General features: G+C 34.6%; 4 protein-coding genes and 1 long non-coding RNA gene across 5 annotated transcripts; 3 read left to right on the top strand and 2 right to left on the bottom strand.

Moving 5' to 3' along the window:
* The first annotated feature begins 3,012 nt into the window (after nt 1-3,012).
* On the top strand, nt 3,013-4,566 carry LOC112516669 (probable glutathione S-transferase). Its single transcript, XM_025123851.1, has 2 exons — nt 3,013-3,387; nt 3,947-4,566. The coding sequence occupies exons 1-2, from the start codon at nt 3,064-3,066 to the stop codon at nt 4,295-4,297; spliced, it is 675 nt and encodes a 224-aa protein (XP_024979619.1). The 5' UTR covers nt 3,013-3,063; the 3' UTR covers nt 4,298-4,566.
* A 174-nt stretch (nt 4,567-4,740) lies between these two features.
* On the bottom strand, nt 4,741-9,067 carry LOC112517479 (probable sugar phosphate/phosphate translocator At3g14410). Its single transcript, XM_025124926.1, has 8 exons — nt 8,547-9,067; nt 7,078-7,201; nt 6,869-6,973; nt 6,759-6,793; nt 6,354-6,466; nt 5,998-6,259; nt 5,256-5,515; nt 4,741-4,957 (listed from the first exon to the last, which is right to left on the bottom strand). The coding sequence occupies exons 2-8, from the start codon at nt 7,192-7,194 to the stop codon at nt 4,830-4,832; spliced, it is 1,020 nt and encodes a 339-aa protein (XP_024980694.1). The 5' UTR covers nt 7,195-7,201; nt 8,547-9,067; the 3' UTR covers nt 4,741-4,829.
* LOC112517478 ((S)-2-hydroxy-acid oxidase GLO1-like) lies at nt 9,022-13,571 on the top strand. The gene is made up of 11 exons (XM_025124925.1): nt 9,022-9,074; nt 9,568-9,741; nt 9,880-10,004; nt 11,030-11,076; nt 11,157-11,234; nt 11,468-11,592; nt 12,271-12,337; nt 12,425-12,557; nt 12,634-12,734; nt 12,824-12,928; nt 13,163-13,571. The coding sequence occupies exons 2-11, from the start codon at nt 9,605-9,607 to the stop codon at nt 13,352-13,354; spliced, it is 1,110 nt and encodes a 369-aa protein (XP_024980693.1). The 5' UTR covers nt 9,022-9,074; nt 9,568-9,604; the 3' UTR covers nt 13,355-13,571.
* Nucleotides 13,572-25,516: 11,945 nt separating this feature from the next.
* On the top strand, nt 25,517-26,676 carry LOC112517480. The gene is made up of 2 exons (XR_003069682.1): nt 25,517-26,298; nt 26,411-26,676. It is a non-coding gene; the product is annotated as an uncharacterized LOC112517480 (long non-coding RNA).
* Nucleotides 26,677-47,408: 20,732 nt separating this feature from the next.
* On the bottom strand, nt 47,409-49,526 carry LOC112516882 (9-cis-epoxycarotenoid dioxygenase NCED3, chloroplastic-like). Its single transcript, XM_025124125.1, has one exon. The coding sequence runs from the start codon at nt 49,511-49,513 to the stop codon at nt 47,768-47,770; it is 1,746 nt and encodes a 581-aa protein (XP_024979893.1). The 5' UTR covers nt 49,514-49,526; the 3' UTR covers nt 47,409-47,767.
* Between the last annotated feature and the right edge of the window lie 16,821 nt (nt 49,527-66,347).

Here is a 66,347-nt window from a genome sequence, read left to right as displayed (position 1 = left end):
GGTTATTTTGGCAAAACCTCTAAAATGTGGTTATTTTGTGGCAAAGGGTTGTGTAAACCGGTTATTTTTATAAATTTCCCTTTAAATAATATAATATGATATATTTAATTATTTATCAAAAGAACACCTATAAAATAAAAGTGTAAGAAGAAATTTGAATTTTTGATTATTTTTAATTTTAAAATAACTTATGAATTATTTTTTAGAATGTAATTGATCTAATAATTCTTTTTAATTAGGAATAATTAAAAAATGTCTTACTTTTTTCATCATAACTTTTATTTTGATCAAAACACAGCCTTATTTACATAAATATTAAAAAAAAACTTTGAGTAAACTTTACTTTTGGTCCTTAAGATTTATTGATTTATTTGAAAATTGTACCTGAACTTTAATAAATCAAAATGTCGTCCCTTAGGTTTGGGTGTTGTTTTGAAAATGACACCTGATCACCAACGTCATTGAAAAGCTCCGGTAGAACCATGGGTAAAATGGTCCAATCATTTTGGTGTAAAACCATTGAAGTATAGGGACCAGTAGCAGATCTCGTATGCCTGAAAAGGAGTTGGTGGGTGGTGGCAACGATAACCCACCACAGCAGATCTGGATGAAGATGAAGATGGAGTTCAAAGGAGATAAATAATCTTTACAGTTTACACCATTTTCACCCCATATTCGACGTTCCTCCATCAATGCAGGTCATGTAAAAATGTAATTTTCCAGAAATACCTTATGAAAAACTTATAATAACAATTTTCTTTTAAAAGTGTCATATAATCGAACATGTTTTTAAAACACAAATAAAAAAAAGGTTATAATCATGACCAATAATATGAAAAAAAACAAATTGTTTTAAAAACGTTTAATCATTTTATCATAACCAATAATAAAACATTATAATTTTTATGTATTTAATTCTCTTATTAAAAAATGTATTGTTGTATTAAATTAAAAAAAAATACTAAACTACCAAAAAGAAAACCAAAAAAATATTTAATAAATCAAAAAGAAAAAGAAATCAAAAAGCATAAAATACCCTTAGATCTAAAATAAATGATTTTTAATAGATTTAGTCTCGAAGACGAAAAACAACAATAAATTACAAACTACATGCATCAAAATCATAATTTGAAAATTACAATCTTTTACAACCATAGGGATGATAATTATAGTTCACTCTAAAAATAATCTAAAAAGATATAATTATAATAAAACATGTATAATAAGGGTTGGTTTTACGTTAGATCATACTGTTTTCGTGACACCATTTTTTTATACTTATAATTTTACAGTAAAACGTTGTGAAGATAAAGACACCCCGAATATTTACAACAAAAACACTCGTTTTGTTATCAAGTTTCAATTGTAAAAAAATGATCTTACGAGTTTTAAAAAACAAGTTAGTCTCATGTGATACATAATAATATAATAAATGAATTTATAAATACGTGTCGATGCTTAGTATATTTAATTCAAATATTTAATAAAAAGTATTGGGCTCTTCTCCATTTATGTGTCGGTAGGGACGTACACGAAGTTTCCCGACGCCATTAAATCTGAAAATAATAAACAATTTATTTGATGAAAAAGAAATAAAGATTCCTTTAAAAAAAATAAAGATGATGACGAAGCACGTGTCATTAACCTATAGCTTTGTATTCGTGCCATGCCCATATTCATACAAATTCATTTATGTGTAGTGAGGGCAAATTAGTCATTTCACTTGCTATGTCTTTTTCTTTTAACTAATTTGGCACTTCTTGTGATAACACATTAAAAACCATTTTGTTCTCACCCCATTCTATGAATTGTGTTATCATGAGAATGAATTTGATACATTTTTATGTATTGTATTTAGGGTGTTTATGGATTAACTTGATTGGGTTGAAGACATTTAAACAACTAAATTTAATGCTTGCAATTTGAAAAAATTTAACTCAACCTAACCCGAACCACAGTGCAACCCAACCCAACCTAACTCGTACGTGTTGGTCGGGTTGATAATTTGGTAAATTAAATATTCTTTTAACTTAGAATATGTTGTTTCTCTACTCATAATTTATTTTTCATCATCAACCGTTTAATCCAACTTATCTATACTTCTTACGTATATCACATTCAGTTATTTTTCTCAATTTACATATATATGTTCACAGTTACTGAACATATATACAAATGAGTTATATAAAAATGTAAATAGATTGAAAATATGTGTATATGAAGAGCATACATGATAGTGTAATTGTATAATGTACATATTAATAAAAATTCAACAATTATATTAAATCCAAAAAATAAAAGGATATCGGGTTTATCGGGTTGAATTGGGTTGGGTTCAAATAATAGTACGCAATTCCTGCGGTTTGACAATTTTACAACCCGATTAGACATCGATTTGCTTCGGATTGAGTTTATTTCGTGTTGGATTGGTCGGGTTTTTTAACACACCTAATTGTATTAATGTTGATCATCAATTATGATTAATTGAAAGGTGAAAATTCATTCTTATCTTTCTCACTATAATTTTTATTCTTATAAGAACCTAACTCATATCGGTAATAAGATACACAATAGAATGATTTTGGTATAAAAAAAACCATAATTTCTTTTTTCAGTATGACGCAATGATAAATCTTATGAAAAAACTAATCATATACAGAAAAAAATCTAAATGATTAAGATTGTCATAAATAAAATGGTGTGGACCACAACTAAGACAAATTTTCAATCGAAACAGAAAATGTATTCAGAACAATAATTTAAAATTTTAAAACCTCGAGCATATTTTCAAGAAAAATATCAACTATGGACCACATTCTTGTTATATTTGTGACCACTCAAAACATAGTATTCATGTTGAAGTAATCGTACAAATATAATTAAGATTATAACATTGATTATATTATTAATTTTTTTTATAAATATTATTTCCCTTGTATAAACATTTAAAATCCACTTTTAGAGATAATCGGCCGGCTCTTCACATATGAATATATATATATATATATATATATATATATATACATCGCCTACTCCCACTCCACATACTGAATATCAGGAAAAATGGCGAAACAAGAAGAAGAAGTGATTCTATTGGATTTCTGGGCAAGCATGTACGGGATGAGGGTAAGGATAGCACTTGCTGAAAAGGGTATTCCATATGAGTACAGAGATGAGGATTTGAGGAACAAGAGCCACCTTCTCTTGGAATCCAACCCGGTTCACAAGAAAATACCGGTTCTTATCCACAAGGGTAAACCGGTCTGTGAATCCAGCATCATCGTTGAGTATATTGATGAAGTTTGGAAAGATAAAGCTCCATTGTTTCCTTCTGATCCTTATGCCAAAGCTCATGCTAGGTTTTGGGCAGACTTTATTGATAAGAAGGTACTCATTTTCATTTACTATTACTCCATGTTTATGTTATAGACTTATATGGGGTTTTAGATGTAAGCTTATTGGTTAAGCTGCTTGCAAAGGTTTTGATTTCTGATGTCTTAAAATCAACTGAAACTGTCTTTTCAACAAATTTTAAGCCAGATCTATCAATTTGCTCACAAACTGTCTTCTATGTTAGTTGACCTAAGCCGTATAGCAAGTTGGTAAAGAGACATAGCGATTTTGGTCAAAAATACACAGCATGTTCATGTCTGAACCAACGTGCTTAAATCCCTCAGCTAACATCATCTGCTGATGGTGATGGATCAAGGCCTCATATAATTAGTATAACCATGGTTTTGAAAAACTTTAACCCCATTTGGGTAGAACAAAAGGGGGTGTGACTTTGCATTTGGGATTCTTGTTTCAAGAAAGGTCACATGTTCAATTCAGACATGACGAACCCTTTTGGGTTCTGATTCAATTCACAGTCTATGCTTCTTCATTGATGAATAAAATGGTCTTAAATCATAAGATCTTTAGTTTGAGTTTGGTTATGGAAATGCAGCTATACCAAGCTGGGAGGAATCTGTACACAACAAAGGGGGAAGAACATGAAGCAGCCAGGAAAGAGTTCATATCTTGCCTTAAACTGCTTGAAGGAGCGCTCGGAGACGAGCCTTACTTTGGAGGTGAGAGTTTTGGCTATCTTGATGTCTCTTTGATTCCGTTTTATTCGTGGTTTCAAGCCTACGAAACCTATGGAAACATGATCATCGAACACGAGTGCCCAAAATTGATCGCTTGGGTCAAAAGATGTATTCAGAACAAAGAGAGTGTTTCCAACACTCTTCCAGAGTTGGAAAAGGTCCTTGGCTTTGTTCAACACTTGAGGAAAAGATTTGGAATCGACGAGTAGAAACTCGGGTCATATCAAATTGTCGAACTTTATGTGGTCTTTTTAGAGTATTTGAAGTTTAGATGTGTTCTAGCGGTCGTATGTGAGATGGGTGTGTGCGTTTATGTCGTTTTCTTGATAAAAAACACTTAAATGTGTTCTTGTTTGTGTCGTCTATGGCTAAAGATTGTCACACATATATAACGACTGTTGTATTTTCAGAAGCATCTTTTGCTATGTTTACATTTTGCAATCTGTAGTTTTTCATCAAATTGTTGAACTTTATGTGCATCAAATTGTTGAACTTTATGTGTTTTTCCTCAAGTATTCGAAGTTTAGATGTGTTCTAAGTGTTGTATGTGAGATGGATGTGTGCGTTTACGTACTTGAATGTGTTCTTGTTTGAGTCTGTATGGATAAAGATTGTCGCACTGTATAAAGACTCGGGATTTGTTGTATTTTCAGATGCATTTCTTGCTACATTTACATTTTGTAATCTGTACTTTTTCAACTTTCTACGGGGTTAATTACATAATTGTGAGATTCGAATCTGCTAAACGGAAGCTGACGTCGGGGAAGAAGCAGTTCTTCCTGTAGGAGAAAGCTTGGATCCAGTGGGACTTCCTTCACAGGCTTCCTTCTTTAACTTGTAGTTATTATATGCAGCTACACCAGCAATGGCTGCATCGAGAATCGCAGGTTTACATCCTTCGGTACACAGGCTCTTTTGAGAACCGTAAATATTTTGATAACCGTAAAAACTAATTATTCATGTGATAGATGTTCAATTCATAATAAATATCACGAGTATTTAGAGATATTCATCATGAATAGTTGGTTCCAATGGTTCTTAAAATATTTATAGTTTGTAAATGAACTTTAAGTCGTAGAAAATATCCTATTAGATGGACGCTTAGACATTTTTTATATCGTATAAACCCAATCTTGTTATAGTGATGGTCATGGTCGATAAGATTACCTATGGCATAACCGAAGAGATTTATCATGGAGAGCTTTGTGTCGGCGAAGAGGATGGCTGACAGCAAAACGACGACCCAATCTTTAACAACTCCGGCAACCCGGATGGTTAACGCGCTTGTATGTTGTATGACAAGGAAAACCGAGAGATTGAGAGCGAAGGTACAGAGGGAATTGAGCGTAAGAGCGAAAGGATGAAAGCTCCATGACTCCATTCTTGGCATCTCCAGGAAGATCCATGGAACAAACAAGCAAACAGCACTGCACACCGAACCAAGATTCTGCTCACATGGGCAGAAATTCTCTGAACATAAACATGCAATGGTGGCCAACAAATAACCAAACACTATGCAGCTTTTAGGGTGCGTTTGGTATCTGGACTGGACTTGACATATGGTACTGAGGTAGGCAGATGAAAGAATTGTGAAAAGTTTTAGAGTTTTATTTAATATAGTTTAGTAATCCGTCAATCTTGTTCCTGTTACTTGTAACAACCTTAGAACAACAAGTTTTTGTCATGTCTGTTCCCACGTACCAACTACCAAACGCATCTCTAACTTTAAAAGTGCGTTTGGTACACAGACAAGACCGGAAAAGATTGGACCAGACATGTGAGTGGGTAGACCGGTGAGAGGGTTTTCTCTAAAGATTTTTAGAGTTCTAATTTGACATGGATAGTTTAGTAATTTGCCAATTTGTCTTGTTATGATACCAAAGGCACCCTTATAGATGAAGGTACATACCTGCAAGGGCTAACATAATACATCATGGATATGGGGTTCAATCTGACCCCTTTCCTTTTCACCAAAATCTCCATGAAAATAAGCCTTAAAGCTTCACCAACAACACCACCCATTTGGTAAACCACACCAACCCAATTGATGTCGATTTCGCCATAAGAAGCCACCAATACCCCAAAGCTTATCACAGACATTATAAGCAGCATGCTGCAACTCATTGCTTCAAGTCCTGCTGCTACACCAAGAATGAACACAGCCACCGGCACTGCATAAATTCCAATCAAATACAAAGATTGAAGTTACGACCCGTTGGTAATCGTTAGAAAGCGTTGCACGATTCACTTATTTCGCACACTTACTGATCGCCTTCAACATCTGAGCAAAAGATATTGATATATACAGGTATGCAGTGTTTCCGAGCCAAAGAGTCACTGCAAACATAGCACCAATTGGAAAGACCGACGTCGTGTATCTGTACATAAAGAATTTACTACATTATATAATAAGTACATGCTGGAGTCCCAAATCGGCTAGACACGGTCTATCAAAACCTCTTTTTTTTTTGTTTTATTAACCATGGGTATCCGCACAGCTTGCATGCACCTCGACTAATCTCATAGGACCTGAAGCAACCTATGAGGGGGAAGGAGCTTCAAGGCCTAACCTTTATTTGCAGGTTTAGCTGGCGCCCCCAAGGTTACCTTTATATATTATGAACCTCGTTATTTCAAAAAGAGAATTAAAGGGGTTCCACGTGTGCTCACATTTCGAAAGTCATCCCTTGTTCGACATCCAGAAGCTGCGAAAACGGAAGGCATAGATGATTAGATAATTGCGTTTCGTATAAATTAAGGAGCATGAGCATGGTTTTTACCTTGGTAACTTTGAGTAGGAAACATAAGACGGAGGAGAAGACCATATGAAGTAGCGTTAACCCAAGTGGAAACGGAAAGTTAATCTCCTTTGACGACAAAACCCACTGCATTCCAAATGTTTTGGAGGAATCAAATTCATGGTATGAAAACATGAGAAAAATGCGAAATTTGGGAATAAAAATGTATGACAAACAAACAAACAACCAACCTTGTTGAAGAAGATCTGACCACTAGAAAGCGCAATGTAGATGAGAAGGTAGGAATAGGTTAGCATCTGTCGTCTTGATGAATTTCTGACATGCTCTGTCGTCGTTAACGATGGCATTGATCTTCTGAAAAAACTCATATTAACCAAAACCAGACAAGGAAGCAAAAGGCTATAAACATTGCAGGATTGTTTGGTTTAATTTAATCCAAACCCTTAAATAGCGTTGACTTCGTACATTGCAAACTTTTCCGTAATTATCGCATTTATTTCTCTTCCTTTTAAAACATAAATCTCTCTCCATTTGAAACCAGAACATCGGTGTTTGATTGGTTTGAACTTAACTCCAAAGATCAAAAGTATCATGATGTCCCAAATTTAAATCCACGGGGAAATAAAAATACTCTTGTGGCTATAGAGGTTCAAATGCGGTGACTTTGGACTATCTACAAAACAGGTGGTCGTCCTGAAATTAGTCGGTTCGCATAGCGGATTAGATATGCAGGTTGATCAAAAAAAAATCTCTCTCCATTTGGACTTATAATATAAATCATAAATCCAAGAGTCAAATATAAATATAAGATAAACATCTCATTTTAAATGTAATTAGATATACATTTACTTCTAACAAATATTTAATTATTATCTTTATGAATAATTATATTATTAAATCAAAAATAAATTACTTAAATTATATCAAAAAAAAAAGAAGAATTTTTAAATAGTTAATTTTGATATTAATATTGATATATATATATATTTTTATAATATTTTTAAATTTATATTTTATTGAAAAATAAAAGCAAAAACATGTAAAACTGTATTATATCAACATGGACAAAAAAATAAAAAAAAATATTAAAATGAAAATGTATCTCGTTGCATTCTACGAGTATTATTGTAGTATATATATAGATAGAGAGAGAAACTACCAAAAAAATTGAAAAAATCGAAAAGTACTTTAATAACTATTCAATATTTACGTATGCATATAAATAATTTGTTTTATATATATATACACTGTCATGCATATAAATCATGAGACATCTTAGGTTTGTTGTATGTAATTGTACATTGATGAATATGTATTCTTTTATCTTTAAAATCATACATTTAATCATTTAAAAATCTATGGTGTTTGAGATTACTTATGTGAAACAACTTATGTTTTTCTACAAAATCACTTATCAACTTATTATAAGTCAGAAGGATTTAACTTCTTCAAAAATTTCTTATTATCAGTTTGGTACTTGTATAAATTGTTTATCTAAACACTCAAAAATATTTATTACCGATGTCATACCAAAATAAATCAATAAATTATTTTTATAAGTAATCTCAAACACCCCCGGATAAAATTGGAAGGATCTTTATCAAACTATTACGAAATATTGAGAGGCAAAAGTCAAAAATAGTAAATTTATAGAAAATTGGGGAAATCAATAGTGAGCATGCAGAATGAATAAGCTGACCCTCTATCTCATCTTCACAGTAATTCATTGTCTTCACGGCAAATTTGCCACAAACGATCTTATCTTCTTCCTGTTCTATAATGGAGTGGAGATGAACACCAGAAAAGGAAAGAAAGATGGCGACTTTTAGGAACGACTCCAAAAATCTTGATTTTCTTTTTCATCTTTTCAATTTGGGGAAGAAATAGGATGATGATAATGAAGAAAAAAACTATGAAACACACAATCAATCATGTGGAGGAGAGCCACCCAGTTGCCTTCCTTCAAATGGATTTGGTATCCATTCCTCACCTCCAATTGCCCATCCCTATTTTTGTCTGTCATCCCCATTTTCTTGATTTGTTTCTTTAAATTCATTTGGTACACACCCTCTTCTGATCTCTCTCTATCTCTACTTTATCTCTAACCTGTTTTTGTCTTTTATTCCCTTCAATTTTTAATACTTCTATTACTTATCTACACTGTTTTCCCACTTGGGTTTTTGCTCACTCTTTTCAATAGAAACAGAAATACCCAACTGCCCAAAAGGTTTGCTTCTGGTTCTTGCTAATGCTATGCTCTCTTGAAACCATACCCTTCTCACATCATTTATGTTATTGAATTGAGAGCTTGTTCCATCTTTAACTATCTATTTCAACTTGATGTGGTGTGGGTCAGAGCTCAAATGAGTTGATATTAACCTGATCTTTGCTTGTGTATTCATCTTTAAGATGTTGATTTGCAATCTTTATCTGTAAATTCTATAGTGGGTATGTTTGAATTGCAAAATTTATGTATAAATGCTAATTATATATGTATCTGGTTAAAGTTTCTTACTAATGATCTTGAATTAGCATTTTGAATCATTGTATTTGACATACTTACAAGAACGCAACAAAAGAACACTCATTTTCATGTGGATCATAGTTTTAAGACCTTAAGCTGTCAATTTTGTTGATATGGAAAGAGTTTATAGTTGGAAGGTTAATTGTAGATTATGAATATGGCAATCTAATTTCTGTATTTTTGGTGCTGAATCAAGATTTCTTGGAAAAAGGCATCTGGCGTAGACAGGAGAGATGGAGGTAACCAATGTTACCGAGTATCAGGCAATTGCAAAAGAGAAGTTGCCTAAGATGATCTATGACTACTATGCTTCTGGTGCCGAGGACCAATGGACTCTCGAAGAGAACAGAAACGCCTTCGCAAGAATCTTGTAAGTCCATGTTTGGCAACCATAAGCTAGCTTATTTGAAAAGCCCTGTTTGATAAAGATATAAACTAGCTTTTTGATCTACTTCAGATAGCTTATTGGGGGGTTTTCCACTTTTTTCCAAATATGTCCCTTAAACAGGTTTAGGCCGCGAATTCTTATTGATGTGAGCAAGATAGATATGGCCACCACAATTTTGGGATTCAAGATATCAATGCCTATTATGATTGCTCCAACTGCCATGCAGAAGATGGCTCATCCTGAAGGTAAAACACTTTTTCACCTACTGAAATACTTAACGCTTTATGTTTACGGTATCAGTTTGTTCATCTCTTCAAGATATACTCATTCCAACTCGAGTCTTATAGGGTTGGATTCCGGTAAGAAGTGAAGTTATAGTGAGAAGCGTAATAAGAGATCTCCACGTTTGGATCGATCCTAATTGAATGTCAACATTAGTGAGATGCACCGGATCAATTCTTATAGCTCAATTCATGGGTGGGCATGAGATTAAAAGTGATCAAGGGTTTAGATATCTACTTACGCTTCTCACCGTAACTTCCCTTTGCACACGATCCTTCACCAGTCTTACATTGATCAACATCCTTGTTAGTTTACAAGCATACAACCAATTAGATTTTGATAAACAATCCCTTTGAACCTTTGTGTTTCTGTTGGAGCTTGATATAATATCTTTACATGTTAAAATACTTTGGAAGCATAATGGACTAGAATCCAATATTTGCCTAGAACTTCATAATCAGATGGATCTCCGATGATGTGAACTTGGAAGTCAATACAGTTTGAATGCATAGATGATCGAACCACACATATTCATAATGAAAACCATGAATAATCATGGATATCATACATTCATAGATATCATGTATATTCATTATGAATATTTATTACTACATTCATCATATATAAAGCATTAATAGTTGGTTCTCACGTTCTCAAAATATTTACCGTTCTCATTTGAACCAGCCCAAGCTTAAGTTTCTGGGATATACAGGTGCTTTTCATTCTCTTCCAGTAGCCTTATGTTTATGAATCCTCAATGCTATTGGGTATATTCATTTAAAGACGATTATTAGTGATGACGATGAATTCGTATCACCTAGATTGGTCTCTAAGTACCTAGAACACAAAGAATGTAATGAATTCACTTTAATCTTTAAGAAATCAGGTTGATCAAGAGTTTATAGACAGGTGATAGAGCTGAGTTGAGCCAAGTTTTGCTTCATTTAGAAATCTAAAACTCCATATCTAATCCCATTGCTCAATGCAGGTGAGTATGCAACTGCAAGAGCTGCATCTGCAGCTGGAACTATCATGGTTCGTGTTTCCAAACTTCCATGACTTTTTGTATTACAAATGGGAAATGCATTTATGCTAATTATTGAATCGTACTGCAGACACTGTCATCATGGGCGACATCTAGTGTTGAGGAAGTTGCTTCAACAGGACCCGGAATCCGCTTCTTCCAGCTTTATGTAAGCAACCACCTTCACGATATTTTACAATTTGACCGAATCCACATCTGTTGCCAAGATTCATGTTTTAACTCGTGAATGTTAGTGATACACTTGCATCAAAGAAACACTCCATTCATATCAAGAAAACCGAAAAGAAAGTGAATGAAATCGGAAAACCGTTATCTTATTGATCTTAACTGTCATAACTGTTTATTTAAGTTGTGGTTGACGGGTTGTCTCCTTGATATCAGGTGTACAAGGATAGGAACGTTGTTGCTCAGCTTGTGAGAAGAGCCGAAAGTGCCGGCTTCAAGGCCATTGCTCTAACGGTTGATACACCAAGGCTTGGACGTAGAGAGGCTGACATCAAAAACAGGTAAAATGCATGCATACATTATTCTTGGAGTCCCACACAGACCATGAAACTTGTATATATGTAGGAACCTTCCCTCTTTCTACAAGGGCTCTTTTAGAGAGAATTCAAATGGGCTCCACATATCCAACATGGTATCGGAGCCGGTCTAGTACCACCTAGGGACTCGGCACTCTTTCCCCTCCGTTCTTGCAGGCACCGTCTATTCTCCATTTGAGGAGGCGTGTTGGAATCCCACATCGGCTAGACATTACTATATATATATAGGGCCAAGTTCATGGGAAAACCGCAAAAAAATGAAAAACTCAGCAACACCCTGGTAATCATTTGTCTAGACTTGTATGCACATGTGCATACAAGTAATTTGTAAACATTTTGTCCGGTATGCACATGTGCATAACATGCACACATGCATATAAACCAAGAAACAACCTCAATTACTTAAATGCACATGTGCATGATGTACCAGGGTATTCTTTAGTTTTTCATTTCTTGGGGGGTTTCCCTTGAACCTCCCCCGTCTCTATATGTGTGTGTGTAAGAACCTTCCCCCTCTCTATAACTCTCTTTTAGAGGAAATTCAAAGGACTTCACATATCCTAACAACAATGGTGGAGATTACTCAAAGGAATGTTACATATGTTTTCATTAGTTCACCGTCTCCATCCGTTACTTGTACAGATTTACTTTACCACCATTTTTGACGTTGAAGAACTTTGAGGGTTTGGACCTTGGCAAGATGGATGAAGTAAGTCGAAATAGAATTCCCTAAATAAAGCCTTAGCAGTTTGAGGTGGTCGAACTAACTCTAATCGCATCGTGGCAATGAATGCAGGCTAACGACTCGGGGTTAGCTTCTTATGTTGCTGGTCAGATTGATCGGACCTTAAGCTGGAAGGATGTAAAGTGGCTTCAGACCATCACCACCATGCCAATCCTGGTGAAGGGTGTGATCACTGCTGAAGACAGTAAGAACGACAAGAACCCTCGTAAATTTTCTCTGATTCGTGTTTCATAACATGTTTTTGTTCGTTAATCATGCAGCAAGGTTAGCAATTCAAGCTGGTGCAGCGGGTATTATCGTATCTAATCATGGAGCTCGCCAACTTGACTACGTGCCGGCCACAATCATGGCTTTGGAAGAGGTATGGAACTTGACTACCAGGTCTGTTTGGTTTGGTTTGGTTTGGTTTATTTTGTAATGTTTTAGGAGCTTTGGTAACATCTACCTCAGGTTGTGAAAGCTGCACAAGGCCGTGTTCCGGTTTTCTTGGACGGTGGGGTTCGCCGTGGAACAGACGTTTTCAAGGCACTAGCGCTTGGAGCTTCTGGCATTTTTGTAAGTGCGACAATGTGATATAATGGTCGTTTTTGCATTTATAATTCTACCATGAAACGGAAGGTTAAGTACAATGGTTCAAAAAGTCGATCTTTTCAAAAAGTCACGAAAACAACTAGAAAATATCCGCTTACATTCTATCTCAGACTCCGCTTTTGAGCAGATTTGCTGGGCCCGTTTGGTTTTTAGTACAACGTGCTTAGCAAATGGACTAATTAGTTTGTCAAATTTTAGATTGGACGACCCGTGGTGTTTTCTTTAGCCGCTGAAGGAGAAGCTGGAGTGAGAAACGTACTTAAAATGTTACGCGATGAATTTGAGCTAACGATGGCGTTAAGTGGTTGCACCTCGCTCAAACAGATCACCCGTAACCACATTGTGACCGAGTGGGATGCACCTCTTGCTCGTCCTGCGCCAAGATTATAGATAAATCACAACGTCTAGATCGGGACTTGGTAGCGGCTGACTACATTTCCAAACGTATAGCTGCAACATCATGCCCAGATGCCTCTTTGGAACTCGAATATTTTCAAATTTATTTGTTCGTGTATTTCGAATTGTTCGTTTTGAAATAATAAAGTTGCATGGACTTGCACGTTACATAAATGCCCGTTATTGTCGTTGTATATTATTCTCTACGGGAGACGCTTATAATCGTGTCGTTAAAAATGAACTTTCGTGTGTGTTCAATAACTATGAACATTTATATGTGCAAATTGAAAAAATTAATTGAATGTGATATACTTAAGGTTAAAGAAGTATGAATAAGTTGTAAAAAATGGTTGATGATGAAAAATAAATTATGAGTAGACTAAAGAAAACATATTCGAAGGTAAGAGAATGTTTTGATGTACAAAACCCGACCAACCTCTATGGTTTAGGTTGAGATTTTTCAAACCGTAAGCATTTGATTAGATTGTTCAAATGTCTTTAATCCAATCAACGCAACCCATGAATCACTGTAGAAACCAAATTCTCCAAAAATAATTGCATGTCAAGAAATATGTTTTATTATATTTCTGTCAATAAAATTTATTAGAACGAAAATAGGATTTATAAAAAAGAAAATAGAGTAAATCACGTTTTTTGTTTTCTTTGTTAAAAAATACGTTTTTATCCCTGTGGTTGAGAAATCACGATTTTCGTCTCTATTTTTTATAATTCATTTCTATTTTTGTTTTACAATTTATTACTGTTTTTGATCCATGTGGTTTACAATTCTTTACTATTTTTGTTCCTTATGTTTAAAGGTAAAAAAAATTATCTTCAGACAAAAATAGTAATCAATTACAAATTATAGGGATTAAATTTGTAAATTTTAAACCATAGGGACTAAAATAAAAATTATTAACAAACCATGAGGACAAAAATCATAATTTACTCAAGAAAATATCTATTAAATATGATTTTAATAATATTTATTTTGGAAAATTTTGAGAATCACTTTTAACGGCCAGAGCATATATAATCATTGACAACCCTCTTAATTTGTACAAATGGGTTGGGTTCACGTGAGACCAGCCTGTTTTCGTGAGACCCATGAGACCATATTTTTACACGTAACATTCACAGCAAAAACACTGTGAAGGTTTAAAAAAATTCGAACCTTCACAGCAAAAACACTGTGAAGGTTTTAAAAAGTCACCTTCACAACATTTTGCTGTGAAGTTTCAAGTGTAAAATGTTGGTCTCACGGGCCTCACGAAAACAGGCTGGTCTCACATGATCCCAAGTCTTGTACAAACCTCACAAATTTATTACAATAAATCACATAAATCTATTTGTTTTTATTTATTTATAATGATATTATGGTAATTTGAATTTATAATAATTATGTTTGGTAATTATTTAATATTAATAGATAAGTTTGATAACAACATAATATTTATATAAATATAGATGATATATTAATTGACTTGGAATCACATGAAACCAGTCTGTTTTTGTGAGACCAGCTTTTTACATTTGAAACTTCACAGCAAAATGCTGTGAAGGTAACCTTCACAGTGTTTTTGCTGTGAAGGTTCGACTTTTTTAAACCTTCATGGCATTTTTGCTGTGAAGGTTCGACTTTTTTAAATCTTCACAATGTTTTTGCTGTGAAGGTTTGACTTTTTTAAACCTTCGCAGTGTTTTTGCTGTGAAGGTTCGACTTTTTTAAACCTTCACAGTGTTTTTGCTGTGAATGTTTGACTTTTTTAAACCTTTACAGTGTTTTTGCTGTGAAGGTTCGACTTTTTTAAACTTTCACAGTGTTTTTGCTATGAAGTTTCAAGTGTAAAAATGTGGTTTCACGAAAACAGTCTGGTCTCACATGAACCCAACCCTATATTGATTAGCACAATATTAGCAAATATTTAACTGAGGTATCCATTAATTTTTTTGAAAAAAAAAAATTCGTCATATATTTAAGAAATGTAGAATAATTTCGTTTAAATAAGTTGCCACTAATTTCCAATTAAACATACTCAAACTGTTCAAATAAACAGGGTCATGTATGATTGCATTAGGTTCATATGTATAACAGTTGTAATGAAACAAGTTTATATTTATATGAATTGTATAACAGTTTGTAATTAAACAAGTTCATATGTTTAACAGCTGTAATGAAACAAGTTCATATATCATATATGATTGCATCAGGTTCATATGTATAACAACTCTAATTCGTTTCCCCCCTCCATGCCTCCAATATGATTTTTTTCTTTACTTATCTAGTTTGTTTTAATCTTGGTCTTTCATTAAAAAAAAAATGAATGGATGTGATTAATTTGTAAGTTTTGTATGAAATGGATGGTTTGCAAAATAAATCTCATACATATAAGGCCAAATTCAGGGGAAAAACTCAAAAAAAATAAAAAAAATTAAGAAACATTCTGATAACTTGGACCGTATGCATATATACATACAGGCAAGTTGTAAGCAATTTGTCTGGTATGCACATGTGCATACAATTTAAATGAACGTTTATCAAAGTGTTCTTCATTTTTCATTTTCTTTGAGGTATTTCCCTGAACCTCCCTCCCTCTCTCTCTCTCTCTCTCTCTCCCTCTCTCTCTATATATATATATATGGGATGAGTTGAGTTACTGCGAGAAATAATGTTATATTAAGAAACGTAAGAAGAGATCTCCACATCTGGATCAATCCTAATTGAATGTCAACATTAATGAGGTACATCGATATGCATCTGGATCATATCTCTTCTAAAACACAATTCATAGGTGGTCATGAGATTAAAAATGATCAAAAGTTCATATATTTTCTTACACTTGTCGCACAATCCTTCACCTATTTGAGATTTAGCCTACATTTTAGCTCTTCCTTTGGCCTTTTCCGTCTTATTTTAGCCCATTTAAGCAAAAAAATGAAGGTTTAACAGTTTTAGTTGATTTCCCTACTTCCTTATCTCTTATGTAAAATTTGATGATTCTTCAGTCCTAATTACGACCGTAAATATACACCCGCTTCTCCTTAGAATCTGAAATCTCTAATTTGACGTTGACCTCTCATAACCTGCTAGTTTCATTCATCTTAATTCCCCAATAACTAATTTTATGACCGAATCATCAAGAACGATCTTGTTTAATAATCTTTCATCTTTCGTGTTCTTTGTTTCTTCCTTTCAGGTTTGACGAGCAGTCTTACCTGTAATTTTGTTGTTTTCATTCATCGTGATATGAAGTACCTTTATTCATAGCACTGTAACTTTTTAGAAAACATGTAAAAAAGTTGAGAGTTGAGGAAGAATTCGACCATCTGATCGAGATAGAGTTTTTCAAAAACAACAATTGATAAATTCATATATGCCAATCTTTTCGATTTAAAGACAAATCGGAGGTGATTATAAGAGAATTGATTGAAGTAGAGGTGTAAATGATACGAGACAACTCACAAGCTACTCAAGATCGACTCGGTCAACATTCGACTCGAATAGACTTGGCTCGAACTCAAGCTCGTGAGATGCTCGATTATTTTATATGTAATTAGTTTTAAAATATAATAAGTTTTTATGATAAAATTTGTAAAATATAAATCATAAAAATGTCTTATACTTTTAGATATTTAAACAGAATTATGCATTTTTTAATTATAAAAATTAATCAATTATTATTTTTATTAAAATCATAATTAAAAAAGACAAAGAAAAACTATAAGAAAAGTTAGTGAAATTATTCCACATTGAAAGATAGATGGTAAAAAAAGGGAGAAAATATGTTATAAAAAGAGAGAGATGTGAATGGAAATTATAACTTTGTCTTTTTGACGATGAAGTTTGAAGTCGATCTCTTTAGTTTTATAAAAACTAAGAAAACACTTTTAAGTTTTAAAATTTATAAGAGAAAAACCTTATAAATTTCATAAATTTCAACGGGGAGCTTGGTTTGAGATTGTTTCGAGCTTAGTTCGAACTTGAGAAATAGTTATCGAGTTCGAATCGAGCTTTAATTTTTACTAATTGCGAGTTTTCAAGTCGAGTTCAAACTTGGAAATTGGGTTTCAAGTTCAAGTCGAGTACAGTGATACTCGAGTTTGACTCGCATCATTTATATCCGCAGATTAAAGATTGCATTAACTAATTTAATAATTAATTATATTTAAGTAAAAAGTGTCAATCTTAAAATATTGTTTTATTTTAATTTATAATTTTTTTTAATAAACATGGGGTAAGAAACTTCAAAAATATTGAAATAGCCCTGTTCATTTCATTGATAAATGTTGGGCTCGTTTCTCCAAAGATTTTGGAAGACCCCTTAATTCAGCAAAAGGAAATTCATGAACATACGAATTCCAAAACCCTAATAAAACTGTGTTCCAGAAACCTGCTAGTCGAACGCAAGTAGCCGGTGAAGATGACAGCAATGCTGGATTCGCTGACAATCAAAGCCGTTATGGTGGTCATGAGGTTTTCTTGAACTTCTCTTCTTATTCTTCATTGCCAGTTCGTTAGTGTGCTATTTTGTTCAAGACACCGATTATATTACAAAACAACAAGAGGATGCATCTTTCGGATGAAAAGATGGCATTGCACCACTTTTTAACCATGTCTATGCGGTTATTTTAACTGTTTCAAATTGGCAAAAGGGCATGTCATTATCAATCAAGCTACATGAAGCTAGAAAATAGGATTACAAAGGTAGATTTTCGATGTAAGAAATGGTCCTGTCGGACCCCTTTTTGTTTCTTGATAGGGACACGGGACACTATTTGGTTTTGACAACAAAATGCAGGAAGAAATTGGGGAAGATGATGACAAGCCTTCTTCTTCTTCTTCTCTAGGGTGTTATGTTCTAGAATAGAGTCATAGAGTGAGATAGACTAGAGAGAAATTGGATCTGTTTGCTAGCAGCTTAATGAGCTGAAAGAGGCTCCCAACTTATTTGGTCAGCTATAAATGGCTGTTTGGTAGAGGCTTAATGATAGAAGTTAACTTATTTAGTAAGTTTCTATTGAGGCTTTTATGCATAAAGCCAAGTTTTTTCCAAACCTGCCCCTCCAAATTAAAAAAAACACTCTCACTCCGTCTATGAAAAAACTCTCCTAACAAAAACCTTCTGAACCTATACAGACAGATTAATATGCACAAACAACTTTATCCGTACTGGACTTGATGGAAAGCCAACCAAACAGCCTCTTAGTAATAATTCACTTTCTTACATCCAACCGGCTACTTATTGAACAAAAGTAAGAAACAAAAGAATCAAACATATGCAAAATCTAAATTTCAGTTTTCATTTGATTGATGGCCTAGGCATCATACTCGTAGTACATTATCTTGTTTTAAGTTTTGATGATGGAAGCCTTTATGTACTTCTCATATGGCAACATAACTTTCTATTTTGAGGCCCTTGGTTCACGATCTTCCTCGTTAAGGACATCAAGTGTTCCATTACATCTCCATCCATGTTAGTTGAGACTTGAGAGTTGTCTTAAAGTTTTTTCTTTGATTCGTGAATCACTAATCTTGATCAAAAAGCGAATCAGCAGTTTAGATGACCCACTAATTTTTTGCAGTTGTTGTCTCCAAATTCACAGGAGCATCACCCATTCGAATTGTCCTTTTACTCGAACTCCGGATAGTCTCACCATCGTCGCTTGAAAACAGGTCCTTCTTTGCTCTATTGTCGCCGGAACTAGATGCCATTTTTTGTAGATATTTAGAGAGAAGTCAGAGAGTGAGAGATGGCAAAAGTACATTTTCACCTTTCTTCATCGACTTGAATAATGGATCCCATCCATTAATTACTCAACTTTGGTCATGAGTGAACTTGAAAGGAATTCTTTTATCAAGACTCAAAATCGATGTTCTATCATATTGGCCTTGAGTGAACTTGAACGGAGTTCTCTTATCATGACTCAATCAATGTTCTAGCATAATAAACTTTGATCCCATTGCCATCTTCAAGAGTATCCCGACCTTCACCTTCCACAAGAAGATTCTTCTTTGAGCCTTGGTTACCGATCTCTATTTCTTCTCCAACTTCCATTGCCATTGCATCTAACAAAATAGCATCACTCAAATTTGGAAGCCATGCCTCATTGTTGCTGAAGCTAGGAACAACTTTTGTAGAAAAATGGGAACTTTAGAAAGGAAAAGTTGGGAAGAAAAATTGTCTGTAAAGAAGTTGTTTGTGTCTTCAACAACCATGTTCGTTTCAGCTTCCATCTCATCTCTATTCTTACTCGTACCATTCTCTGCAATAAATTTTTTGCCTTAACTTTCGTTGGTCTCAACACCCAAGGCTTTCTGATTCCCTCATAAGGGTGTCGTTCACTTATTTGGGATGTCCTGGTGGTGTTGGAGCTCTGTTGCTCTCAACAATTGATCAAACTTGACATTCATCTTCTTTCAAAAATTCTCTCTAGTTTTGCAGAGACTAAAATTCATTCTGTTTGGTGAAGCTTTTTTGTTGTTGGAAAAAGCTTTGAACTTGGTCTAAAAGGTTTATTTATAGGAACGCGATCCTTGCCGAAGTTGAATGATTCCACCATAGACATATACAAGAGGTGTTCCATCTGTGGCCTGTTGTGTGTCCTTTGTGATCTTTAGCTTTCAGTTAAATGTGATTTGCAGTGTTAGAGAGAATTTTAGGAACTATATTTAAGGATAACCACCATTAGCCTTCAAAAGCATACTAGCAAATCAACACCAGGAGAAACTTCTTTATCTGACAATGCCAGAGAAAAGATCATCCAAGGTGATATACCAAGCCATGCTAACTCTTGCTTGTAACGTGAGTTCAAAGTAGTGGAGTGGTTTCACAATTTTTGTTTTTTCCCCTCGACCAGAAAAATAAAAAGCAACAACATTTGCTTTAAATCAAGTGCAACGAAAGAACTAACTAGCTGCCATCAACAATGGAATATATTTTCCATGATGTAAGATATGACTTGCAAGTATTAAAGGCGAGCTATTTCTTTTATTACCCACTTTGATTGATCTGATAGGATCTTTGAGTCTCTTGTGTACCTTCTCTTCTCATTTGAACCAAGCTGGTATTGAATGTTGAAGTCTTATCTCCGTAAATTAAAAATTTGGAGTATCTGCATGTATTACTGATTTTATGTACATTAAACAAGATTATATGAGATGATATTAGATTGTGGAATGTCATCTTATAGTGGATGGACTTGTGTTTGCTACTTACTTTTTTTGAATGAAAACAAGGATTTCAAATTGCCAAGCTGAGCCCCATATGTCAATTTCTAGTGATTAGCTCCTTTGTAACACCTGTCTGTGCGGGTAGAATCAAAAAGTAGACTTACTTTTGAAAGTGGACATTTATTTTGGACAAACTAAAAAGATTTGTGGCACTTACTTTGATACAGAGGGAACAATTCCAAAAATACACTCATACTATCACTTAAAATTTTGAATTATATCTACTGGTTACTCATCTTCATTCTGCTGATTCCATTACTCATTTCTCAACCTAAATCTTATTTTATTTTCTAGACCTTCTCCATTTCAAAAATTGATCGTCTTGAACTAAAGTTGGTGCAGATTGTGCGGTCGCTTGGTAGTTGAACTCCCAAATTGCATAAAATTATGGCGCTAGATGGCGTAATTACTTTACCTCATCGGAGAACTCAACAAACAATGTTTTATTCAACTTCATCTAGAAAGAATTACACACAGTCATACTTGTCAAAGACCTTCCAGCCTAGTGTTAAAGGCTTGGGCATGGCATAGTCATGAACCCAAGTTCGAGCTCTGGGAGGGGAGTGTTGGCGACATTTAAGTGGGGCCATGTTTAGCCTCCAAATTTGCCGGGATTAGTCGGGCTTTGGCCCGGACACCCTTACAAAAAGAATTACACAATCGGAAATGAATTAGGCAACTTCTCCACGGTAATCAGGGGACACTGCTTCCTATTAACCGCCTTTGCCCTCTTTGCTTTCCTCTATCTGTATTTTGCCATTACTTCCAGAATCATAAGGTCAATTGCGATGCAAGAAATGGAGAAAATTGTGTGGATCCTAAATCGTCCACTGGAAAGGCGGAAACCTAAACAGTAAACACCAATCTGACGGAGTTTGACGACTCTCGGTTATGGACCGAGGCTGCATCCACCATGAATTACCAATCTTATGTGATTGATCCAGGAATCGCGGCGTCCACATTCAATGACACAATCGGCATTGAACTGAACCACCCATTAATGGTGTGATTGATCATCTTATTCCGATGAGTATTAATCATCAACATGGTTAGAGTTATCGTACACTCTAACCATGTCGATGATTTAATACTTATTGGAATAAGATGATCGATCATACCATTAATGAGCGGTAACATTGACCATGTCGTCGATTTAATACTCACCGGAATAAGATATCGATCACACCATTAGTCAATGTTCAATTTAATGCCGATTGTATCACTGAATGTGGACGCCACGATTCCTGGATCAATCGCCTGAAAGTGGTAATCCATGGTGGATGTAGCCTCTGTCCATAACCGGGAGTCGTCAAACTCAGATAGATTGGCATTTAGGTTTCTGGTGGACGATTGTCGATTTAGGATCCACATAATTCTTTTCATTTCTTGCATCATGATTGATCTTATGATTCTAGAAATGATGATAATTTGCTACAACTTGTCTATTAAGAAAATAAGTTAGGATTTGTAGCCTCATCATGATCCGTGTGTACACAAGCTAAGCCCTATATAAGCGTTTGGTATGCAAACATGATTGGATAGGACTAGACAAGACAAGTTTTCTGTCTAACGTTTGGTACGACTAGGGCTGGATAGGAAAATGACTAGACAAGTTGCCTATAAAATTTGTTTGATAATTTTACACACCATATAATAGTTGTAAATGACAGAAATTAAGTAAATATATAACTAATCTAATTTATAAGTTTTTTAACGCAAATTTCATACACATAGATATATAATAGAACCAAATTTGATGACAAATTTGATATAATTGATGGTAGTTTAAAAAAACCCGATTCATACAAAGAAAAAACTATGCTTTATCTGGTTTGGAAGATCCTTATGAATTAGCAGAGGCACTATGGAGGTTGTTGTAGCGGATGGTGGTGGAGTGTTAACGCCAATGTGAGAACCTGAATAGAGATATACCAGTTAAGCTTTAGGCATAATGGTGCGGGAATTTTATTCATGTATGCACCAAGGCATTTTTAACGACTTCTCCATGGCGGTAGTTCGTAGGCGTCCAATCCGCTTGACAATCCAGGCCATCAATGCCTACTACCATTCAACCTTACTTCAAATTCCGGGTATGATTTGCGGTGTAGCCGTAATTCCAGGCGTTGGGGATTTAGAGGAGCGGAGTCCTGTCATAAGAGGGGTTCTCCGCCGGAATAGGGACTAGTGGTGGACATCTCACGACATCATGAGAAATGAATTTCATCACGACACAACCCTTCTGGATGATGTTTGTGAAGACCAGTTTGAAGCCATCCAAGCACTATACATACGTGGACCCCGTAGTAGGCAGTGTACTTTTCTGTATCCAGAACGGGCTGCCTCTTGATATCGGCCACATTATAAACCTGGAGATCTTGGATGCCGGTACCGTTGCCGACATGGGAGTACTTCCCTTGCTTGAACACCCATTGTTGTGTGTTCCACTGCAGGGACTAGAGTCTGTTGCATGAGACTTCGACCATCGCACCTACCTGACACAAATGTCTTATGCAACAGACTGTGACTGTGGAGTATGTGAAGATGGTGGAGGGTTTTGGTTAGCAGTGGTGGTGGAGGGTTTTGGTTAGCAGTTGTGGTAGAGGTAGTTGTGGCCGATGTGGTGGTAGTCGATGGTAGTAGTGGTGGTGGTTGGTTATGGTAGAGGTGGAGGTGGCTGACGGTGGTAGTGGTGGCGATGATGGGCGGTGGTGGCCGGTAGCCAACGGTGGTTGTGGAGGTGGTGAAGGAGGTTGTTGTAGTGAAGGAGGACCAAATGGGATTATACCAAATGGAAGTAGATTAGCAATTCTTTTAGTTTCTGTCTCATCCTTGTCCCATCTTGTTCCACCTATTTTGGTGGAACAAAAAAGAGCCTTCTTTGTCCCACCCTATCTGGCTATCCAAGTCCTTGTCCCTGTTCTTGTCCCATATCATGTCAAACATGGAACAGTGAGTTTTTGCCCTGTTCTATGTCCCGCTAAAGGTGGGACAATGAGTTTTTTTTTTCTATTCTATCCAGTCCCATGTACCAAACTCAGCCTAGAGGTGAATTCATAGTGATTAGCTTCTCCATGATACCTGCTCGGTGCTGGTATTGTTAGTAATCAACTTGACCTGATTGTTTACATATAGATGGTGCATGCCTGTATGTATGTAGAGGCATATGAAGCATGATAAAACTTCTACTGGACCCTAATCATTGCATGTATAGCCCTGCACATTGGCTTCATTATCTGTTTTTTCTGCCTTTTGGAAGTCTAGAATGAAGGTGTACATAGTTTACTTATGTGTTCATCATTTCCTGATGTCAAGTGTTTATTTGAGTTTTCAGATAGTTCCATTCTATTACCGGATGAGGATATTTTTTGAAGTTGCACTACCAGATATGGTTGCAAGTCTATGACACAGGAAAAGGAGTGTTCCATCTTACTCTCACCCTCTAGATTATAACCATCTCTTTAGGTTTAGTCCCTCATGTCTCAAAAGGGTTATTGGAAATGGCACATCTAAAAGGATTTATCATTCATGGGTACATCCTTGATATACCCTCTTTTCACCCCAAACAATTCAATAATTTGCATGGTACTTGAGTGGCCTGTGTTCGCAATTTGCACCATTGGTCAGTGGGTTGGGTACTTGGGTCTTGGATACGCTAAAGAAAGTTGGAGACATGAAGAGAAGGCTACTAGGTTGCATCGACTTTCTACTTAACCGTGTCGCATGAGGTTGCATCTAGACAAGATATGTGGTTAATTTAGTGAACACTAAAATTTCTTGGAATTATTCCCCTATAAATCAACCTTCTATATTGTGTTTCCGGAAATAGTTTTAAGGTATGCCTCCATTGTTATGTTCGCTCATGTTTTTACTTATCTTTAAGGTAAATTCTGACAGAAATTACTTTAGCATGACCTTTGTTTTTTCATGGTTGCATTCTCACTCTTGCCTGGCACAAATTGTCTTCCACATCGCTGCAATGGTTTAGCCTCCTGTGGACAGGACCCTTGGATCATTTGACCAGCCTAAGTGGTTGGAGATGGAGCCATGCAGCCGTCGTATAAAAAGCTCAAGCTTATTGATTTTTTTGTTTAAATGTGTTGATCAACATCTTTGACTACATGACTGTTGTAGTGGACTCATAAAGCCCTAAATGAAGCCCATGGGTTCCCCTTGAAAATTGCGATACACAGGATTAAAATTCTTACCAACAAGATTACCTGGTTGATTATAAATGATCAAGAAGCTGGTTTATATGATTAGCTTTTTTTTTCTTGCTTACGCTTGGCAAGGGGTTATCCAACCTGACAATCTTATTCTTTGGGAGGTTGGCTATTAGAACTTGCTGATGTAGCACTGATCTTGATCTGATTATGCAGGATGGCACTAGATACTATCAGATTTCAGACAAAAGGTTGTGGTAAAACTTTGTTTTTGATGTAACAGTAGCTGGGCTTTAGAAGGTTATATTCCTACCATGTTCTTGGACCACATATTTCATGTATTAAAATATACTTGTATCTGTTTCTGGACATGCCACAAGTACAAGGTCATCCTACCCCACATTTCTCAGTTTTGTGGCTTATTCTGGTCAGCAACAAGCTCTCTTGTTCATTTTTTAATTTTCTAATATAACAATAGAAGAGGGATCTGTTCATGTTATCATAAATTGTAGGGCCAAGATATCTTTCGTCTTGACACGCGTGTAGGTCTAAATCTGCTTTTGTTTTGGCTCAAGACACCTCGATTGAACCATTAATGACAGAACCAAGTCAACTTGGATTTTTATTCTAATCATAGCATATGAAACCTTTTTGCATTTTGAATGGTTATGATGACCCTGGAGAAGTCGAAAGGCCACCAATGCTCTCTTTATGCATAATATAATCAGAAATAGGTCACCATTTCAGGTTAGCCCAATTTGATGTTGTTTACAATCTAAAAACATCTTGGTGGTTCGTAGAACTAGTTGCTTGTGCACGTATGCACAAGTGACATGTATAATGTTGTTAATGTTCTGTTGCTTGCATGTTCTGCAGCCGGTTTGCTCGAGTCTATCTCCCACCAATATTCTAAACATGCCTCTTATATATTAATAAAACCTCTTATATAGGTCATATTGCTTAGAGAGTGTGGGGCCAAACCCATTTGTCTGAGGTGCAACTGTGTTCAGGGGACCCCGAACTGCTACTGACATGTAACAAGTTCCTCGTACCAGTAAGGGACACAATTTTCTATGGTGGAATTCCCAAGGATAGTTTGCCTACGTAGGTATCTTGACCCTACTACAAGGGAAATTCTATAATGTTAAATCCCCTTCAGAGTGTTGGTCAAGTTAATTTTATAGATAAGTAGTTCTATCTTTCTTTTTCTCTTTTTTGTTTCCAATAACTTTTTCTCTCTTTTAGGATGATCAGAATAGTAATGAACTTTGTTACAATGGCGATGCATGTTAGCTATCCGCTTACCTAATTTATAAAGGTATATATGGAATAAAATTCTACAATAATTGCAAACCTTGAAAGACCAATGATAAAAAATGGAAGATGAAGGATTGAAGGAGACCTTCAAAAGTGTAAAATTGTTTATGTTGAGGGGTACTTGCATATTAATCATTCCAATTTCTAGCAACCATCTGCTCAGTTTTAATGCATCTTCTAACTTAAATTCGGGTCGTTGATGGCAAGGATAAAAGCTTTATGATTCGTGGGTAAGGACTGGTGTACCTTTTTCACCCAAAGCAGTTCACTTCATGTACTGTAGACATTTATATGTTTTGAAGTCACAAACTATCTTACCATAATCTGTAATGCTTTTGACAGGCATGAGCTCTTCGTGTGTAAAGCCCTCGGATAAGGTCTAGAGACGGACAGATTTTTGTGTCAGTGTAATAGGAGAAGAGCTGAACCACCATGAAGAGCGGCTTGAAAACCCTCTGAATGGATCAAATGCATTGCATTAACTTTGTGAAATGTTGCATGTTACTTGGGCGGTTTTTGTAATGCAATTACCAATGTCAACCAGTATGTTGGTTGCCTCAAATTTCTGCTTAGCCATAATGTTGCTTGTAGACGATCTGCTCAGAGATTTTAATTTGTTGTCGCCATAATTTCTTAGAATTATTCCCTTATTGTTAATAGAATTATCCTTCTATATTGTGTTTTGGTAAATAGTTATTAGTTGTAATGGACTTTAGCATCTCTACTGCTTGATTGTTGTAATGGACTCATACACCCCAATAGGAATCCAATTGGGTGCCACTTCTAAGTTGGCACATGCAAATCATCATCATCTTGGTTTCCCTTATTAATTCCAATGGTCAAGAATCTGATCTATATGATAAGACTTCATTTCTTGTATCCTTGAGTTTTATATCATTCTGTAATTGCTTAATATTCTTCCGTATTCATCCTTATGTTACATACACACATGAAGCATCAAAGAACGTGATATCTGCCAAGATAACAAAACCTTTGTAAGCTTGTCAGGATTACCACTCTGACTGATGTAAATAACTAGCTTGGCCTTTAATGACTTCCCGTCATCAACTAACATGTTCTACTTTTGATAGGATTTAGCAGGCTGGGAATAGATGCTTCAAGACTGTGGATGTCAATTCAAATATTGCATTATTTTCCTCCAATGTCGTTGGATCACATATTTGATGAAAACGCATACTTATACCTGATCCTAGACATGCCACAGGTACAAGGTCATCCTAACTTAACATTTCTCAGGGCATGTTTGTTGGCAGCTTGATGAGCTTAATGGAACTCACAACTTATTCGGTCAGCTATACATGATTGTTTGGTAAGTGGCTTAATGATATAGAAAGTGACTTATGCAATAAGCCTCTAGGGGGAGCTTTATGCAGATTGCCAAGTTTTTTCCAAACCTTCCCCTCCCAAACAAAAACCTTCCCAATCCATACGAACAAATTAATCCACACATATAGCTTTATCCATTAAGGACTTAACGGAAAACCAACCAAACACCCCCTCAGTTTTGTGCTTTATACTGGTTACCAGCACACTTCATTTTTTTCAATGCAAGTTCCCCCTTAAATTCTTTTATATGATTTAATATGAAAATGTCAGTCATGCACAAGTTGATGTGTGCCTTATGCTGGTATCTGAAGTGGACCTTTGTCGACCAAAAAGGAAGGGTTCGTACAAAAAAGAACTCAAAATCCAGGTAAATTTCACTTTCCATGTCATCATGAATTGCAGGCCCATATGTCTTTCAAGTTGGCACATGTGTAGCTTCCACTTCTATTTTTGTTTTGGCTTTAGGCACCTCAATCAAGCCATTTCATGACGAAACCATGTCAATTTTGTTTGTTTCTTGTATCTAATTTATAATATGGGAAATTTTTGGGGATGTTGAATGGGTATCTAATGTACCCTGGAGAACCTGAAAGGGCACCATAGATGTCATTTTATCCATAATTTAATTGCAAATAGGTTGTCCTTTCTGGTTATGCTGCTGATGGTTTACAATTAATAAAAAAGATAAATCTGGTTGATTCATTGAACTAGTTTGCTTATTTACGTATGCACAAGTGACATGTTGAACGTTGCTCATTCTTTAAATTCTTTCATGTCATGGTGATGGTTTGTTAATAGCTGTTTAACACGCCTATTTCCCATATATGCCTATTTTGTAAGTGGCATTGCATTTCAAGAACATTCTCAAATGCAAGTTCTTATGGGAACTACAAATTATATTTCTTACACATTAAACAACCAACTGTAATTGGTACGAAAAATCTTATACTGTGTACCAATCAACTATACTTGGCACCAAATTTTCTCGGTTGGTACTGGTTTTGTACCAGCATTGCAAAAGTTGATGCCAAGTTACAATGTTCAATAGTCAAACAACAAAAATTGGAGTTACAATATCAAGTAGTCAATACTTCAAAAACTAATACAAACATTCAAATAATGGCGTGTTTCGTGAGAAACACAAACCAAACAATGTTCAATAGTTGATTAGACTAAGTATAAAAATTAATAATTAAGAAATAAATACTTAATAAAGTCGGTGCAGTAGGATAGTACCATGGTATAGGATTTCTCATACCACATACCAACCTAGTTTACATACTTGGTACGGTAGTAATGTGGTATTCAGTGGTGAAGGTCCATAGGGGCCTTTGGGGGCCATGGGCACGGTGCTTTTTTGTGGGCTTATTAAAAGCCATGTGATTGATTAGTGTTAAAAACAAAACAAAACAAAACAACTTGGCCCTGCAGTTTCACTTTCGAATTTCGATCTCATTCCACTTCCACTTTTTAGATGTAGTTTTTATTTGGTCCACTCCACTTTTTAATCCGGGGATCCACTATCCAACTCCATTACTCTAAATCTAAATGGCTCTCTACCTTGAGTTTGATGTTATTTAGCTTGAGATTTTAATTGATATTAGATTCCAAATTTAATGCTATTATGCTATGACTACTTTAAAATTGTTTGCTTGATTGGTTAATGGAATATGTTAATGAATTATAAATTTATAATGAATCCATTGTATGTGCTTGGTGCTCTTAATTTATGGATCTAGTTATTTAGGGATGATGTGTTTCTTGAATTTCAATATTATATTCACTTTAGGGCTGATTTATCTGACTGTTTGGGCTACTATCCAATGATAATATTTATTGGTTTTATTTGATATGTAGATTAAGATGAAAAATCAAACTCCAATTCATTTTTCAAAAGAAAACATGTTAGTTCTTCTCAAAATCTTGAAAAGACAACAATTTTAGATAGTACTTTTACATCTATGTTTTGTTTGCTGAAAACTCTTCTAAAAAAGCTCAAAAGAGAAAGTATTGATATTGATCCTAGTACTAGAATGAGATCTTGGTTCACGTTCTCAAATTTATGAATATCCTTTTGATCCACAAGACACAATTCAAATTCAATGTCTTGTTTTACAGTTTTATCAAATCAATTAATGTTTTGTTTAAAGTTTTAATACCTTATAGCTTTTTTGTGTTTTTAAAAATATATAAGAGATTAGGTCCTCCCCTATGGTTATAAGGCTTGTGCTCCGCTGTTGGTGGTATAGGATTTCTCATACCACATACCAACCAAGTTTACATACTTTGTATGGTAGTACCACCCAACTTCAGTTGGTACCAACTTAATTCGTACGATTCGTATGCATGTTGGTTGGTTTGACTCAACGCGAATTGGTACCCCTGGTAAAAGATATGTTGCGAGGTTTGGTATGGTGGAATTCTTGAGGTTAGATTGCGCATGATGGTCTCTTCACCTACAAGGCAAATTCTATGATGTTATTTTCGCCAACATTTATTGTTGTTGTAGATTTTTTAACTTCATAACATTGCTACTTGGTTTTATCCTGTCTCTTGACCCTCAAGGCAATCAAATTAATATCTCAGTTTGAGTAGTTTCGTTTGCATTGTTCCGTTTTAATAAAATAACTAATGAACATTGATAGCTTTGTATGGTGAGATTTGCAATTCAACTATCTACTGGTCTAATCTAGAAGAATAAGAGCATCTCCAACAGATTCTCGTAAACTTTCTCCAAAATGGAGAGAAGAGGATAGAAGAAAAAAATCTCCAAATTTGGAGAACCTCTAAAATTAAATGTTAGAGGAGAGAGAATACATTAATTATTTTTTATTCTTCCCACAGAAAAGCGTGCCAAGGGTTGGCTTCACGTGAGACCAACCTGTTTTCGTGAGACCACAAAATAACAGTGAACCTTCATAGCAAAACATTGTGAAGGTACAAAAAACAATGAACCTTCACAGCAAAAGCATTGTGAAGGTTTATGTTCAGTGTTATTTTTGTGGTTTCACAGGTTTCACGAAAACCTACTGGTCTCACATGATCCCAAGTCAGCGCGCCAAATCTGCCAAAAGAATCTCCCTTCCCTTTTCTCTTTTGCAAGACTATTTCTAATCTCTTTGCTCTATTTGTTTTCATCACTCGAGGTATCCGTCCATGGAATTAAACCAGCTATGAATCAAATTTCTTTTTCTTTTTCTACTTTAACATTTTATAGAAAGTTTGTTGAAAATTACCATTTTATATATATCTATTTGAAAGTTTGTTGGGTATTAAGTGTATTGAATATTTTAATAATATTAAATTGTTGGAGCTGCTCTAAGGGTGAAGACGAATGAAGTTATACGGTAATTGGAATTTGTGTTAACTGTTAAATCTATTTTGTAATGCGTATGATGGAACCTTAAAGAAACTACTTTTTTAATAGTGTAAAGATGTATATTTGGGAGTTTCACAGTAAGTATTCCATCTATTTTATAAAACTTGCTATGTTTGATTATAAGAAAACTATCTATTAAACTGTTTATTGCAGTTTTTATGTCATTAAAGGAGCGTGAACTATGGGGACAGATGTTGTTTGGCATCCTTGGACACCTGGTGAGTATATAAATAGGCATACTATTAAAATATGTTTCCTCCAACACCTACCATTAAATAAATCGTCCTAGAAATAATGCTTAAAGAAATATATGATGATGTTTTGTTTCCAATTTTGATGATTGTGTGCACTTCCAAATCCTGGGATTGAACTGACTTTTACTTCTGTAGATTCTACCTCCTATTTTTAGAGAGGATCTGATTTCCTGCTATTGCCTTTGAATACTTCACATGGGGTACACATGGCTCCCACTTCTCTCCATCTGAACTTGATGTTTGTTGCAAAGGAATTGGTGATAGAACCATAAAAGTAGAATAGTTATTTTAATTAGTTGATCTCTACGTGTAGGAGAACCTGTTAGGTCAATCCCAAATGCCTAAACTTAGAAAACTCGGTTAACCGCCTAGCCTAGTCATGAGAAAGAGAATAAATGGCTCGAATGTTGGAATCATATTCTTCTACCCTTATTTTAGAAATATTTTTCTTTCTTTTTAAAGATTTTGTTTGTGATTAGATGGTAAGTTTATCCTTTGTATATTGCTATATATAATTTCTTTCTTCTTGTCATGTTCAAATTTTAAACTCTTTTGTCTTAGTTTTTCTATCTCATAGAAAATTTACAATTTATTATGTTTGTGTATTTGTTAACTAAACGTCTTTATTTAATATAACATATCTTTTTACATAATTTTGACACCACATAACAAGCTTGGTTGGTAACCCATTTGACTACTAACTTTCCAGGGTTAGTGAGTGCTGTGGATTTTAATCATCGAGACTAATTAATATTTTGGTTCTTTATTTTAGAAAACGTTAGCCAGAGCTAGGGAGGTGATTGACCTTCTAGCCCTTAATTCTTCAAGTAGGGATTACAAGAATGACTAATTAGAGGCATAAGTGGTATGTTTTGATATATATAAAGTAGGGAAAATGGCTACATAGGCCACCAAACTACTCGCAGTTTCAATTAGGCACCTCGATTACAAAAACATGAAAGGAGGCCATTAACCCAAACCAAATGAGCTCAGTATATCCTGTTCGGAGGTGTGGTGGGGGATATACGCAGACCTGACCTCTACTATCAGAGTAGAATGGTTGCCTCCATGATGACCTCCACCTTGTGGGAAGTGTACGGGAAAAAAAAGTTCCCCAAGGAAATATATGGAAAAGCAAAAGGTGTAGGTTCAAAGAGACCTAAAACAATAAATAAGAGAACACAAGAAAACACGAGAATCGAATTTAGAAGTCAACAACAATATATAAGTAGAAGAGCAGAAGTATGTACAAGAAAACATAGTCAAGCCAAGACTCAAGAAAAACTTCACACCCTAGTTTAACATAGGACTCCGCTAGCCTAATTGCCGACTCACTAACCTTAACCTCTACCCTTTGCCTCTCTAGCTCCCTTCTATGCTAGCTACAGATACCCACCCCTAGTCTGCTACCTTAATCTTGCATCTTCAATGATTCCTATCAGAGGTCATGTCCTCGGAAATGCGTAAAACTGCCATGTCTGACCTCAATTGCTCATCTCATGTCCTCCTTGGCCTACCCCTCCTCCTAGTCCTCTCGACCTTCACAATTGTCATCCCTGTCATTTACATTTACACCAAATATGGCCAAACTGATGCCATAAAATGGTCAAATTACCATTGTACTTTTTATTTAAAAATCACTAAATGAAAACCAACTCAAAGTTCAAGGATTGTTTGCGAAACTTGCAAACTTAGTTAAATTTAATTTTTAATTTCTTCACTAAATACTTGTACCTTACAAGTTCATTTCATCCCCATCCCCCCCACCCTCTCCCAGCATACCTAGCCACTTACCGCTAACAACCAAATCCCCTCTTGCCTCGTCGACCCTGCATCATCCCTCTAGATCGTCTCCATCGTCTGCTCCCCTCTCCCCCGGGGATTTTTCTTATTCAAAGTTTTAGTTTAAGTTTTTGATAACTACAAAATATGAGTTTTTCAACTAAAGTACTCGAACTTGTAGTTTTTTATGTTTTGACCAACAAACAAATATAAAGTAGGGGTACTTTTTATCATTTTTGGCCAGATTTGGTGTATACGAACAAGATCATATGTCATGGCCCCTTTGATGTTTTTTTATAACCGAGGTTCCTAGTTGAAACTTTGGTCTCTATAGGTATTTCCCCTATAGCGTAAAATAATTTCTACATTATAGAAAGATGTAAGATTAAAAAACTTGAAACTAATATTATTTTGATACAGTTACTTTTTAAGTGATTGTTTTCTTGTTCCATTAATACAATTACTCAAAAAGGATTTGTTTCCCTTAAAGTTGACAAAAGTGAAAAGTCTATTGATGTACACACAAGTTGAGAAATGTCGGTTAATCCCTCATTAGTTGACATACCAATTCAATAATTAGTTGCTAAATTGAAGTGGCGTTGGACACTTAAACTCCAAGGCGGCTAGTTAAGTGGCTCTAGCTAATTAATCAAGATGGTGGAATATGCTTATGCCTATAACTGCTTAAGCTGCGCTAGAATGGACAGTGATTTCACATTACCTAGTTATATTTTCCAACCTATCAAGATTTTACCCATATATACATATTGTAAACCCTCTATGTCTCTTCATAATGACTAGTTCTTTGATGATACCTGCTCCTTGCTAGTATTGCATAATATAGATCAAAATGACCTCATTGTATAGACATGAAGCATAAAGAAACTCCATATATATATATATATATATGTATATATATCCTTGGACTTTGATTCATAGTACATAGGCCCATCATCTGCTTTTCATGGCTTGTGGAAGTGTAGGATCAAGATGTACTTGGCTTATATCATTACCTTATGAAAAGGTCTTCATTTGAGATTTAAATAAGCTCATTCTATTTTACAACAAGGATCTTTTTTGGACTTGAAGAATTACCATGTCCGTTTCCATTTCCATTAAAGCTATTTGTTTAGTTTAAATGCTTCCTTCCTCCGTCTTATGCTAGGGTAAATACCTGAAATGGCATAGATAAAAAGCTTTATGATGCCTCAATACTTTCTGTTCTACCACTTTTCACGCAAAGTAGTTCAGATCATCTATCTTAGGCTCTGCTATTTTTTTGGAAGGGTGTCCCAAGCTACGCCTAGACTAATCCGGCAAATTGTGACTGCAAGAAATCAACCCTGATAAACTCAATGGCCACAATTGTTGTATACGCCTGAAAATGAACCCTGGGCAGATGGGATATTCCACCACATCCCCCAGGACCTCAACCACTATGCCACAACCCTTGTGGTTTTAGGCCCTGCTATTGCCGGCCTCTAAATTCTAATGTGTTGCTAGGCATGAGTTTTTGCTGTTGTAAACCCTCAGTGAAGGCCTAGAGGAAAAGATGGACCAAGATTGTTGGGTTCATTTGATGGGAGAAGACGGGGCCCATTATGTAGGGTCATATACGGTACTCCCAAGGACTTGCCAATGAAATCTGGAGACCTAAGTGTGCTTGAGGCCCCCATTGTTTTGAAGTTATTCTGTAGGCATTTTCTCTCTCGAGCAGGCTCACATGAAGTTTGTGATTCTTTGCATATTACCTGAGTTATCATATGAAAATATCAAATTTATTAAATTCTTTGCAGATTACTATTATGTCCCGTGCTAATAACTAGTTTGGTCTAGGACTTTTCAATATGGACCAACACTAATGTTGATCTAATTTTACAGATAAGGAGTTGTGCCAAAATCACAAAGTAGGAATGGATTCTTGTTTCTGGTGGAGAAGTGGCTGAGGATTTGTAAATTGTATTATTTCCCCCCTATGTTGTTGGACTACGTATTTCGTAAATGAAAACATATGTACACACGTGGTCCTATAAAATTCATAGGTACAAGGTCATCTTACCTTGAGTATTTTTCAGTTTGTGGCTCATATTTCTCAGAAACACACTCTTGTCTCCCTTATAGTTCTGTTATACGATTTAAAAATATGGAAAGGTCATGTAAGTAGGCAAAGCACAATTATGAAAAGGGAACTCAAATCAGGGTAGCCATCAGACTCGGGGTGTTTGGTGATAAGGAAGGCACAAGTGAGGAAGATGGAGGTTTCAGAAATGAGAATGTCTAGATGGACCTTTGATAGAACCATGTTTGACATAATACCAAATGGGGTCTTCCGTGCGGTGTTGAGAGTTGTGCCTATATAAGTTGAAGGAGGGAAGATTGCGATGGTTTGGCCACGTTTGTAGGAGACAGATGGCGGCTCAATACGGAGGGTAGAAAGTGTGATGTTCAAGGTGGCGAGGAGGAGAGGTAGGCCAAGGACGACTTGAGATGAGCAACTAAGATTGAACATTCTTTAGGCATTTCCGAGGACATGACCTCTTATAGTTATAGGAGTTCTTGGAGATGCAACCAAACCATTGCAAGAAAAACCCAAGTCAAAATTTCGTTTGTTTCTTATATTTAAATTATTGTCTGTGAAATATATCAGCATGTTAAACGAGTATACTATGTACTCTAGAGAAGTTGAAAGGGCACTGCTATTATTTTATACTTATTGTGATTGTGAACCAGTTACCTTTTTCATTTATGCTACTGAAATCAAGGGACCTCTAATGTTGTTTTAAACTAAAAAAGGTAAAATCTGGTTGTTTCATAAAACAACTTGTATTCTTATCTACATGTCTGTTAGCTGATTCTCTGAGTACTTGGATGTTACTGCAGATAATTTGATAGGACACCCTGCTTGGTGTTCGTCAGGAGCATATGCCTTAAATGTTAATCTTGTCGTAGTGTTCAAGAAAAGTCCTGTGCACAAAATATGGGGCCGACCCTATTTGACTGGCGTACGACTGCATAGTACATACGAAGGATTCTGAACTACTACTGTCATGTAATGTCCGCTTGTTTAGTAAAGGGCGTGGCATTTTTTGCTATGGTGGAATTCCCAAGATAAGGTTGCCTATGAAGATCTCGATCCAAGAATAATGAAAATTCTGTAACGTTAAATGCTAACCAAAATGTTAAGTCATTGTAGTTTTTCATAACTTCGGTTACTTAGCAAGTTTGGAGGCAATTGACGCAATATTTTATAAGATTTATTTAAATAATACCATTGAGATTTTTCTCTTTTTTGTTTTAAATTTCTTGGTCCCTTTTTTTCTTGGTAGATCAAACAACTAATGAACAATGGGAGCTTTGTTACTACGATAGTGCATGTTAACTATCCATTTTCCTAATATATAAGGGTAAACATGGAATATAATTTTGCTAGACATGCAAACCATTTAGATAACATGTTAAAACAATGGGGAGAAGGCCAACAAAAGTGCGATAATGGTTATTTTGATAATTTCATATTAATTATTCTATTTCGATTGCAGTATCTCAGTCCTGTAGTACTCCCTCTGACTTGTATTAGGGTCATTGTTGAAAATATCATGTATAAATTGCTTCATAATTCAGGGGTACTTCTCAATGTACTTCCTATGTTCTTTCTGCTCGCAAAATCATCGTAAATTCTAACCCGGATTACTGGTGCACATCAAATACGATATGGACTTTATTGCGCGATCGTAATCCAAGTCTTTTCTTGAGTAAATTCTTTTCTTCGACATCATTTGGATGCATTATTGTTTCAATGTGTGCATCAGCATCTTAATTAACATTATCTATGACGGTGAACTCATAAAGCCCACTGGTGCCACTTGTCTTTTATCTTTTTGCAAAACATAAAATCTCCATCACAGATTTGTATCTTCTATTTCTTGTTTAAAACTACTATCTTCATCCCTCTTATGTTGTATGCATGCATTCATATATGGAACATGATGCCTGCCAAGATAGCAAGGAAGTTGTAGGCTTTTGATCATTGCCACTCTGCCCCAATATTAACTAACACTAATCTTGATTGGATTTTGCAGGCTGGCAGTAGATACTTTCAGATTTGCAGACAAGGGTTGATTTTTTATTCTGGTACAGCAGCAGCTTAACATTTATCAAATTTTTGGCTTATATTCGTCAGCAATACACTCTTGTTCATTTTTTAATCTTATCATATGATTTAAATATGAAAGGTCAGTAATGTGGGTGATGCATACAGTGATGGTTGCATCATGTCAAATAGCTGAAGTGGATATCAGTCGATGAATAGGAAGGATACACGTGAAAAAGAGAACTCAAGTTCCGGGTAATTTCTCTTTCCATGTCATCATGAATTTTGGGCCCACAATGTCTTTCATATATGTTTTTGTTTCATGACAAATTTCGGCGCATTTTGTTTGTTTCTTATATCTAGACTATAGTATGAGAATTTTTTGAGCATATTGAATGGGTATGCTATGTCCCCTGGAGAGTCAAAAGGGCAACGCTGCTATCAATTTTATACGTAGTTTAATCAGTACTACGTTATCTTTTCATGTTATACTGCAGAAATTGATGATGTTTACAAATAAAAGAATGGCAGATTCATAGAACTAGTTGGCTTATATACGTATGCATAAAACCATTGTTAATTTTTGAATGCTTGCATGTTCTGCAGGCGGTTCAACTGAAGCTGTTTTTCTGCCTGTTTATATATTTTTGTAGGAATATTCCCTCGCAATAATTCTTGTAGGTCCGGGAATAGGTTCTGCGTGTTGCTTGTAGGAACTGGGAGGGATATTGCTTGAATGCTAATCACATTTTGTTGTTCGAGACAAACTTCCCTGCACGCAGGATGTGCCAGTACCTCCCCTGACACAGGATGTGGGGCCGAGCCTGTTGATCTGGGGGCAATTAATAGATAGAGGGATGTGGGGCCGAGCCCGTTGGTAACCCTTTTTTTTTTCTTACAGTGTGCTAATCTTGGTTCTTTTCAAAACTCTTCGTAATTTACCAAATATGTCTCAATTTCTTTACTTCTCAAATTCTTAGAACATATTTGACAAGTTTTCTGAAGCAATTAGGTCTTCGCAAACACTTTTCCGCAAGCCAGAGGTTTTCATAGAAATAATCACTCTGCTCCTCGGGGTAGAAGAAAGGTCTACATGCATCCCACCCGTCGACCCTACCTCTTGAGTGAGATGTATTGGGTTCGTTTTGGATAAAATTCTGGCCTCCAAAAGAGAAATTTAGGTGGTTTTTTATATTCGACTAACAGTTGGAGGTGTTGGACTCGCAGTCACTATATAAATAGACATTATCAAACTATATTTTTGCCAGACATTTTATTGAATAGATCATGTGAGTAATAACGGTGGGATGGTTATTTAATCAAGAAATGTGTGACCATGTTGCATGGTGTTCCCTGTTACGATGATTCTGCATTCTGCCAAATCCTGGGAGTGAACTGACTGTTGACTTATATAGACTTCTATTTCTGGGAATTATCTGATTTTCCGCTATTTTCTTCCAACACATCACGTGGGCTACACATGTTTCCCCTCTAGTTTTGCCTGTCTGCTAGCCACAAGACCTGACCTCATCTTTGACTCTGAATTATATGCCGAGTCATTGGCCTGGCGGTACCCAGTAAACCCACCTTCCTGAAGGTCTTTTGTGAGAAGTGTGTGTGAGTTTAGTTTACCGTATATAAATATTATATACCTCAAATATATATATCATTAATAAACACAAAAAATCTATTAGAAGATGCATATGTGAGCCCACGTTTTCTTTTACCAATGATTCACATATAAATTATCTATTCTTACGTTCTCAGCCTTTTTGTCTTTCTAATTTGAACCTACCTATGTATAGGATGTAATATATACATATGGTTGCGTTCTGGTAAGAAATCAATATCCATAGAAAGTAAGAAACACTTGCAGAGGTTCACATAAGTTAACATGTTAGCTTACGTTAGCATTTGTTAATACTTCATTTAAGATATGTTGATTTATTTCAACTTATGTGAACATTTGCATGCTGACATTTGGTTACTACCGTTCTTACCAAAATTTGATCTCCTACGCGAACACCTTTCATTTTACGAAAATACAAGAACACCCTTTTACGATGGTCAACCACATGTGATACTATAGTCCATCACATATTATACACTTGTGATACTAAATCAGTGACGTTGACGACCTTCAGCACGACCTAGGTCCTAGGTTGCGGGCCAAGTCACCTGAATACCACTAGCCCCCCCCCCCTCGTGTATTATCGCATCCGATGAGGCGTTGTCGATGTGACACTATAATCCATCACATGTGATACTAAATCAGAGAGGCGGTCACCCCAAAGGCCGAGGCACACCACCAGGTCCCCTTACGTGTACTATCACATGTGATAAAGGGTGTCTTCGCGTTTTTGTAAAATGGAGGTCTTCTCGTTTGAACCTCCGCCTACATATAAACCAAGTCATTTGTACAAACCGTCGGTTTCATTGTTTAATTTCATGAATTTGTTTAATATGATGAATTGTTTCATATAATTCTTTTCTTGATGAAATTGTTTCATATATTTTTGTTCCTACGTAAAAATGAAAGTGTTTAACGTATTTCTCATTTTGATGAAGTTTCTTTTCTAAAACTAATATAATGAAGATGATAATGTCCAAACACCCTCCACAATTAAAATGACTAATCAACCCTCATAATTAAAAAAAGTGAAAAAGAAAAGAAAAATTATGATTGGTTGAATGAGGTTCGTACAAATAGCTTGGTTTGCATTTGATCCCTCCCCAATATACGTATGTGTGTGTGTATGCTTCCTACTGTCTCAAGGTAAATGTGACATCTTGTGCAAACTGTCTTTGTTCTTACCTTCTCAGCTCACACTTTTGTACAAGTTGGGGGTCTTTACGGAAACAGCCGCTCTACCCTTTTAGGTGGAGGACAAGTCGTAATGGGAAGGCTTTAGCCACCTCTGGACCAACGACCCATGGACAGAGCCAAATCAGGCATCATATGAAAAAGCTCAACTTTTTGAGTATTTGTTTAAATGTGTTAATCGGCATCTTAAAACATGCAATCTTCCTTCTTGCAGATTCCTTCAGCTCCTTATGCTGCATGCCTGAAGAAAACATGATCTTGATTGCAAGTTGTATGATCTTGAGCATTGACCCATGTCGATAACCAACTTGTTCTCGAATTAACTCACTAATCTTGATCGTGTTTTGCAGGCTGGCAGCAAGATACGATCAGATTTGCAGACAAGAGGGTTTGATTCTTCTTTTTGGTGTAGATTTGAAAAGTGTATTATAATTTATTTGCTCAATCGTTGTGAGACCACGTATCGTATGAATTTAACCGTATACTTATACCTGGTCCAGGACATGCCACAAGGTCTCTACACATTTGAATTCTTTAATGCAAATTTCTGTCTTTTATTGATCATATGATTTAAATATGAAGATATCAGTCATGTGGGTGATGTTTGCAATATTGCAGGTAGCTGAGGTGGACAACTTTGGGCCAATAGGAAGACTACACGTATGAAAAAGGGAACTTGATTTCGGGTATTTTCTCTTTCCATGTCATCATGAACTGCGGGGGCTCGACGTCTTTTGTTTCGACACGTGCATAGCCTCGAGGCACATTAGTCAAACCATTTTTCGTAGCAAATTTTGGTGATGTCAAATGGGTACCTTGAAGAGGTCCAAAGGGCAAAGGGCACTAGCATTATGATTTTATACGTTTGAGGTATAATTGTGAAATGGTGGCTTACTTGCTACGCACGTGTCGTATGTGACTAATTTCTCTGAACGCTTGCATGTTCGACAGACAGTCTGATTTCCATTCAGATCCTAAACTTTATGCCTATTTACGTAAGCATAGTACAGAGAAAAGTTCAAATGAAAACTATGAATATTTTTGTGAATCTTGAGAACCAGTATACATGCATGCAATATACGTATATGCTATATATGTATGTGTCAATTAACATCCTCACGCATGGACTGTGGGGCCGGACTTCAACTACTTTTTATAGAAACCGGAACTATTATATTGATAAATAGTTGAAAACGTGTTTTTTATTAAATTATGTGACAAGGGAAAATATGTGGTACAATTGACCGTTTACTACACATCACCGCACGTCCTCTCTCCCTCCTAGCGTATTTGACTATAATTTTTATTTCAGATTTGTTTTAGAAAGACATGACATTTTACTATTTATAATCTACAATACGTATTTGATATAAATTAGTCTGTAGTTTTGATTTATTGCTGATTAGGGGCATTTGCTATGTGATATTGGTGTAAACCAAATTGACTATGCCGTTTTTGCCCAAATAACATCTCTTAAAAGGCTTGAACCGTAAAATAATGCATAGCAAAATGCGGTGCACATAAAATGATCACGTCTAAATGTATAACAAAGTTTAATCAGACTTTTAAACAATAATGCGGTGAACGATTTCGTAATCATAAAGCCTTGTTTGCGCCAAGTATCTTGAAATTGTTGAAGGAATTGGAGTTCCATCTCTTTTCGTTTCCATTCAAGAGTCTTGCGTGTTTCCACGCTCCTTTGAGGTCTTGAAAAATGGACAAATTCTTTTTCTTAGTAACGTATACAGAATTTGTCACTACAAAAAGGGGTCATAGTAGTTTGGGAACTTCGATTTTCGTCCCTCAAGTTTAATAATCATGTCATTTACTTTTTTGTGGTTTGCATTTCAAGTTCAACAATCAATACCAGTTACTTTTTTGTGGTTTGCATTTTGTGGGAGCTTTTGTCTGGCTTCTGTTCCTGTACCATACGATCTTTAACTTTTTGGCATGAAGCTTCTTGCATGCAAGTCATGCGAAGGTATTTTGGTAATTTGGTATTTTCTTATAAAATAAATTTATTATACCAAGTGTGTAAGCATTTAAAAAACAAAAGAAAACCCTCTTTATCTTCCATTGTCTCTCACACCCTTCCCTTCACGCACCCTCAATTGTTGCCCGTTGAGAGCCTCACGTCCTCCTTCCACCACCGTCCTTGCAAACATATTCCACCACCCCTCCCCTCCTCCCATCATTCATCGCCAACCCCTTACCCCTCTGAGCCATACTACAAATTCACTGTAAAAAACCTCTCGTACACAAATGACACTCGTTGGACATGCATGTTAGAGACAACGTTTTGGATCCCAAAACCATCATTCCACATAATGATTTTTGATCATGAATTCATCGTTGATGGATAAGATGTGTGGTTGAGTTGGGATGCAAGGGAGAGGAGCCCGTGCGGTGCCAGAGAAGAAGGATGAACGTGCCAGAACAAGAGGCCATAAAGTTAATGAGGAGGCTCATGAATCATGTTGTTTAATATGTATCAGGGGGTAAGTGGATCATGGAGGAGGTCAAACGAACAGATGGGCATCTTAAGGCATCAACAAGATTCATGGGACGTGTTCTGTTGGGATAGATTTGGTGGTGTGGCGAGAGAGGTGGAGTCAAGTGACAGGGATGGTGGTGAAAGACGAAGGTGTAGAAGATTTTATTTTTCCTTTTTAAATGTTTTACACACTTGTACACATGTTTTATATATTATTTTATAAAAATCCATGTAAATGACCAATAACCTCAAATGACTTGCGTGTGAGGGGTAGTTAACATCTGCTCCTAACAACTAGGGACGGAATCCGTAACGGAGGATCATTGGTGTAATTACTGAACTCCAACGGCAAAAACCAGAATTTCCCCAAAGCATGGGGATGATCTTTGTTAAAGTATAACATTCATTTTTGATTTCGCATCTACCATTCATTCATTAGGAATTCCCGATACAACTTCACATATGAAACTACATACATTTTACAGTATAGATTCACATGTGAAGGTACATAACTTGAACCCCACATATGTGCACTTGCACAATTTTGTCATTGATTGAACTTTTTTCTTCTTTACATACGAAGATCTTATATGGGTAATTAATGATTAAGTTATTCTAAGATGACACCTAAAGAGCAACCGTTTTGCTTTTTTCGTTTATCCGTAAACGACAAATACGTGATATGTTTCATATACAACCCATTGAATGTCATCCGTTTTACATGGCTCTTCGGCTATTTTTTGGGGGTTCTTCTTGGATGTCACACATATACATTTTTTTAGGTTGTTTCAAAGAACAAACATATCACTTTTTTTCAATATATCTATAAATATTGCTTGCTATAAGTTAACTATTTGACTTATGTTAATAAGTCTTATTTATGTATTTATTTATATATAGTTAATAATATAGAAAAAAGGATCGTGTGAGAATAGAAGTTAAGGTGAGAACTGAGAAGTGTAAGAAGGGATCTGAACCCCGTGATCACTTTTAATCTCACCTCCACCCCATGAGTTGCGCTTCGCAGGGGTATTAATCTGGTGCATCTCTGTGCATTTCATTAGCGTTGATCTTTAATTAGGATTGATCCAAAGATGAAGATCATTTTTTACCCTTTTTACCATAACTTTTTTTTTCACGGAAAAGGAAAAAGCCTAATTGATTTAGTTTTACATGATTCCTTTATTTTGTTCGTTATTTAAAAACGTTATAGAAATATCAAATAGCCCAGGCCCAAGCCCAAGCCCATTAAGATATGCTTGTATGTTTATTAATTAAAAATAAATAAACACTCACTATATATTAAATTATTAATTACATCACATTCATCTAATTTTAAATATATATACAGGGAATAACTTTAAATAAATAAAAAGCTAAATATTTATATTGTAAGAAGAAAATATTCATATGTGAATTATTGAAAAGTTATAAGAAAAAAAATCTATTTTCAGATGCATATGTGAACCCTGTATTACAAATTATATATATGGGTTCACATATGCATCTTCAAGTGAAATTTTCAAGTATTTACATATGAATATTTCGTTAACATTTATTTCCTTATCTTCTCACGATATTTAATCTTTTTTATTTGAACCTTTCACTAATGTCTATTATATCCAAGTTTTATATCCTTTGTAAATTAAAGAAACTATAACTAATAACTGAAAGATTTTATCAGTATACGTAATAAATTAAAGAGTGAGAGCCTTAATGTGATACTATACCTGAACAGTAGTCCATGACCTAAAACCTTACGTCAAATCTGTGCATCGTCAAACAGATAAAACAAAAAGTATGGTTGTGAGATATTTTTTTTCCCAGTAAATCTACAATATCTTCCATTCATAGACAAATATCGTTACATGGGGAATGAAAAAGAAACACTTTAAATAGGAAATGTAAACATACCTTTAAAAGAACGTAATTTGTACATCTTACAACCACCGGTGATTATGACTAGCGATGGTGATTTGTCCCGACCCGGTGGGGAACCCGGTTCACCCTACCCGAACAGGGACGGGGATTCCCTGCTAAAACGGATCCCGGGGCCGGGATCCCCGGTAGACTCAAACCAGGGACGGGGGATGTTACTCAAACCGGGGCCGTGGATCCCCGGTAGAATCAAACTAAAGGAAACTATTTATGGGGTTTTATCGGGGATTGCTAGAGATTTGACCGGAGACGAGATGATAATCCCCGTACCCGCCGGGGATTACAAAACCCGCCCATCCCCGCCCTGTTGCCATGCCTAATTATGACCAACTCACTATAGTCTACCGAGCAAGGTTGTAGGTAGGGGCGGATTTATCAAGAGGGGACTGCGCTCCTATGCACCCGCTCACTCGTTTATTGCAAGAGAGAAAATTTTGGTGCCTAAAAGGTGCAACCGCTTGTTTTTTAGGGGTGCCCATAAATACTTTGAAATCAAATTTATACCAGAAGTTAAACATGGATGAGATGGTTGGATTAACATTTGTTTTTTATTAACCTGAATATCCAATCCGCTATGTGAGCTGACTAATCTCAGGACGACCACCTGCTTTGCAGATAGCCCGGAGTCACCGCATTTGAACATCCGTGGCCACAAGGGGATTTTTATTCCCCTTTGGATTTGAACCTGAGACCTCCTGGTACTTTTGACTTTTGAAGTCAAGCTCAAACCAATAAGACACCACCCTTGTGGTTGGATTAACATTTTATAAGCAAAAGGTCATTGGTTTGAATCTTATTTTAAGCAATAATTTAAGTCTTTATCTTTCAATTTTAGGCTGCAGGACCGCATGGCTGGCTCAGAGCATTAACTCAGACATTATTACCATTATGCCAACACAACTTTTTATCAACTTTTCTCTCGTTTTCTTTTTATTATTCTTTTAATGATTTATTTTCATTCTCAACGCCAATTCACTTTAAAAACCCGTCACTTTTATCTCATTTTCAAGACAACAAATATTTAGTTCAAGATCAAAAGTATTTTCCATTTGAAACAATGTATCTTATTCCCCAAATCGACACAGCTGGCTCTTATCTGTTCAAACCCCGTCAAGTTCTCCCAAATCAAACCACGACTTCGTACACCCACCTTAAAGATGCACCTACTCAGAGAATTTCCAAGATCCGCCCGTGATCGTAGGCCTACATTTTCTCAAGAACTCATGAATACATACAATACACCATGTATGTATGTATGTATGTATTACTTAAGGAATATTATTGGGGTATGTAGGTCATAGAATCGAATTTTGAAAGGATTACTACTGATATGCTGCTACCTACTTTCCAAGAAAACAGGATTTGCTAATTATTTTATAAATAATTAAATATTTCCCCAATCTTTTTTGGTGTAACGAATTTCCGCAATTATCAACAACAATATATAATAATAAATTATATACTATATATAATAATAAATTATATACTATATATATATATATATATATTTCATTAAATATAATAATATTATACGTATAATACTCACGGTTGAAGAATGAAAGAAAAATATATTGATGTGGCATTTTTTTAGCAGTCTCATTCTGAAAAATTAAATCTCGACTGTTTAAAAATAGTATTTGAACGACGTCTTGTTATTTTGTATACAATTCTTATTCACACACAGTTCAACTTTTTGTTCGTAGCACTTTGTGATCTAAAAATATTCTTTTGTGTATACTGAAGACTCATTTGCCACTGTTTTATATATTACTTGAAACGTGAACGAGTTTTGTATGGTTTATTTCTATAACCGAATCAGTGGGTAATTGAGTATTCAGTTAATCTTTTAATCAAGTGACATGTAGTATCGGTATGAATAATTTTTATTATTATTATTATCTTATCATTTATTAGAAAATATTATAAAGAACTAGAAGTGTACTTGTGTAATGCAAAATGTAAATTAAACGGTTTTAAATTTATTCTTTATGATTTGTTGTTCTTCGGAATTCGATAAATTATGAGATGAGATTTTCCAAAATCTAAAGAATTCTATTGTTTATTTGGTTGATTGACCTCATAATTTAGAAGGATGGTAGAAGTTTCCAAAAACTTTGTTTTTAAATTTTAGAAAAATACAAAATTTGAATGTTTTAGAAATCGGAAGAGTCTGTATGCATTAATAATTTGTACTTAACGTTTTTTTTTTTTTTTTTTTTTTGTAAGGGTGTCCGGGCCAAAGTCCGACTAATCCCCGGCAAATTTGGAGGCTAAACATGTCCCCACTTAAATGTCGCCAACATTCCCCTCTCAGGGCTCGAACTCGGGTTCATGACTATGTCATGCCCAAGCCTTTACCACTAGGCTGGAAGGTCTTTGACGTACTTAACGTTTTATAAGGTGTATTCTTGAAAAATTAACGTCGTGTTCTCAAATTCGGAAAGAAAAAAAAAGAAGTTTTCTCCTTGCAAATGAAACAGAATGGAAGAAAATAATTTTTTATGTTATTGAACAAGAAATAAATGAAAAAAAATGTCGTTTTTAAAATTATATATTCTTATGCTTTTTCAATAGTTTGTAATTTAAGCAAAAGTTGATTACCGACAACCTCAATTGGTTCATATGAAACCCATCTTCAAGGATACCAATGTGATGGAGCATTTTTGGCATACTCAGCGGCTGAGGCTAGCACCCGAAAGGGAGTGTGAGATCGAATTCAGGACTTATCTTATATTTAGGCAAAGTCATTATGCCCCTTTGATAACTGAAAGTCTCCAATGGTTTGTATCCGATATCTCAATAAGGGGTTGTTTGTTTACCTCTTAATAGTTTCATTAAGAGGCAACATCTGAATTATTAAGAGGTGAATCTTGATTGGCAAAAAAAGTCTGTCTTTTAAAACCCCCTGAATGATTTTGTATCATGGATCTCCCTTTACCATTAAGAGCCCTAATTACATTGTATACAATTACCAAACAATTATCTTTCATTTTGCACTATATCATGAAAACCTCTTAATCATTCTGACCATTTAATTATTATGCACCAAACCATTCAGTAATTGTCAAACAGCCTTTAACACATGTTTTTTTTATTCCATCTCTTTCTTTTTATTTGTAAAGAAAATTCTTAAGAACACACCACAACAAATTTTAAGAGCAAAAATCACTAATATTCAAATAATTTTATGAATTAAAACAAATATAGCAACATTAATGAAAAAGAGGGTGTAAAGAGTAAATATAACATAGTATAGTGCTGTTTATTAACAATAAAATATAATCTTTACAAGCTGAAATCGTACCCAGATGGAAACAGGGAACCAAGCTGAGCTTCAGTTCATACATACACAAAAAGCTACAAGCTGGCCCCTCAAGTAGTAATTAATTCCAAAAATAACCCACAATCTTTAATTTTCTGCAAAACCTACCCCAAAGACGTTGGAGGGTTAACTTTCAAGACTAGATTTTCCGGGGACGTATCTCCACCAATCCCTCTGGTAAAATCTCTTCTGCAATCGAAGTAGCTGTACACAAAACCCTGATCTTCCCGCCGGCACCGGAAAAAGTAACTTTCCGGTGGTCTCTTTCTTCAAGCTTGTGTTGCCAGTTCTTTGGAGCTTATGAATGTTCCATGGAAACCATATGGAACCCTCGATGGCAGCTTCACCGTCGCCTCCAATTGTAATGTGATTGCGTTAACGATTTGAAGCTCCGATTTCCATGTCTTCTCGTCGTGAACGAAGATCAAAATGTGGCCGTCGTCTTCGATTTCAGAATTTGAATCCCTCGGAAGGAACAGAGGCTCGCCGCCGTATTTTTCGTCGCCGTAGATGAATTTCTTGGTTTCGCCGGTGGAGAGATCCACTTTGGCGAAACCTGAAACCTTGGGCCATGGCTCTGCTATAGCAAGATAAGCATACTTCGATTTCCGGCCAAGAAGGTTTTTGTTCACCATCCCAGCTTCTAGATTGACGTCATTTTCGGCGGAAATTATCGCTCGACGAGTGGATTTTCCAGTCTTCAGATTAAGTCTGATTTCAGACAATACGCTCTTTAATTCTTCGTTGGATTCGTTGAAGATGGAGTCCGCCGGAGTCATGCAGGATCCGATCACCACCACCTCATCGGTTTCGGGTTCTTCCCAAGCGTTCCAGAGGTGAAAACAGAAACAATCGGGAACTTCGACCCATTTCATACCCGACCCATCAGCTGCATATTTATCAAGAACACCAAATCGTGACACTTTCTCTTTGTCATACACCACCGGAGAACCACCGGTGATCATCTCCGACATCTTGAAAACCACCTGGTGGTCAGGCACCACCACGAAATTCTCGGTGATAGCGAAATCATGAACCATAGTAGGCTTTCCCAGATCAATCTCCACATCTTTCGATTTCGTGCCGTCGGGTGAAAATCTAAAGTACTTGAGGTAAGGCTTCTGGATGACGTCGTAGCTGAGTGCGAAAAGCTCGCCGGAAACTGGATCAAGTTTTGGGTGTGCGATCATGGTGGACTTCAATTGCTCGTCGAAGTTATACCGTCCGACTGTTTTCAAGTCGCCGGTGGGAGTGACACGAACTTCATAAGGCAAATCATCCTCCGACATAGCTAAAAGCCGGTTGTTAAAGTAAACCAAACCGGCGTTCGCCACCCCAATGCCTTGGCTGTTATCGACCAAGCCACATAACCCACGAGCATAGAATAACAAAAGCTTGGCTATCCCGGAATGGCCATGGAGTTCTCCGATAGATTTCGGAAAAACCGGCTTACCCAGAGCCCGTTCCTGAACAAGCCTCTGAGTCTCTGTGAACCGGCAAGCGTAGCTAGCCGAGCCCTTATCAAATTTCACAGCGTAAATCATACCATCGCCGTCAAACAAATGGTGGCCGGAAGTTGGTTCGAACAAAGGGTTAGCTCCATTTCTTAAGTAAACACCTTGAATATGATCTGGGATTTTTCCGGCGACTGGTAGACAGTGACAAACAGGTTGTTCCGGGACAGGAGAGAAATTTCCGGCGATCTGAACATTGGGATCAGCTGTTTTAGGTAAAGGGTATTGTTTTTCTCGTGCGGTTAACCCGTTCTCGACTGCATCCAATGCGATAGCAGAAAGTTTCTGCAACAAGTTCCATGATTCCGGGGAAGAAGAAGGCAATTGAAAGGGAGATTGTTTGGGGAATTGAAGAACAGAAGGTGATTGAAGAGCACAATGGACTTTATTCAGTTTCTTAGCAGAAGAAATTGAAAAGGAGGAAGGCATTTTAGGAGATGAAAAGACTCTGGTTCTGGGATTGACCCAAATGGTACTAGAAGAAGTGGAAGCAGACGCCATTGGAAAGCTTTATCGTTGCAGCTTCGAGTTGCAAATTCGAAAGTTGGTTGAAAGGAGGAGGAGGGGGGGAAAGAGATGAAGATTGTGTTTGAGAAGACGAAGTGGGGGAGGGGTATATATAGTGGGGGAGGGTCGTAGGGGCCCACTTTAAACATGTAAGCGGAGACCACGTGTTGGATACTTGAACAAAGGTATCCACAAACCAAACCTTATTACATTTTTTTTTTCATTTAAAAAATATTCCATTCAACAATAATATATAAGAAACTAATAATTTATTATAAATTTTCAAAACAAAAATACATGAATTAAAAAAATGTGTAATTTATATTTTTAATTAATTAAATAATATCAGAATAATAAAAATATTTGTCCTGGTTCTACGGTGATCCTAGTGAAACTCATTATATCTGTCAATCTAAAAAAATATCTGTTTTTTAGTTACAAATTAAGTACAAGCGGAAATACTTATGTCAAATCAGCATTCTTCGCAGCCTCATGTCACTCTGTTGCACCAAATCAACTAGCCTAATATTGTCTTTAACTGGAGGTCTTGTCAAATACTAAAATAACTGAAACTCACAATCATTAACCTTATAAGATAACCACGACTCTTGGCAAGCATGTAATTTTGACTGATGTACTTCTAAAACTAAGATTACAATATATTTTGATACATATCAAACTAAGAAAAATGATATTCTAATTGAAAAAACAAAGGAAACATATAGTTTTGTAGTTATTTTTTTTACACTTACACCATTATAATTAGTTATTTAATTTGCTTCTTATCCTTTGCGTTTTCATTTTTTATTTTACACATTTATTATATTAACATACATAATTGTATATTAATTAAAATACATCAAAAAAATACGGTTTTTTAACAAATTACATCATTATAATCGTATCATTAATACGTTCAAAATGAGTCTCATATCGAATATTTTTTTAATTATAATATTAAATATCATAAATACTACGAATTATTTTTAATACTAACTTATGGTTATTTATTTAATTTGTAACTATAAAGGTATAAATTGTAAATATTAAAAATAATTTATAAGTGTTTATAACATTTAATAATATACGATTAAATTCAAAAATATTCTATACTGAGCTCATTTTAAAGATATTGATGACATGATTAAAATGATGTAATTTGTAAAAAAGAAACATATCTTTGATTTATTTTAGTTAATATACAATTATGTATGCTAATATAATAAATGTGTAAAATAAAAAAAAATGAAAAGTAGGATATATAAAGTAAATTAGATAATTAATTATAAAGATATAAAATATAATTTAAAAATTAAAATTATTTAATTTTTAATATCATCCAGAAGACTGGGAGGTTGTGTAGTTTTAATTGTACATTAAGCTATAAAATGGTACCTCTTAAAATTTCAAGAATAACCATAACTCTTCTTTTGTAAAGGAGTATAAGGGGCCGTTTACCTAAACACTTACCTGGTAAGCACTTACCAGTAAAATTCAACACAATTGTTTACTTACCGAGTAAGATTTTATTCACTAAAACGCATCGTATGCAACAATTTATCCCAGTAAGCACTAACCATGATAAGAGTCATCGTCCTCGCTTACCGGGTAAGACTCTCGATTCTTGTCTTCGCTCTTACCGGATAAGATTTTTAGTCCTTGCCGTATTCATCCAGTAAAGTAAAGTGACTTGGTAAGCGCTTACACGAGTAAGCGTTTGGTAAACGGCACCTAAGTCATATAAACATGTTTGGTTGTTACTTATTTAGTCACCAAGGAAGAGATGTCATTTACATTCGGCCTTGATTTTTTAATCTTTGTCTTAATTAATATACACTCCTAACCTTAATAAAAGAAAACGTTACACTACTCTTCTTGTCTAGCACCTCCATCGAAGATTTGCTTTAAATTCTACTCGGATTTTCAAAACTTTACTTCAAATCCAAGTCAATCATCGAATTTGAACTTGAGATTTCCAAAATCTACCCTATGAAACATAATTGTGATTTACTTCATAGATCAATCGATCTCCTTCTCCTCTGGAGATCGATGTTCCTCCTCCATAGATCGCTGCTCCTTCTCCTCTAGAGATCGCTGCTCCCTAAACCCTTTTCATCTCTTGTGATGAAACTCCCCTCGATATTCTCTCTTGTTGCTCCCTCTGTGATTTGTTCCTAAAATTGAGCCCCTTTTGTTCCTGAAATCTGCCCTGAATTTTTTGCTAGGTTTTTGGGTGTTTCTGAAATGGACCTTCCGGCTCTTTGTTCCTAAAAATATGCATCATATTCGTGACCTTTCCATCATCTCTTCTTCATCTTTCTTGCTTGATTATAGTGGCAATCGAGGCAACGTTTCTCATTTAAGGTTCTTCATCTTTCTTGCTTGTTCTTCATCTTTAGTATCCCTTGTTTTTTTTTCCCGTGTGATTTAGGGTTTGATGTGAGTTTTTGATTTAGGGTTCGGGTTCAGTTTTTTATTTATGTTTGTATCATAAACTTTTCGGGATGAAATTTTACTAAATTGTTGTTGATTTTGATCTGTCGCTGCTCCCCTCCTCTCCGATGGTGATGAAACAACCCACTGGTTCTTTGGTTTTTCCATCAATGTTTAACATGTTGCTCTGTAATCATAGGAGATTGTTTTTCCTTCAATGTAAAACAAAAGGTAAAATAATAAATTTCACCATTCATACTGTTTATTCAACATAATAACCGAACAACAACTTATCAGTTATCTTACAGACAACTTTATCCATACAAAACTTAATTGAAAACGAACCAAACAACCCCTAAATCTACCACTTATGAGCATCTTGTGAACCCCGTTGAACACATTGTAAACACCAAATAACATTCATAACAACTGAACCAAACATTGTTCACACCAAACAACTCCAATCAAGTAAAGACAACACACTGTGAATACCAACCATTGTTCTTCAAAAACCCATGCATCGTTCACATGTTACTAATACAACCAAATTGTTCACCTTGTGAACACCCATTAAATCTATAAGACAGAGACATCAACAATACCATCACAACGATCTTCTTGATGCTCATTATGTAGATGAGATTCTCGATACTTATTGTTGATCCATTGTAAATCTTGATACTTCAATTAGGAGACGTGTTTTGATTTCAAATCAATAGATAAGTATAGAATGTTTTTAAACTATATAACTGATTACAATCAAATCTATTAGATATGGGGGACAGAGAGAGGATAATATTTAATATATTAACCGGATAAGCTCTCATCCAATTACAAAATTACCAAATCACCCATATATCACAATTAAACATAAAACACTTTAATCAACCACAAGGGTGGTGCTTGATTGGTTTGAGCTTCGCTCCAAAAGTCAAAAGTGCCAAGAGGTCCCAGGCTCAAATCCAAGAAGGAACAAAAATCCCCTTGTGGCCACGGAAGTTCAAATGCGATGACTCCGGGCTACGTGCAAAGCAGGTGGTCGCCCTGGGATTAGTCGGCTCGCATAGCCGGTTGGATATCCAGGTTAATAAAAAAAACACTTTAATTAAAATGGTGACTTAGGATGAATGTCACGAATCTCACATATTGTAGAGTTCTCAAATGATCAAGCCCCTATATATATCTTGCAATCATTTTAAATGTATATCCACATTATGTAAATATATCATACGGCGTACATTTGAATTCGGTTCACGCCTATATGCTATAAAAATCGATATAAATCACATGTAATGTTATTTAATTTACATCCTAAAACCAATCAAACCAGTATATTTCATTAAAAGATATGGTTTGGGGTTGAGACATATGCAGACCGATCGGTTTATGTATTGTTTTAATTAAAAGTCTAGTAAAGCATGTTGGTCCAATGGGTGAGACAATTGGACAAGACGTAGGAACCAGGCGAGCCTATTGGTTCATTTGGTGGGAACCAAACCAACCAAGCCACGAGCCAAGGGGGTCTTCATTCGAAAGGAGCTAGTGGGGACTATAGACAGTCTTTAACACAACCATGTTATGTGTTTCTTTAAATAAGAAATATAAAAATATATTGAAATTTTATATAAAAATTTAGCACTATCATTTACTTACCGGGTAAGATTTTAATCCACCAAAACGACATCGTATGCAACAATTTACTCGGTAAGCGCTTACCGTGGTAAGAGTCGTCGCGCTAACTTACCGGGTATGACTCTTGGTCCTTGTCTCGCTCTTACTGGGTAAGATTCTTGGTCCTTATCATATTCATCCAGTAAGGTAATGTGACTTGGTAAACGCTTACCCGGATAAACATTTGATAAATGATCCTTTAATCATTTAAGGACTTCATGTAGACAGTTTTTTACTATGGTGTTCACACGGTTCATAAGTGATGTGTATAGATTTGGTTTTATTCATTTAATTTGTATTTTATGTTCACAAGTTATACCAGATCTCGTAGATTTAGAGCATGTTAAGTTCATATTCAAATATTAGATTTTATTTTTCAACTATTTTTTATGGTTTAAATTGAATCTCACGAATTAACAAGTTTTTACAAGAAAACCCCCCACATGTAATCATGCAGGGATTAGATAATTAACAATCATGCATACAATTACATGTGATTATATATGTAATTATGGATATGAAATGTATGAATAATCTAATATTCGCATGTGATTATGTACATAATCACGTCTAATAATATATAAGATAAAGACAACAAGGTTTTCGCATTCTACCAAATTATATGTGATTGTGCATATAATCAGAAATGGTTTGTTATATGATCACATGTAATCATACATAGAATCACATATAAATATTGGTGAACTAAAAACAGATGAAAAATAGAATAATAAAGAGTCCAATGGGACTGGAATTTTTTTTTTAATATTTTTTATATAATTTGTTTAATGTTTGACAATTTTTAAAAGGAACGAGGAGTACTTTTCTTATTTTTAATGTTAATTAGAAAGATATTCGTGCAATACAACGAGATACATCTTTATTTTAATATTTTGTTTTATTATTTATCTTAGTCGACGTTATAATATGGTTTCATGTGATTTTGAAAAAACGATAATCTTTTTATTTTTGAATAAAATATAAATTTGAATATATTATAAAATTTTAACAAAAATATATCGATATTAGTATCAAAATAACTATATAAAATTTCTTATTATTTATATTTGGTTTAAATATAATTTTTTATAAAGATAATAATTAATTATTTTGTTAGAACTCGATAATTATCCTAATTGTATTTAGATTTTTATATATTTTAAAATGAGATGTTTATCCTCTATTTAATTACGTTTATCTGCATTTAGTTACACAAATTCAAATATGAAGCTTTAATAAGTTGTACTTACGCACAATTCACTTGTAATCTTGAATTTTAAGTAATATACATCAATAAAAATACTTCATGCATAAAAAATGATTTTTAAAAGTTTTTGTCTAATGCTTTATAACATAGTATAGATAGTTTATTATTTTTAAATCAAGGATAATATATATCACGAAATTTATAAAGTTAGAAGTCATGAATTAGATAATCATCGAAATTAAAATTACATCAATTTATTTATCAGTATAATTTTGACAACTCAATCACGATCATAAAATTAGATGAGGTGGAGGATCCAGATCAATCGATCTGTTCTCGTATCAGCGACGGAAAAAATCTCTCATTAATCAGTGAGGGATCAGCAAGAAAACTAACAAAAACCAGTTCTCTCTCTGTATATAAAATACCATATCTTAACAATTGATTAAAAAACACTATTTTGGGGCATAAATGAAGTGAGAAGAGAAAAGCTGTCAACAAAAAACAGTAATCAAATTGGTATAATGGTGGAAGAATGTTAGGTTTGGTAGTTAATTACTTCTTTAATGGTTGTTTAACAACTGCCACATTGATTTGTTTATGATTAATTAATTAATTAATTAATTAAGATTTATTATTTATTTATATTTTCAATTTAAAAACAAAAAAAATGATAAATAAAAGCTGTAAATCTTTTATAATTTGATTTTTTTATTCAATAAATGAATTACGTATCTTCTATTTATAGCGGGTGTTGCAAACTTTCGTGTTTTTAAAAATTCCCGAAATCAATCATGAATTATTTGGATATGTTGTATAAATTAAAATAAGTACTGAAAAATTATCCGACATATTTTATTTAATACGTTTTAATTGTAAAATAATAAAAACGATACACGTCGAAAGCTTAAAATCCGCGTCTAATCCTTTACCTTCATGTCACATCACACTCCATCAACCCAACACGTTTCTTATTGCTTTAATCGTTCTTCAAATTCCACTGGTTTAATTCGTTAATGTTTCCTGCCAATCAAATTAGACCATAAGATTTTTTATTTTTATTTTCTCGATTTTGCAATAACTTGTTATGTAATGTCAAAACGCGTCGTTAATCTTTTTGTTACGTGTTATATTCGCTTAGAAACAATAAAGACGTTACAGATCTTTAAAACGAGATTCTTTACTCGAATATGATTGACCATTTGAAGATTATCATGGTATATGATGTAGCACATTACGTACCATTTAAAACTTGTCAGCTTAGGTTCGTTAATATTTGTATGCCACACAGGACGCATCACAATTGGTTCTAAAATGGTTTTATTGTACAAACAAACGAGGGTTCTAATCTAACGACCGTAATATGGTAGTTACAAGACATTAAAAGATTGGACTATTTGTGAACGTTTAGCTTTTAAATCAACCATCTAACCAACCATTATAGACATTGAGCTCCTATTACATAATAGTAAGCGTCAAATTGCAGTTGCTAGCTATAAACGTGTGTGTACCTTATAAACCAAATTTATCAAAAGTCTTAAAAACAATTTTAATGCAAAAAGTTGTATACATTTATGCACAAAGTTTTAAAAACAACTCATAATGCATTAAGTATTACTACTTTATGCATTCAGTATTAAAATCTCTTAATGTACAACTAAAATAACATATAGTGCAAGTTACCAATGCACATTATTACTTTTTCTTTTAATGTTCCCAATATACTTTTAACATCTTCACTCATGTCTTCATCCTCTCATACCTCTATGTCTTGTCCTCATCCCCTAATGTGAGATTCAAATTGATATTCACCATGAGTTATTAAAAGTTTTCTGATTCATCTCTCATTCACTTGCTCTAGAACTCTTTGTCTCGTTCTCGATCTCTTGATTCTTTGCTCTTGGTGTAAATCGAACACATTTATGGAGTCGTTTAAATATATTGGATTTTAAACAATCATACAATTTTTTTATCGATGGACTGTAATTAGAACCATAACTCTTATTTATTCAAATAATATTAATATGTAAAGACCAAATGTAACTTATATTATAATTGAATCTTCTTTAATGAAAATAGCGAAACTTCAAAATCGTTAAAAAATCACGGCTCTCGCTGCATTGCACGGATACACAACTAGTATGTAAGGAATTGAGGGGTGACGTGAGTCCCGAGATATTTAAGATAATAAATAATGATTAAGAATAATTAAGAAAGTAATTAATTAAGAAACCATGCATATTCCAACACCAATCATGGGATAACAACCGTATCCTAATTATCCAATTTATTAATTAAGCAAAAGGGTTTTTGTTAGTAATTAAATGGATGAGTCTAGAAACCCCCCACCAAAATATCAATAATTATTACTAAGTTTATATAGAAAAAACAAGAACATGAGTCATTTTCTTTTTAACATATGGGACACGCGTCGCCTCCTGATGGTGACAGTTAATTTAGTTATCTCCATCTTCATCTCCATTATGGCATTATTAATTATTATTTTAATTTATTTATTTATCTCTTAATAGTTTAATTAAGTAATATTACTTTATGCATTTAGTTTTAAAATCTCTTAATCTACAATTAAAATATAACATATAGTGCAAGTTACCAATACACATTATTACATTTTCTTTTCATGTTTTCAATATACTTTTGACATCTTTCACTCATGTGTTCACCCTCTCATACCTCTATGTTTTCTACTCATCCCCCACAATGTGAGATTCAAACTAATATTCACCATGAGTTATTAAAAATTCTCTCATTCAATTGCTCTACAACTCTTGGTCTCGCTCTCGATCTTTTGATTCTTTGCTCTTGGTGTAAATCGAATACATTTATGGAGTTGTTTAAATATATTGGATTTTAAATATATTAGATTTTAAACTGTCATACATTTTTTTCCATCGATATAATATAATTGGAACCATAACTCTTATTTATTCAAATTGTATTAATATGTAAAGACCAAGTGTAATTTATATCATCGTTAAATTTTCTCTAATAAAACCAGTGAAACTTCAAAATAGTTAAAATTTACGGCTCCCTCCGCATTATAAAATATTATTTAATTAGTTTCATAATTTTTTTTATAAATTACTTATACAAAATGGAATTCAATTCCATTTCAAATCGTACACACCAAAGAGTCTAAATCCTTCCACAAAATCAAATCTCTCAAAAAGCTTTATGTCAAAGCCAACATACCCCAAGTGTGTTTCAGTTGAAGTTAGAGTATGAAAATATAGGGATGGACTCAGAAATTTTTCAAACGGTAACACCATTTGACCATAAGAAGAAAATATTAGGAAAATTTTCAAACGGTGGCACCGTTTGACTATAAAAAACAAATATACAATTTTTTTTTCAAAAGGGTACACCATTTGATTAAGAAAATGACACTAACAAGATTCGAACTTGGGTGTGGGGTGGAATAAAAGCCTTGCAAACCAACTATATCAAATAAAATTTGTTCTCATTGTAGTTTCAAAATACATACGATGGCACACAACAAAGTAATACAGTTGCACCGTTCATGAAACCTAATTTTCTTACCCTTCGACGAAGAAATAATACGGTGGCACGTGGCACCTATACCACAAGCCTAGGTCCGTCCATGTGAAGATATGATATATACGTAGACTTCAGCCACTATCACAACGATTTCTATTAATACCTCGACTTGAAGAAAGTCGTTCCAAAAAGTTTTGGGGAGTTTTGAGATCCGAGACTGCTTGTAAGAAAAGAGAAAGATATGACGGTCTTGAATAACTGATTAAGTACTTGAGGCATTTGTGGTAAAATGCAGAGTTTTGTAAAAATAGAACTAGTAAATACAATAAGTAGTAAAAAAGGATAAAAAATAGTAAGCTCGGAGAAAACATAGAAGAAAATGCATAAAACTAAATATGGAAAAACCGAATAATGGTTAAACCATAAGAAAGGTAAGTAAGCCATAAGGCCTACTCCTAAAAAAATCCACCACTCCGGGAAGGTCCATTTAACCGGTGGCTCAGCCCTTTGTCTCTGTGTTTTCACATCGAGCAGTGTAGTGATTCACGCGGTTCTCGCAAAGGCCAGGTATATTGGGTTTAAATTCATATTTTGTTTTTACTTTATTAAGAGGGAAACAAGTGGGCTATTTCTTTGCAAAACTGTGCTACCCCTGCCTCACTGTTCACCACATTCCGATTACATTATCTTACAAGTCCTTATACACAATATGATACCGTAGTCTCAAGTTTTGACTTCTAGGTGTTACATAATTTATCTTTACTTCTACAGGTTTTATTTTGTGACCACCATCGCTTTGCCCTGTTGGCTAGAATGTCAGTTCAACCTTAATTTGAACATAACGAATCGAAGATGGTAATTTTACATTAATGACTCAGTTGAATGATGAAGATCATGGCACATTATATGTACTTACTCTTTTCCCATTTCAAGGTTTTAGTGCTAACACTCTTGTAAATTGGAAAATGTTAATAGGATCTGATATGCATCAAATTTCTGATATGGTCTTAAGGCTGATGCTTGAGAATTGTGTACGTATGTTGAGAGTAATAAAGAAATACATACCAGTTAGATACTTTTGGAAAATAATAATTTGACAATCGGAAGATAAAAACCATTTATTTTGAGGCATATAACCAAAGGAATGGTATAAATCTGTTGATAATCATATATGTTTAGGGCGACCTTTTCATTTTCTCCGACCATGTGCATTTTGGGCTGCCAAGTTACTTAATATGACTTTTTAAGCCCATTCTCGAAGTACTAGTTGAGGCCCAGCAAACGGTCCACAACTAGGAAGCTCATTATAAGGAACGCTCTGTTTGACCACGTCCATCCCATCTGTTCGAGAATCTGGAGTAAGCTCGCCCACAACCATGCTAAGGTAGTCGTTGAAGAGTCTCTTGACCAAGTCCCCCTGGTACATCCCTAGAATCTAGAGTCAGTTCCAACAAACACTCCAATAAACTTAGACTGTAAGCTATAAAAGGAGAGGTCGATGAGATCAGATCCTATTTACATTAGTGATATATGGCAATAAGAAGCATACACCTTTCTGTTTACTTTGTTTACCTGTAATTCCTCTAAGCACTTTTGAATATCGCATTGATGCCCTTCTATTTGGACGATTAGTGAAACGGTTACCCTACGTCACATGCAATTTTTTTCTCCCATTTACCTGTGTTTTCTGCAACAACAACTGATAGGTGTCGTTACTTTATTGCATTTACCTTAAGTTTAATTCGTTTACATCTATTCCTATTATTCGTTTCTTTGACCGTTCGGACTTAAACTGAGTATTTATAAAGCATCAAAACCTGACCAAAATCATTCTATAATCAAGTGTTACATCACTTGTGAGAAGAGACAAATTCATAAATGTTCATACAGTACATCTAGAATACACACACACACACACACACACACATATATATATATATATATAGAGAGAGAGAGAGTGTGTGTGTGTGTATGTGTCAGGTTTATACGAGAACAATAATCAAATAAGGCAATAAGAAAATGATCGAGTCACACGTGATTTTACACTTAAATCATATGTGACTCAAAGACACATCGTCCGCGCACCCTTGCGTGATTTAACCGTTTCATGTTCTTTTATTTGGTTATTGTTCTCGTTTGAACATCTCTCTCTCTCTCTCTCTCTATATATATATATATATATATATATACCCCTAATATATAAGTAACTTGAGTGACACGTATTGTTTTCTGGTGAGTCGATTATCTTATTTTATCGCCTAAACATGTATCTATACACAATTTACATTAGTGGTTCAAAGAGGCCTATTTGGTTGTCATATGTCCCTCTAAAAATGTATCATTTTTTTATCGTGGTTTAACTGATTTCCCTACTAAACGGGATTTAGTTCAGACTAATTTCCTTCAGCTAATCTGACAGTTTATTGCTGACAACCTTCAGCTAATCTGACAACTTATTGCTGACAGCCTTCAACTTGTGTTTTCAGCTTATCGTGACAGCTTTCAGCTTATCGCTGACAACTTATCACTGACAACCTTCAGCTAATCTAACAAGTTATTTCTGACAGCCTTCAGCTTTCAGCTTATGGCTGACAGCTTATCACTGCATTTAGTTAATCTGACATGTTATTGTTGATAGCCTTCAGCTTATCACTGACAGTTTATCACTGACAGCCTTCAGCTAATCTGACAGGTTATTGTTGACAGCCTTCAGCTAATCTGACAAGTTATTATTAACAGCCTTCAGCTTGTGTTTTCAGCTTATCGTGACAGCTTTCAGCTATCATTGAAGAGACAGTTTTCAGCTTATCGCTGACAGCTTATCGTGACAACTTTCAGCTTTCACTTGCTGATGTTGTCAAGGAGTTCTGTAAGGCGAGTTTTGTTGGTTAACATGCCGGCTATAAAAGGTTTTTTTTTTTTTTTTTGCCAAAAATATGTCTATATTTGTTCAAAATAACACATTTACTTTTATTCTAGGCTTAACTTATTTTTAACTAATTATTGTTATAGTTTCATTTCTAAATTCAAGTTTGAAGAGTCATTTTTCAGAGTCAATCTTCAGAATTATACTTCAGATTTATTTTAAGAGTACAAGTCTGAAGTAGCGTCGTACTTTTGATGATAGGTTGCCTTTTAGACAATCATTTATTATTTTTGTTTTTCCTTAAATTGATCATACAATTAACCTTGTATAATTGGAGTGTCATCAGTATCGACTTACAAAAAGTTAAATCAGATGAAAAAAAATCATGTAAATACCATAAATGTTGTAACTTAAAAAAATTAACAAGCATGCATCTAATAAATGCATACATCAATTACATGATTTACTAAATTACCAGTGCAATAATTGCTAGACAACAATCGAAAAGACGAAAAACACAGACGACCACAAACAAGAAACATGACATATCAATAATCATGAAATGACTTAGCCAATTCAATAACGTTTTCTTCTTGTTCCAATTATATGGGTTGGACGGTTACAAGTTAACGACCCTAGTCGTGTCAAGTAAAAACAAATATGACAAATATAAATCTATACAATTATCGATATATTAAGAATAAAACTAGGTATATATATATATATATATATATATATATTAGGGATGAGCAGCGGAACCGGGTACCCGGCTATGGAACCGGAACCGATATGAGTGGTTCCGGTTCTTAAAACACGGAACCGATTGAGAATGGTTCCGGTTCCCGTTCCCAATTTTTCGGAACCGTTACCCACCGGGTACCCGGTATTTTTCAATAAAAAAATAATAATAATTTTTTAATACCAAATTTATATTAGGTTTACATTTTGAAAGCACGCCGTCATCTTCATTCTTCATCTAAATTCTTCATATAGAATGATTCGTATTTTTTCAAATTGTGTGTTTACTTGGATTCATAGTATGTAATCGTTAAACTTTGAACATTTTCCATTATAGTATGTAATCATTAAACTTTGAACATTTTCTATTAGTCTATTATGATTTGTAATCGTTAAACAATATTTGTAACCATTATTCTGTATAATTTGTATTCTAGCTTATTTATTTAGTGTTTTGGCAATATTTTATTTTTTATTATTTCTAAATAACAAAATTTTAATATTTTAGGAAGCGGGTACCCGGAACTGGTTCCCGGCGGTTCCGGTTCCGGTTCCAAAAATTTAAAAACCGCTCTAACCGGTTCCAATATCTCAAGAATCGCCGGTTCCGGTTCTTGTCAAAAAAGACGGGGTACCCACCTATACTCATCCCTAAATTATATATACACATGTGTCTGTTTTCTCTCTCTTTCTATATACATACAAATAAATGTATGTATAGTTTGTTTTTGGATTATATGACCCAATTAATAGTTTTGGAGGTGAAGAGGAGACATAAGGGGCTCACCTCCAAATGTCCACATGGAAATGCATTAAATTGGTCCCATGGTTTTGGCTTTTTTTGAACCTATGCCTATGCCTATGCCTATGTGTTAATAGTTGCAAACAACATAAATAGTAGGGGTGTTCAAAAACCCGAACAACTCAACCTAACCCAATAAAAAATAATTCGTCCGAAACAACCTGATGTCTAATCAAGTTGTAAAATTGTCAAACCGTAGGTATTGGATTGATATTGGGTTACTATTATTTGAACCCAACTCAATCCGACGAATCCGATATCCTTTTATTTCTTGGATTTAATATGATTGTTGAATTTCTATTACTGAATGTGATATATGTAAGAAATATGGCTGAGTTGTATCAAATGGTTGATGATGAAAAAGAAATTATGAGTATATAAATAACATATTCAAGGTTAGAAGAATATATTTTAATGTACCAAAGTATCAACCCGACCAACCCGTACGGGTTGGGTTGGGTTGCACTTTAGTTTGGGTTGGGTTAAGATTTTTCAAACCGCAAGCATTAGGTTGGGTTGTTCAAATATCTTCAATCTGATCAACCCAACCCATGAACACCCGTAACAAGTCGGGTGAAAGGGAACATTATATTTTGAGTAAATTGTGAGAATTTATATTAAATAATAACAAAAAAATATCAAGAATCAGTTTTGTATTTTCAGATTGATCAAAGGCTTAACGGGATTTTGTTTGGTAAAAGTTTGACTGGGTTTCAACTTAAAGGTTTGTTTTATTTAAATCTGGAAGCCTTAATCATTTACAGTATATGGGATCCACGTGACGCTTATTTAACGTTGATACTGACGGCAAATAACATGGTTGAGGTCTTTGATACGTCGTCAATGGATTGTGTTTTTGTCGGTAATATCTTCATATTTGGACGTTTCTTTAAAAGGTATCGTTACAATATTACATCACTTTCATAAAAACTAAAATTGTACCTACTTCATTAGTCGTGAGAAATGTACCAGTGGTTTCCCAAATAATCACATTTTATTTTCATAAAAAGTAAAATATTTTCAATAATAATAATAATCAATTTTATTTTCATAAAAAGTAAAATATTTGTATTTTCAATAATAATAATAATAATAATAAAATTAATAACAATTTATTAGGGTGAAATATGGGAATACAAAGGGGATGTCAATTTAGAATCTGTAATTGGACCAAGTGGCATCATAGTCAAACAGATGATGTGCCACGTGTACAGCCGTGATTCATGTAGACAAGAAAGAGGTCTTTTACGCTTTTCAATTTACGTGCATGATATGAAGTGGACCTTGTGATGTGTTAACTTTTTAACACATATACGTGCTGACGTGGAAATATTCCAAAATCTAAAGTGCCAGCTGGACGTGTATTATTTCAGTATTTCGCATCCGTCCACTTGGCTTCCCATAAAAAAAGGAAAAATAGCCCTCACATTTTTTAATAAAAAAATAATTAATTTGTTAAATTATATTTTTATGATGTTGTAATTAATATCACAGGGTTGTAAATTAATGGAAAATAAAAAAGTGATTATTACAAAAAATAATGTGTAAATGTGTTTAAATAAAATAATAAGCTACTCGTTAGATAAATTTGTCTGATAATGTATATCAGTGTTTGTGAATCAATATTACAAGTTATTTATAGTGGTTCATATGTACATTTTTAAACATATTTTTTCAATGATTCAGATATGGACATTTCCTTAACATTCTCTTATATCAGCCCAAGTAAGAACCCATAAAAATTTTCAAACGATGACACTATTTGACTATAAGAAACAAATATACAAAAAAAAAATCAAACGATGATACCATTTGACTAAGAAAATGATTTGGGGTGGAATAACAGTCTTGCAAACCAACTCTAACAAATAAACTTTTTCTCATTGTAGTTTCAAAATATATACAATGGCACACAACAAATTAATACGGTTGCACCTTTCACAAACCTAAATTCTTTTATCATTCGACAGAGGAATAAAATGGTGGCATGTGTCACTGTATGCCCTGTCCCTGTATTGTTCATTTGTTTCATTCTATTTTCACCAACTTAAGATGAGATTTAGTAATTTTAAAATATCTGTTTAAGAGTGGGTTGTTTTTATGTCTGTTTAATAGTAATCATATATTTTTTTTTAACTTACTGGCAAATTAAAAATCTATTATAAAGAATCTTGTTTTTATATATTTTAATTCGAATAATAATCAAACAATTATATCGTATTTACTTGACTCTGAAAATACAAGATTCTTACATATAATTTAATAAAAATATTGACTGAAACCACCCATCAAATGGTCAATGTCATGTTATTTTAAATCAAGAAATAATAATCGAGTAATTGACGTAGTTATTAAAGTTCAAGCACAATAGACAGCATGTTTGCAAAATAATTAAATTATGAAAAGACGGTGTTGTGGTTTTCATACATCATTTCGATTTTGTGGTTGTGGTTGTATTGGGGAGGAGGCGTGATTTTACATTTTTTTCGTAGGATGTTGGGTCAAAGTCGACTCAGAAAAAAAAACGACGTTTCTCGTATAATACATAAAGAAGTCTTTGAAAATTGTCGATTTATCGTTGGAGATTGTATTTATTATTGCCTTGCTATTTGTCCTTTATACCACCAACTAAAATTAGCATTTATTAAGAAAATATCAACCACATCCTTAATTTTTACAAATTATATAAATTAAATTACTTAAATTTTATTTTATCAACTTACTTAACATACATCATCAATAATACTAAGTATATAAAATTTACATACGGCAAATGCAACAAATAAATTCACATACTCTTCTCACATATGGTTTGACTGAACCTCTGACCTCTTAAGAAGACAAAGACTACGATATCGCTAGACCAAAAACCCTTTGGTTCAAGTTGTTGTTTTCTTTTATTAAGTAGTAATTAATAAGATTGAATATAAAAAAAGTGTTTGATATTATATAATAAAATAAATTAATTTCCCCGGATAAAAATGTATTAATGAATAATTTGTCTTCAAATTAAATAAATACAATTTTTTTTTTTTGTAATTTCAAAATCCACCAATTAGAACATTTTAAAATTCACAATTCCACATTATGAGACTATATACATTGAGCTTTTAGGCCCAATCTTTAAAGGGTGTGCTTTTTGGCCCATGGGGCTATCTAGTGTTGTTTGAATTATCGATCTTGAGTTTGAACGTCGTTACTTAATTTGTACGTATTTCAGATGAAATTCGATAGGTTTTAAAAGCATTGATTCTTCGAGGAACAATCCTTAAAACAACGACTCGTTTATGTGACAAAGGTATATGTATAGTACTCGTGTATATTAGAAAAGTACTCGTGTATAGTGATGGAGCCACCAAGACACCAGGAGGTGCCATGGCTCCCCCTAAACTTTTGATTATATATATATATATAGGGGAGCAATCAAATGCAAACCACTTAATTTGTACAAACCGTGCAAACCGCATTCAATCAATCATAATTTTTCATTTTGTTCATTTTTTTGTAATTATGAGAGATTGATTAATTATTTTTATTGTGAAGGGTGTTAATCATAGATATTATCATCTTCATAATTTTAATTTTAGAGAAA

The sequence above is a fragment of the Cynara cardunculus genome (genome assembly GCF_001531365.2).
Source record: "Cynara cardunculus var. scolymus isolate 2C chromosome LG 8, CcrdV1, whole genome shotgun sequence".
In the NCBI taxonomy this organism is placed as follows: domain Eukaryota; kingdom Viridiplantae; phylum Streptophyta; class Magnoliopsida; order Asterales; family Asteraceae; genus Cynara; species Cynara cardunculus.
This window is presented reverse-complemented; position numbering and strand designations above follow the sequence as displayed.

Bases quoted from the DNA above. Each gene is read 5' to 3' on its own strand.
- LOC112516882 (XM_025124125.1), bottom strand. From the start codon at position 49,513: ATGGCGTCTGCTTCCACTTCTTCTAGTACCATTTGGGTCAATCCCAGA.
- LOC112516669 (XM_025123851.1), top strand. From the start codon at position 3,064: ATGGCGAAACAAGAAGAAGAAGTGATTCTATTGGATTTCTGGGCAAGC. The intron at 3,388-3,946 runs GTACTCATTTTC...ATGGAAATGCAG, and splicing joins CAGACTTTATTGATAAGAAG to CTATACCAAGCTGGGAGGAA.
- LOC112517479 (XM_025124926.1), bottom strand. From the start codon at position 7,194: ATGCCATCGTTAACGACGACAGAGCATGTCAGAAATTCATCAAGACGA. The intron at 5,516-5,997 runs GTATGTACCTTC...TTCGGTGTGCAG, and splicing joins TATTATGTTAGCCCTTGCAG to TGCTGTTTGCTTGTTTGTTC. The intron at 4,958-5,255 runs GTAATCTTATCG...TTCTCGATGCAG, and splicing joins TCTCTTCGGTTATGCCATAG to CCATTGCTGGTGTAGCTGCA.
- LOC112517478 (XM_025124925.1), top strand. From the start codon at position 9,605: ATGGAGGTAACCAATGTTACCGAGTATCAGGCAATTGCAAAAGAGAAG. The intron at 11,593-12,270 runs GTAAAATGCATG...TTACTTGTACAG, and splicing joins GAGGCTGACATCAAAAACAG to ATTTACTTTACCACCATTTT. The intron at 12,929-13,162 runs GTAAGTGCGACA...GTCAAATTTTAG, and splicing joins TTGGAGCTTCTGGCATTTTT to ATTGGACGACCCGTGGTGTT.